Source organism: Eriocheir sinensis, unplaced genomic scaffold (assembly GCF_024679095.1).
Source record: "Eriocheir sinensis breed Jianghai 21 unplaced genomic scaffold, ASM2467909v1 Scaffold138, whole genome shotgun sequence".
In the NCBI taxonomy this organism is placed as follows: domain Eukaryota; kingdom Metazoa; phylum Arthropoda; class Malacostraca; order Decapoda; family Varunidae; genus Eriocheir; species Eriocheir sinensis.
In genome coordinates, this window is record NW_026110717.1 from 370,035 (window position 1) to 441,669 (window position 71,635).

At 46.5% G+C, this 71,635-nt stretch overlaps 1 protein-coding gene and 1 long non-coding RNA gene across 4 annotated transcripts; one reads left to right on the plus strand and one right to left on the minus strand.

The window, feature by feature from the left end:
* Window positions 1-12,511: 12,511 nt before the first annotated feature.
* On the plus strand, window positions 12,512-32,269 carry LOC126989931 (uncharacterized). The gene is made up of 8 exons (XM_050848532.1): window positions 12,512-12,543; window positions 17,968-18,070; window positions 29,303-29,424; window positions 29,750-29,936; window positions 30,382-30,712; window positions 30,872-30,982; window positions 31,045-31,069; window positions 31,183-32,269. Exons 1-8 carry the CDS (start codon window positions 12,512-12,514, stop codon window positions 32,267-32,269), a joined length of 1,998 nt encoding a protein of 665 aa, XP_050704489.1.
* A 4,153-nt stretch (window positions 32,270-36,422) lies between these two features.
* LOC126989936 (uncharacterized) lies at window positions 36,423-38,940 on the minus strand. Of its 3 annotated transcripts, none has more exons than XR_007743894.1 (3): window positions 38,390-38,940; window positions 37,738-37,999; window positions 36,423-37,591 (listed from the first exon to the last, which is right to left on the minus strand). It is a non-coding gene; the product is annotated as an uncharacterized LOC126989936 (long non-coding RNA). The 3 variants fall into 3 exon arrangements; XR_007743896.1 differs by having other exon boundaries at window positions 37,670-37,999; window positions 38,390-38,939; XR_007743895.1 differs by lacking the exon at window positions 38,390-38,940 and having other exon boundaries at window positions 37,738-38,153.
* Between the last annotated feature and the right edge of the window lie 32,695 nt (window positions 38,941-71,635).

The following is a 71,635-nucleotide window of genomic DNA, read 5'->3' on the forward strand; positions in this document are numbered from 1 at the left end:
AGAGCATGGGGCCAAGCACTGATCCTTGAGGTACGCCGCTTCTGACATCGAGCCAGTTAGATGTAACACCGTTTAGAACTACTCTCTGTTTCCGCTCAGAGAGCCAGTCCACAAGCCAGTTGTGAATGTTACTCAAGATACTGTGCGCCAATAGTTTGTTGAGCAATCGTTGGTGGGGGACCTTATCAAATGCCTTTTGAAAATCCAGATATATGATATCTACTGATCTGCTTTCATCGAACACCTCACAAATATAATGAAAAAAATCAAGTAAGTTAGTTAAACACGAACGTTTACTACGGAAGCCATGTTGCGAGTTATTTATTATATTATTTTCTTCGAAGAATTTCACCATATTGTCGCGAATGATAGTCTCCATTAAATTACAAACAATCGATGTCAGGCTAATTGGTCGCAGATAAAAAAAAATGTCAATTTTCAGAACGTCACAGTTGTCTTGTTTGTTTGTGGCTGAGAACGTAAGTTTAACCCGTTCACCTTTCCGACAGATGTGCTAATAAATTATAACTCCCTGACTCTTTTGCCTGTTTGTTGCTCAGATGAATACATCCCTGCCTGTCTAATCCACCATTTAGGAGTTTTTTTTAACTCAGGAACTCAGTTGCTTTGCTTGTGTTTTTCAATTGACACAACCCACCTGTCTAACCTTATCCATTCAGGTGTGTTAAGTCAGAAACCCACTCTTTTATTTGTTTGTTGCTAAGACGAACACAACCCCACCTGTCGAACCTCATCCACTCAGGTGTGTTAAGTCAAACACCCACCCTTTTATTTGTTTGTTGCTAAGACGAACACAACCCCACCTGTCGAACCTCATCCACTCAGGTGTGTTAAGTCAAACACCCACCCTTTTATTTGTTTGTTGCTAAGACGAACACAACCCCACCTGTCGAACCTCATCCACTCAGGTGTGTTAAGTCAAACACCCACCCTTTTATTTGTTTGTTGCTAAGACGAACACAACCCCACCTGTCGAACCTCATCCACTCAGGTGTGTTAAGTCAGACACCCACTCTTTTATTTGTTTGTTGCTAAGACGAACACAACCCCACCTGTCGAACCTCATCCACTCAGGTGTGTTAAGTCAGACACCCACTCTTTTATTTGTTTGTTGCTAAGACGAACACAACACCACCTGTCTAGCCTCATCCACTCAGGTGTGATATTTAGGCACAAACCCTGTCTTGAGAGGGAAGGCGATCCCACCGCGTCCACTAGACCATTAACCATCACCACCACCATCACCACCCTCTCTTTCATCATATTTATTACCACTCCTTCGCTATCATCACCACTATCACTGCTCCAAACACTACCACCTCAATCCCGCCGCCACTAGACCACTAGACGAAGAAAGGAGGAGGACGACGAGTTGAGGAGGACGAGGAGGAGCAGGAGTATAGGAAAATAATTCTGCCTTGGCAACGGGAACAGAGCAACATCAAGTGGCGGTGCAACATTAAGGGAACGTCACCACGTCCAGAGTGTTGCGACTCTTGTGTGTTGCGAGGTGAAGGACGCCTGACACCACTGACACCGCCACTGTCACTCCTCATGTGGCTGCTGCTTGCTTCCTCCTCCTTAATCTGCCCTTGCCTTCTCTCCTCTCCCTCCCTCCCTCTCTCCTTCCCATACTTTTATCCTCTTCCTTCACCTCCTCTTTATGTCCTTCCTTGCCTCTTTCTTTCCCTCTCCTCTGTCCTCCTCTCCTCTCATCTCCTTCCCTCTCCTTTTCCCTTACCCCCTCCCTTGCTTCCCTCTGTCCTGGAAGCTGGAAAGGTGACAAGCAGGTGTTATGGGAGGAAGGGGCGAGGGGGGAAGAGGCGGAGGGGGAAGGGGGTCGTCTGGATGCTTTACCAACACTAAAATGGTCTTTATACTGTCAGGTCCAAAGAGGTGTTGCGATGGCAGTAACACTCGCCTTTACGTGCTAACACCGCCATCACCGCTGACGTGTTACTGCTGCCACCACCACCACCAGTACCACCACTACTACGACCAAAATGTACATACAGTAACTCCATCATTGTAATGCCGGGATGTGTAGGGAGGAGGAAAAACTTAGAGATATAAAACAAAAGACCAGAGGGTACGTCATTGTAAGTGATTATAAGTATCTATAAGTGAGTATAAGTGACTACAAGTAGTTATAAGTGATCATAAGTAGTTATAAGTGATTATCAGTCATTATAAGGCCATCATAAGTATGTGATTAATTATAAGAAGCTATCATAAATCACAACCTATAACACTATGTATCGGAAAGCTTGGGTTGTCTATGTATTGTATAACATAACAAATCCCCCCTCAGACTACAATTACACAATGCGGTGCAATACTTCACGCCACTGTCCCGCCAGAATTCAGCGTCAGCCGTCCCTCGAAGCAGTTGCCAGCCACCTTGCTTGTAAATGTCCTATCTGATAAAGTCATCCACCTTACATAGATTTTTTTCGCAGCTCCAAAAGTAAATCTCGTCACCTTGCAAGTTAAGAGATCATAACCCATATGTACTACTTGCCCCCCCCTTTTCCCGCTCTTACGGGACGCCGCTCTCGTCGCAGGCGAGTATAAAAACTCGGGGTGGCTTTTCCCGGGCATCACTTGCCCTCTCACCCAACTGTTGTGCCCACAGGTACATACGTGACTCTCCCTCCTCCCCCCATTTTTTCCCCCTACGTGCTCCCCAGTGTTAGTTATCGTCTCCCCTGACGGTTACCTCGTTTACCTCCTCCTCCTCCTCTCCATCACCTCATCTCCTTGAACTTACGGCTACCTCGTTTACCTCCTCCTCCTCCTTCTCCTATCCATCACCTCATCTCCTTGAACTGACGGCTACCTCGTTTACCTCCTCCTCCTCCTCCTCCTCTCCATCCCCTCATCTCCTTGAACTGACGGTTACCTCGTTTACCTCCTCCTCCTTTTCCTCCTCCTCCTCTCCATCCCCTCATCTCCTTGAACTGACGGTTACCTCGTTTACCTCCTCCTCCTCCTCCGCCTTGTTTTTTTTCCGTAATGGAGGAGGAGGAAGCTGATAGTATCTAATTTTCTTTCTGATTTTATCTCCATTTTTTTCACATTATTTAATCAAGTTTATATTATTGAGTGTGTACGAGAGAGAGAGAGAGAGAGAGAGAGAGAGAGAGAGAGAGAGAGAGAGAGAGAGAGAGAGAGAGAGATCGTAGATTTTTCTCGGTAATATGATTGTTCAGCATTACGCAGCAGTGACTATATTGCGTCGGTGTTTATATAGCTCTAGTAACTCAGCATTATTACGATTTTGTCTCAGGCGCGCTTGAAGGGTGTTTCGTGTTGACTTAGCTGAGCGAATTTCGTCGTTTATCCAAGGGTCAAAAGGCTTATTTATTTCTTTGGTGACAAAAGGAGCGCATTGTTCCAGGCAGTTTGAGAGTACAGACGTGAGGGAGTGTACCTGGATGTCTACGTTGTCTGTAGAGGAAATTTCCTTTAGGGCGGGAGCAACGCCTATTAAGCCATCACAGGACAGGTCTTTGCTGTGAGCCCGAGATGACGAAAATTTCTCATTCCCGGCTTGCGTTTAGGTTTAGTAATTTTAACCGTTGCTGTTATAAGGTCACGGTCTGCTATAGTGTTAGGTATTATGTCTTTGTGTATTATTGCGTCATGTTTGTTAGTAACAATGATGTCTAGAAGTGTGGCTGACTGAGGGGTGACGCGGGTGTCAATAATCTGATGTAATTTATTTATACATATTATGGTACCTAGTTTGTTGCTGGTAGGTATATAGTAAAGCATATAAAAACTTTTGCTCCTCAGGCACATAATCTCAAGGTCTCGTGTATATAGCCAAAGGTTTGTTGAGACGCTGAGGGTAATTTTCTACAATGTACACTGATCCAGATGTCTTCAGTACCATTAGGCCTAGCAAGGTCCCACGTAATCAGAGAGAGCGAGCGAGAGAGATGAGTGTGTGTGGGTGTTGAAGGGTGGGGGAGTAGATAGATAGATAGATGTTGGTAATGACAACAATATCAACTAACTAAAGCATTACGAAAGCATTATATCTAAAAAAAAAAAAAAAAAAAAAGTCTCTCTCTCTCTCTCTCTCTCTCTCTCTCTCTCTCTCTCTCTCTCTCTCTCTCTCTCTCTCTCTCTCTCTCTCTCTCTCTCTCTCTCTCTCTCTCTCTCTCTCTCTCTCTCTCTTAATAAACAATGAAGGAAATCAGAAGCAAAGAGGGAAACGCATGCCGCGCCAAAACACTCGGCCGGCTCCTGCCATCCCAGACTCGACAAACGCAGCCTTTGCGCCGTCGCGGTGTTTACGATTAATTTAATATTCCCGTGAGGAGTTGTCCTGCCGTCGTCTGGGTTCCGCTCTCCCCGCCTCGGCGGTGCTTGGGAGCGTCAGGGAGCCCAAGGCCTCTCTGGCGAGCGCCCAGGGCTCAGGGGCTCCGGCAGGTGTCTCAGCTCCCTCAGGGCGTCCATGGCGGTGCTGGAGATCCCAGTGTCCAGGGGCGTGGGGAGGGGAGTGCGTTTGGTGCTGTGTGTTGGTATGGGCGGGTCTTTTCTGGGGTGAAGGAGACTCATTCGTATCAGCACACAGCACCAAGGAAGGGCGATTTCTGAACAACTCCACCAAAGGGATATTACAGGTGAAAAACACCGAAAATAAGGACAATAAACTAAAGAAACATCAGAAATAGGATAACACTGGAACGGAATTCCAGGAAATAGATATGACGGTAGCACGCCATGAGAAAAAGGAAAAAAATTAAACGAAAACACGTACAAAAATCCAACATGAAGGCCCTTGGTGCCGTGTATTGGTGCGGGAGAGCCTTCTCTGGGGTGAAGGAGTCTCGGCTGTAGCAAGATACGGCACCAGGTGGAGGCGATGTAGATACTCTACAGTGCTGTCCAAACTGTTTCGCCTATTGTACCCTTTATTACATTCTCCCCTTGTTACGAACCCCCTATGGCTGACTAAAGTCAATTATATATATCATATTTGCATTACATTACATTATATTTACGTACACGTACAATACGCGTCCTTCTTAGGTAACCAACCGTCCCTCCCTCTCTCTTTTCCTTCATAGAACATGGGAAGTTTCTGCTGTGTGTGTGTGTGTGTGTGTGTGTGTGTGTGTGTGTGTTCATCGTCTTTTCACGTACCCCTTTGATCTATGCTGCGTACCCCGAGGGGTACGCGGACCCCAGTTTGGACAACACTGCGAGTCTACACAACACTGTCACACGACACATGAAGAAAAACAACACCGGTGACAGGATAATGCAGAAAAGGAATACCAGGAAAAAAAAATCAGATACAAAACACAACATTAGCAAAATAACAACTTGGATTGAGGACTTTGTTGTGGCATGCTGGTACGGGTAAGCCTTCTCTGGGGTGAAGGAGACTCAGCTGTAGCAGGATACCGCATTAAGGAAAGGCGATGTAGATACCCTACACCACACTGTCACGCGGGAAATAAAGAAAAATAACACCGGAGACGGAATAATACAGAAGAAAAGGAAAAGGATCACATAGAAACACAACATCAATAAAGGGAAAACAACAAGGGGACTCGTCTTTTAGTTTGAGGAACATAACAGGATTTAAGTTTAAGCAACAACAAAGGATTTAAGTTTAAGGAACAACAAAGGATTTAAGGATCAAAAAAATATTTCAGTTCAAGGAACAAAAAAGGATTTCAATTAAAGGAACAAAAAAGGATTTAAGTTTACGGAGCAAAAAGGATTGAAGGGATGATAGAGGATTTAACTTTACGAAGTAAAAAAGGATTTAAGTTTACGGAGCAAAAAAAAGATTTAAGGAACGAAAGATGATTTAAGTTTAGGGATCAAAAAAGGACTTAAGTTTACGGAACAAAAAAGGATTTAAGGAACGAAAGATGATTTAAGTTTACGAAGTAAAAAAGGATTTAAGTGTACGGAACAAAAAAGGATTTAAGGAACGAAAAATGATTTAAGTTCAAGGATCGAAGTAAAGGATTTAAGTTTAAAGAACAAAAAAGGATTTAAGTTTACGGAGCAATAAAGGATTTAAGGAACGAAAGAGGATTTAAGTTTGAGGAACAAAAAAAGATTTAAGTTTAAGGAACAAAAAAGGATTTAAGTTTACGGAGCAAAAAAGGATTTAAGGAACGAAAGAGGATTCAAGCTTAAGGGACAAAGAAAGTATTTAAGTTCAAAGAACAAAATAGGATTTAAGTTTAAGTAACAAAATAAAGGCTTTAAGTTTAAGGAACAGAGAAAGGATTTAAGTTTACGGAGTAAAACATGATTTAAGGAACAAAAAAGGATTCAAGTCTACGGAGCAAAAAAGGATTTATGAAACGAAAGAGGATTTAAGTTTAAGGAACAAAATAAAGGATTTAAGGAACAAAAAGGATTTAAGTTTAAGGAACAAAATAAAGGATTTAAGGAACAAAAAGGATTTAAGTTTAAGGGACAAAAAGGATTTAAGTTTAAGGAACAAAAAGGATTTAAGATTAAGGAACAAAACGGATTTAAGTTTAAGGAGCAAAAAGGATTTAAGTTTAAGGAACAAAAAAAAGATTTAAAAAGTCGTGGAAATGAGTGAAGTAATAAAGATAAGAAGAGAGAGAGAGAGAGAGGAGATGGGAAAAAGGTTCAGAAGAGGAGGAAGTGATCAAGAGAAGGAGGGAAAGAAGGAAGATCAAAGGAAGGAGAGGGGAGAAATATGATAAAGAATAGAAAAGCTGTGGAAGTGGTGTCTTGATAACTCCTCTAACCTCTTTTTCATCGATTTCTGCAACATTCGCGGTCCTCGTTCTAATTTTCATTCTGTGGAACACCGTCTCTCCTCCTCTAAACCTCACCTTCTCTTCCTCACCGAAACACAGGCTTTTGAGCCTTTTGACAACAATCTCTACTCTGTTCCCTCCTACTATCTCTATCCTAAATTTCAATCCAAAGCTGGATGTTGCGTCTACGTGGGCAACGACATCACTTGCTCTCGTCCCCACGAAATTGACTCTTCTGAATTTTCCACAATCTGGCTAAGACTTCATTGTTATTCTATTACTTAATACATATGTGCTGTTTATCTCTCACCTAACTCTACTAACTATGTAAAATTCTTTGACTATTTGAATTCTAAAGTGGAGCACATCTTGACCCACTCTCCCTTCGCTGAAATTTCCATCTTGGAAGATTTCAATGTTCACCACCAGCTTTGGCTTTCATTCTCTTTCACTGACCAACCTAGTGAACAAGCCTACAATTTTGCCCTCCTCAACGGCCTGGAGCAGTTGGTTCAGCACTCTACACGTATTCCCGACCGTCTTGGAGACCGACCCAGCAAACTAGACCTCTTCCTTACCTCTAACCTTTCTGCTTACTCTGTTAAACTGTTTTCTCCGCTGGGCTCCTCCAATCACGACCTTATTTCGGTATCCTGTCCTATCGCTTCTGTACATCCTCTTGACCCACCGAAGAGGCGATGCTTTTGTTTTGTTTCAGCTCGGTGGGACGACCTGAGGGTGTACTTTTCCGATTTCCCGTGGAATGATTACTGCTTCAGGAGAGACCCTCTGTGTGTGCCCAGCGCATCACAGAGGTGATTGTCTCTGGAATGGAGGCATACATTCCACGTCCACTACTTCCACGTACTCACGCTAAAAGCCTTGGTTTAATCACGCTTGTTCTCGTGCTGTCAAACATAGACAGGCAGCTCACAAAAGATACCAGAGCTTTCGAACTCCCGCTAACCATGATCTTTACATTTCTGCCCGGAATCGTGCCAAATCTATTCTCCGACTTACCAAAAACGCCTTTATTGATAGAAAATGCCAAAACTTTTTTTTTTTTTTTAATTCTTCCCGGGACTTCTGGCATCTACCCAAAAACATCTCCTCCAACTTCACTTCTTCCTTTTTCCCTCCTCTCCTTAGTCGTGACAGCAGCACTGCCGCCTCATCTGTCTCTGAGGCTGAACTCTTCTCTCTAACCGTCTCTAAAAACTCCACTCTTAGTCTGGTGGAATTACACTTAACCATGCAATGCAACATATACAATGTGTTATGGCATTTTATGATGTATTAGGGTCTACTGATCATAAATCAGCCATATGCCAAGCTGGCTTGCTTGAGGATTTTTTTTTATTGATAAAAATCCAAGTTAGCTGCTGTCAATTACCAATTTGTAGCTTATCATCATAACTTTTTTTTTAATATTCTACCTAGGAATGTAATTTTGGTGGCTAATTATAGGTTTTGGGGGTCAATGAGATCATTGGAAGGGCTATTTTTTAATTCATGAACTAATTTTCATGTAAAAGTCATAATCCCATGACCATTCTTGTATTTACATGGTGTCGTGCAAACACACATTTATACAACAAGCGGTGATTCCTATCAAATTCCTTACCACTGGTATTTTACCCGCAATACAAAAGCATTAACAATTATAGTCAATCTCAAAATCATCTACATCGACGGCAGTGACAGTATTGGGATTTTTGCAGAGTCCGCAACATGACATTTACAGAATACTGAACAAGAAAGATGGGCAGTTAAACAACTGCACCTAGCAGTAGAACATGAAGAACATGCACATTTGATCATTTTCAGTACATGCAAAGGTGCTGGTGATACATCTAAAGGCATGACAACAAGAGTACACATTTGTGCATCGATGTCCATGGTCCACCCGTAGTGAGCAGGGTTGAGCTGTGGAGGTCCTTATCCATGTAAGACCTCCAAACGGCAGTTTGAAGATGTGCCCTGAATACGTGTTTTTCGAAGCATTCAGAGGTAGGTGGAAGAGTTCGTAGTTCAGGTGCCGCATTCATCTTGTGGTTTCCCATCTTGAAGGTCCAGACTTTGTTCCTGAGAGCTGTCATGCTTGTTTCTTGAGGAAACCCATAACAAGCAGCAATGATCTTTGTCGCTTCAGTGACCACATGATCGATGGGTTCCTCAACATAACCCAGTTTCCTCAAGGTAAGTCCAGATTTGAGGTCTTTCACTGCTGTAGCTTTTCCATTCCAGAACATGTACGACACAGTGCCACAACCGGTAAGGCAGTGAACAGGCAATAGATCCTGAAGGATGTCGACATGCTTTTCGACAGTGGCCAGTTAGCATAGGATATTGAGAGACTTGTCCCACACATCACTAATTCACAAGTGAGATGGTTTTCATGATATGCATGAAGCAGCAAAACAAAAATGTCTGTGTCACCTGCCTAGACAGTGATTCGAGTCTTTCCAGGAGTAGGTAGGAAGACACCTACCGAACGGGCGCAAGCCACTCCCGGTGAGGTATATATGGGAGGTGAGAAGGGAGTTGAAGCCCTCCAAAGACCCTCCCCATGTCCTCACTAACCGTTTCCCTATTGTCTCATCAACACCGGAGTGTAGCTCAACATGCTCTCTAAAGACAGATCCTCTCTCTATCCACACCACACTACATTCACACAACATACACACCTTTTCCCAAAATTCAAATTTCAAAATGGCACACCTACATCATGCCTCGGAGTCCCCGCCTGGGGGGGGTGGCACAAATTAACCCTGGGAGGACTCCCCTTCTGGCTGCCGACCTGAGAGGCGTCTTCATAACTCCTCGAACCTCTTTCTTCTCAATTTCTGCAACATTCGCGGTCTTCGTTCTAATTTTCATTCTGTGGAACACCATCTCTCTTCCTCTAAACTTCACCTTCTCTTTCGCACCAGAAACTCAGGTTTCTGAGGCTCTGTTCCCTCCTACTATCTTTATCCTAAATTTCAATCCAAAGCTGGATGTTGCGCCTATGTGCGCAACGACATCACTTGCTCTCGTGCCCACAACCTTGATTCTTCAGAATTTTCCACCATCTGGCTAAGACTTCATTGTCATTCTATTACTAAATACATGTGTGCTGTTTACCTCTCACCTAACTCAACTAACTATGTAAAATTCTTTGACTATTTGAACTCTAAAGTGGCGCACATCTAGACCCACTCTCCCTTCGCTGAAATCTCCATCCTAGGAGATTTCAATGTCCACCACCAGCTTTGGCTTTCATCTTCTTTCACTGACCATCCTGGTGAATAAGCCTACAACTTTGCTATCCTCAATGACCTAGAGCATTTGGTCCAGCACCCTACACGTATTCCCGACCGTCTTGGCGACAGGCCCAGCATTCTATACCTCTTCCTTACCTCAAACCCTTCTGCTTATTCTGTCAAACTGTTATCTCCGTTGGGCTCCTCCGATCACAATCTTATTTCTGTATCCTGTCCTATCGCTCCTGTACACCCTCTGGACCCGCCGAAGAGGCGATGCTTCTGGCATTTTGTTTCAGCTCGGTGGGACGACCTGAGGATGTACTTGTCCGATTTCCCGTAGAATGATTACTGCTTCCATGATGGAGACCCCTCTGTGTGTGCTCAGCGCATCACAGAGGTGATTGTCTCTGGAATGGAGGCATACATTCCACGTACTTTCTCTACTCCTCACGCTAAAAAGCCTTGGTTTAATCACGCTTGTTCTCGTGCTGTCAATGATAGAGAGGCAGCTCAAAAAAGGTACCAGAGCCTTCAAACTAATGCTTACTACGAACTTTACATTTCTGCCCGGAATCGTGCCAAATCTATTCTCCGACTAACTAAAAACTCTTTCATTAGTAGAAAATGACAAAACCTTGCTTTCTCTAACTCTTCCCGTGACTTCTGGCATCTAGCCAAAAATATTTCCTCCAACTTCACTTCTTCATCTTTCCCTCCACTCCTCAGTCCTGACGGCAACACTGCCGTCTCATCTATCTCTAAGGCTGAACTCTTCTCTCAAACTTTTTATAAGAACTCCATTCTTCAAAATGATGTTTTCTATGCCCTCTCTGGCCTCAATCCTCAGAAGACTTATAGACCTGATGGAGTGCCTCCTATTGTCCTTAGAAACTGTGCCACCGTGCTGTCACCCTGCCTGGTCAAACTGTTTCGCCTCTGCCTGTCAACATCTACCTTTCTTTCCTGCTGGAAGTATGCCTTCATACAGCCTGGGCCTAAGAAGGGTGACCGTTCCAATCCCTCAAACTACCGTCCTATAGCTTTACTTTCTTGACTATCTAAAGCTTTTGAATCAATCCTTAACCGGAAGATTCAAAAGCACCTTTCCACTTCTGACCTTCTATCTGATCGCCAGTATGGGTTCCGCAAGGGCGTTCTACTGGTGATCTCCTCCTTCCTAACTGACTCTTGGTCATCCTCTCTTAGCCGTTTCAGTGAAACCTTTGCTATTGCGCTGGACATCTCAAAAGCTTTTGATAGGGTCTGGCACAAATATTTGCTTTCCAAACTACACTCCTACGGTGTCTATCCCTCTCTCTGTACCTTTATCTCCAGTTTCCTTTCTGTCTGTTCTATTTCTGCTGTGGTAGACGGTCACTGTTCTTCCCCTGAACCTATTAACAGTGGTATTCCACAGGGTTCTGTCCTATCTCCCACTCTCTTTCTCTTGTACATTGATGATCTTCTTTCCAAAACGATCTGTCCTATCCATTCTTACGCCGATGACTCCAGTCTGCATTACTCAACTTCTTTTAATAGAAGACCCATCATACATGAACTTAACGATTCAAGGTTGGAGGCAACAGAACGCTTAGCCTCAGACCTTACTATTATTTACGATTGGGGCAAGAGGAACCTGGTGTCCTTCATCGCGTCAAAAACACAGTTTTCCACCTATCTACTCGACACAATCTTCCAAACAACTATCCACTATTCTTTGACAACACTCAGCTATCACCTTCCTCAACACTAAACATCCTCGGTCTATCCTTAAATCAAAATCTCAACTGGAAACTTCATATCTCATCTCTTACTAAATCAGCTTCCTCGAGGCTGGGCGTTCTGTACCGTCTCCGCCAGTTCTTCTCCTCCACACAGTTGCTATCCATTTACAGGGGCCTTGTCCGCCCTCGTATGGAGTATGCATTTCATATGTGTGTGTGTGGGGGGGGGTCCACTCACACAGGTCTCCTTGACAGAATGGAGTCAAAGGCTCTTCGTCTCATCAGCTCTCCTCCTCATACTGATAGTCTTTTACCTCTCAAATTCCCCCGCCATGTTGCCTCTCTTTCTATCTTCTATCGATATTTTCATGCTGACTGCTCTTCTGAACTTGCTAAATACATGCCTCCCCTCCTCCCGCGGCCCCGCTGCACACGACTTTCTACTCATGCTCATCCCTATACTGTCCAAACCCCTTATGCAAAAGTCAACCAGCGTCTTTACTCCTTCATTCCTCACGCTGGTAAACTCTGGAACAATCTTCCTTCATCTGTATTCCTTTCTGCGTACGACTTGAACTCTTTCAAGAGGAGCGCATCAGGACACCTTTCCTCCCGAAATTGACCTCTCGTTTTGGACACTCCTTTGACCTATGTTCGGGAGCAGTGAGTAACGGGATTTTTTTAACTTTATTTACGCCCTTGAACTGTCTCCTTAACTGTAAAAAAATAAAAAAATTGTGGGATAATGACGTCTGCTTCCTCATGTGTTGCTCGGAGGTCAGTTCTAGCCTGAACTGCTCCATTGCTCACTTCCATGGGAATTGGGTCAGATCCGATGACGACGAGTCTATATGCGCTGGACACCTTCCCTTTCTGGTTACAAATGTACTGAAAAATCAAGTAAATGAGGTGACACTTGTTTTCAGTTACTGTGAGACACACCTTTTGTGGTGACAGCGGCGTGGATAATGACAACTGATACCTTCGGGAAGCTTATTTTCCTGGTCGCAATCTCCTGATGACTTCTTTTGTGCTCTTCTCGATATACCTGTCAATCACCAGGTAAGTGTCAGCTTGACGAAGATAAACATCAAGATGCCTCAAGAAATGTTGGATGAAATCCTCAACTGCGCATTTATATGGCCACTTTACCACCCAGAGAAAAGCACATCCATCTATCACAAATGTATTTGAAGGTGTCAATGGACGGGGTGGCATTTCTACCTGAAGTTTTGACTTCAATGAAGATTTGGAAGATGTAAGACGCATGTCGACAGTGTTCTCATCAGTATTCTATTCTATGACCTTTGCTGCTGTGTGCGCTGCAGACGATTTGAAATAAAGTACCTCATCATGTGTTGATGTCACACCAAAGCTATGGAAAGTTTTTATCAGGTTTTTGTCATGTGCGATGAGTCTTAATGAAACAGAAGTTACAGAAACAGCAGAAAGAAGAGCTAGGAATGCTGGACTGCATTCACAAAGAGCATCATCCAGGTTGCTTCGCTTGTCAAAAGTAGATCCGTCTCGTCTCATCTCTGCTGATTCATTGGGTATTTTCTTTGCTAATTTATTAAGTGAATGATCCAGGTCCTCGTCACTTTCAGTAGCAAATATTTTGAATTTAATAGATGCTTGGTTACGGAAGATCAGTATGTTTGCTATTCCATTGCCAGATAACACCAACAGCTCGGGTAAAGTATCTGACAATCGCAATGTTAATGTTCTGCGTGAAAGTTTAGATCCCCCATGATACTGGTAGAGCTCATAAATTTCAACTGAATTCCAGACTAGTGTGCTGTCATTCAACATTGTGTCAACAGCCGTCTGGAAGGCAGAATCTTGTGATTCAAACGTTTCTACTGCTACTGGTTTGTTGCACTTGAAGGATGAAAAAGTCCTTATGATACTGGCCATCGGTTGCATGAAGGTCGCTTGTAGCTTGCAGTACTCTAAATCCAACGTCTTCTGCACATATGTCATTCCGTTCACTACATATCTCAAGGATAGTTTCTATGACTGATTTTTGTGACTTACCCGATCTGCAGTTCTACAAAGGACAACCCTTCACCATCTGTCTGGATGTCGTGGATCAAATGGAAGACATTTCTCTCCACAGAAGATACAGTGCTCTCTAAAATTAAAGCAGCGTTCGGTGACACTTCTGCATCGCTTCGTCACAGGTTCAGCACTTGATGGTGCAGGTTCTATCCCTTGAGGCTTTGAAGACCGATTAATATGATGTCTTGAGCTGCAGGTAGGGATGCAATTTTAGAGGCATCTGTAGGTTGTAGACCTAGATTCATCACTGGGAAAATGTTTATGCTGTCCATCATTGCGGAGAATGCTCGACTTTCCAAGACGTTATACGCCCACACTACAAAAGCCGCCAGCACTATTCCGACTACAACCGTTTGTATAGTTCTTCAAAAAGCAGTCCTCGTCATTCATCTTCAATAAAACTCCTCTAAAAAAAAGGAAAGCAAGCATTATATACATATATGTATTTATTAGCACTTTATTCATAATTATTAGTGACCAAACCATAGACATTCGCCAATAGTCCAGTGTAAAATGCAATTTTTAGCGAATTCGGTGTTGAAATACATACATTTATTGCTTCCAAATGAATTCCTTGATCCCCAAAATCTATGGTTTGACACCAAAATCAAGCCTCTACATGAAATATTAAGAAAGTTATGGTGAAAAACAGAATTTTCATAGCTGCAAAGCGGCCATCTTGGATTTTCGTCCATAAAAAAAATTACAATCATGCCAGCTTGGCATGCGGCTGAAGTAGACCCTAATACAACATAAAATGCAATAAAACATTGTAAATGTCTCAAAACCAGAATCACTAAAAAATGGCCATTTTTTCACCGGACTATCTGGACGATTCTCGGCATATTCCTCTTTACTCATCCCCCCTCTGACTCCTTTATGCCTGTTATTAAGCTTCTTAAGAATGATATTTTCTATGCCCTCTCGGGCCTCAGTCCTCAAAAGGCTTATGAACCTGATGGAGTGCCTCCTCTTGTCGTTAAAAACTGTGCTTCCGTACTGATACCCTGCCTGGTCAAACTCTTTCGCCTCTGCCTGTCAACCAGCAGCTTCACTCTTTCATCCCTCACGCTGGTAAACGCTGGAACAATCTTCCTTCATTTGTATTTCCTCCTGCCTACGACTTGAACTCTTTCAAGAGGAGAGTATCAGGACACCTCTCCTCGCAAACTTGACCTTTCTTTCGACCACTCCTCTAACTCTTTTTAGGAGCAGTGATTAGCGTTTATTTTTTCATATAATATGTTTCCTTTTTTATGCCCTTGAACTGACTCCTTTGCTGTAAAAAAAAGGAAAGTAAAGAGAGAAGACAGGGGAGTAAAATGAAGGGAAGGAGGAAGATGAGGATGACAGTGATATGCCTGAAAGAAAATTAAAGGAAACAAACAGAAAAAAAAAGTGCATCAAAGAGAAGGAGAGAACACGGAAGGGCAGAACAGAGATAACTCAAAAGTATAAAGAAGTGGAAGTAGGAGGAGCGAAAGGAGAAATAATAGGAGGAGGAAACACGAGGTGATGACGCAGGGAAGGGAGAAGGAATAAAGTTTGGAGGGACGAAAACTGTTGGAAGGTGAGGAGGTGAAGGAGGAGGAGAGGAGGATACGAAAAACTAAGTGGTCGGAGGAGAATAGGAAAGAAGAAATTAATTGAAGTAAAAATATAAGCTAAAGTGAAGGAAGGAGGAGGAGGAGGAGGAAAGAAAGTAAAGATATAGTTAGGGGCACACGTTATAGCTGCGCGTGGTCTCGGTGCTCATCCCCGACTCATTGGCCGCTGTGTCTGTGGAAAGTAAGAAAACAGTCTGCCTTCCCCAGGCTTCCACAGGCAACCATTTATCGACCAGCCCGAAGGGGAGGATGACCGGCTGGGTGGGCTGGGTGCTGATAGCCAGTCATGCTCTCACGGAGGAGACAAAGCGAGGAAGAGGAGGAGGAAAAATAATAAAAAAAAGTTGAAAATAATTGAGTATAACAGGAATTAATAAGGTAGATAAGTTATAAGCTTTCCTTTATTGGTGAGGTTCATCTTAATCCAACGTTGTTTCAAAATAGTTGAGTTTAATTTTCAGCAATGCTATTTTTCTTATATAAATATAGTTTATTTTAAGTTGACGCTGCTTCGAATAATAAGGTTTAATATCCTGCAAGCTTCATGTTACTTACCGTCGCTCAGTTTTCCTTGTATTAGTCAAGTTCATTTTAATTTAATGGTTTCCCGAATAGTTAACATTGATTTCGTCCGCGCCCAGTCTTGGGCACCCATTCTTCTACGGTTCCTGCCATACCTTCAACGTCTTTAAGTGCATGACTTTGCATTCGCCAAATCTGGAGGACATCTGATACTTTTCAAATCACTGGCTAAATATGATTAAGGTCCTTTTCGATAATTTCGCAATCGGCCGTGGTGAGGACCCTTCCACTCAATTTGGTACCATCAGCAAAGTTTGATGAGGAGGATTTCAGTCCTGCGTCTAAACCGTTGATGTATATGGCAAAAAGATGAGTCATAACATTGACCCGTAAGGTACTCCACAATTGTGTGGTAGTAACACAGTTATATACATTGGGAGTGCGTCATTTCTGTGCTGCTGCCACTATTAAAACTACTAACACTGCTGCTGCTACTACTACTACTACTATTACTATTACTACTACTACTACTACTACTACTACTACTACTACTACTACTACTACTACTACTACTACTACTACTACTACTACTACTACTACTACTACTACTACTACTACTACTACTACTACTACTACTACTACTACTACTACTACTACTACTACTACTACTACTACTACTACTACTACTACTACTACTACTACTACTACTACTACTACTACTACTACTACTATTACTACTACTGTCACTACCACCACCACTACTATATATTATTTAGGATGACCTGCATACTGACTGCCCAGGCAGGATTCAAACCCTGGCCAGGATTGGTAGGTAGGCATGCCATTACAGCCACACCATGGAGCCATGTATTATACTAAGACTTGGCACTGGTATCTTATGCTATTTATTCCTGGCTAGTTGGACACCAGAGAGATTTCCTGTATTAGTTAAATGGGTTTTCTGTTACATATTCCTTTCTTAGGTGTATCTTTTTATTGTTATTTAGTGAAGCAGCTCAAGGGAAACTGTTGTTGTTCTCGATGTTTTCTTCCTCTCTCTCTTGTCATCTTTTTACCTCCCGTCCTCTCTCATGTCTCTCTCTCAAAACCCATTTGAATGTAATACAGAACACACTTTGCAAATTGATATTTTTATTGCAAGAACACAAACACACACATACACATAGTAACATAAGGAAGGTCATGTGGCTATGTAGGGGGGCTATGTTGGTTATGGGGGTGGGTGGGGGGGGGTCAGGGCAGGGTCCATTATGTGTCTGGGGGAGGGCATGTGTCTGTGGGATGTTATCAACTACCTGTGGGTGACATCCTGTGTGACCTGTGAGAGAGAGAGAGAGAGAGAGAGAGAGAGAGAGAGAGCGAGAGAGAGAGAGAATGTGTAGTAGCAAATACTCTTCTTCTTCTTCTTCTTCTTCTTCTTCTTCTTCTTCCTGTTGACTCAAATCTGCAAAACAAATACAAATTGTATCAATATAAGGAAATGATAATAATGACCCACTAGACTCCCTTAATATTAATGATAATAATAATAATAATAATAATAATAATAATAATAATAATAATAATAATAATAATAATAATAATAATAATAATAATAATAATAATAACAGTAATAATAGATAAGACAAAAAGTGGCCACCAGTGCCGGCACTGTGTCCAGGAGGCAGCAGGATGGGAGTTTGGGTCCCGCCCGCCACCACAGACAGTATTTTTCAGTCAGCGCCGAGTGGCCCAACACTACCCACATGCTGTCCTGGTGGACTCCTGTCAACCCAGACTCTAGATTCTCTCTCTAAAAGAGGGGATCAAATGGTGAGCCAGGCAAGATGGCGCCACTATAAACCCTTGCCTGCAACATATAGGGCTGGGGCTGACCGACGGGACCCACCACCAAGAAAGACTACCACACCTAGAGGCAGAAAAAAAATATTGTTGACACATTACTACAGCCGCCACCGCCAATGCAGCCCTCCGCCCTCCAAACCCAAAGGCTGGAGACGGGTCTGAAGATCCCCGGCACTGGCAGTGGGCTGGGCAGCCTGAGGTCCAGTGGCGTGGTGTTGGCACTGGGCTGCTGCTGCTCCCAAGGTCTGGTGATGCTGATTCCTGGAGAGCAAGGAAGGACTTGATAAGTGAAGAAAGAAACAAGATGGGTGGCTGGATATTAGCAAAGAAAGTGATGATACGCATTCCAAAAGCTAAGAAATACAAGTAAATATTTGCTAAATGATGGAATTTGTAAACAGACAGGACAAATATTAAAAGCATAAAAAATTATCATTATAAGGAAATCGTGATCTTTTCCTAGCCTGGTTTTCATATATATATATATATATATATATATATATATATATATATATATATATATATATATATATATATATATATATATATATATATATATATATATATATATATATATATATATATATATATATATATATATATATATATATATATATATATATATATATATATATATATATATATATATATATATATATATATATATATATATATATATATATATATATATATATATATATATATATATTACAGAGATGAAAGGCTATAGTTTGAATGGTTTAACACACACACACACACACACACACACACACACACACACACACACACACACATATATATACACCGCTCCGGTAGCTTAATCGGTAGTGCGTTGCGCTCCAGGTCTTCACGGTCAAACAGGCGGCGGTTCGAGCCCTGCTCAGGCCGGATTCTTTCAGTTGACTAGAGTGGTTACTGTCCACCCTTGAGCAAGGGGGATGGGGTGTGTGGTGTGTGAAGTCCTGGCAGTACCCAGAGATCGACAATAGTGAGCACTTGCTCACGTCGTGAGGGTACCTGCTGGCGAAAGCGAGACCAACATCGGTTATAGGCAAGATGCTGGAGTTCATAATAGCCAGGAGCATTCGGGAGCATCTAGAGAAACACAGCTTAATTCATGACTCGCAGCATGGGTTCACGAAAGGTAGGTCATGCCTCACCAATCTCTTGTCCTTCTACAGTAAAGTATTTGAGGCGGTAGACAGAGATGAAAATTATGATATAATCTATCTTGATTTTAGTAAAGCGTTTGACAAAGTTCCTCACCAACGACTGTTGCTTAAACTACAGGCTCACGGTGTAGAGGGTAAGGTTTTGAACTGGGTCAAGGCGTGGCTTAGCAATAGGAAGCAAAAAGTGCAAATCAATGGTAAAAGATCTGACTGGGGATGTGTTACGAGTGGGGTCCCACAAAGTTCGGTATTAGGTCCACTCTTGTTTATTATTTATATTAATGATTTAGATACAGGAATTAGTAGTGATGTCAGTAAGTTTGCAGATGATACCAAGATCGGTAGAGTAATTGAGTCGGATCAGGACGCTAGTATTCTCCAGGATGAACCAAACAGATTGTATGACTGGGCGGATAAATGGCAGATGGAGTTCAAAGTAGGGAAGTGCAGTATTCTGAATGTAGGTAGGAACAACCCCTCTCACAACTATTGCTTAAATGACGCTCTCATAAGCAGATCTGGGTGCGAGAGAGATGTAGGGGTCTTAGTGAGCCCTGATCTCCGTCCAAGGGCAAAATGCATTCAAGCTAGAAATCGAGCAAATAGGGTACTGGGATTTATGTCAAGGAGCGTAAGCAACAGAAGCGCCGAAGTCTTACTCAAACTATATTTAGCATTAGTTAGACCTCATCTTGACTATGCGGCTCAGTTCTGGTCACCTTGCTATATAATGGATATCAAAATATTAGAATCAGTGCAGAGGAGGATGACTAAGATGATTCAGGGGTTGAGAAACTTGCCATACGAGGAAAGACTCCAACAGTTAAACTTGCATTCTCTAGAAAGGCGAAGGGTGCGTGGAGACATGATCGAGGTTTATAAATGGATGAAGGGCATTAATAAGGGAGATATTCATAAGGTTCTGTTGGTAAGAAAATCGGGTAGGACAAGAAGTAATGGGTTTAAACCGGATAAAATTCAGATTCAACAGGGACATAGGCAAAAATTGGTTTACCAACAGGGTTGTGAATGAGTGGAATAGGCTTAGCAGTCATGTGGTGAGTGCCCATACAATTGTCACATTCAAAAATAGATTAGATAAATTCATGGACAGCGATACTAGGTGGGGTTAGATACACGGGAGCTTAGGGTCAAAGGAGCTGCCTTGTATAGGCCTACCGGCCTCTTGCAGATTCCAACGTGCTTATGTTCTTATGTAACTTGTGATCAGGCCGTGGTGAATTACACACACACACACACACACACACACACACACACACACACACACACATACACACACATTTTAAGGCACTCTGAATAAGGGGCACCCAAACCCCTTCCAGGCTACCGACACTTCCCTTGAGGCTCTGGAATAGGCACTTTAGGCGGTGGCTGAACAGATAGCAAGACGGCCCCGCGTTCAGGAAGACACGAGTTCAATCCCCGACCGGTGCCACCAGGCTGGGATTTTCAGCCCGCGAGTGAGTGGCTTAAAACTATCCATGCTGTCCAGAAGACCACCTATCAACCCGGACTCTAGATTCTATTATTAAGAAGCGGGAGGGCAGCATGAGCCAATGCAAGATGGCGCCACTATAAACACTCGTCTGCGCCAGAACAGGCTGGGCCGACCATCAGGTCAGGACCTTAATACCTCCATGATCAGGACCCACCTGGAAGAAGCCTTGGACCGACCATCAGGATTCACCGGGAGGAAGCCTACCGGCGCAATAGGCCAAGAGGTAAAAAAAAAAAATAAATAAATAAAAAAAATCACCTCACCCTTGGGACCTAAGATGACCTCCACAAACACGTGACATGACCCACACAAGCCTAACAGGACTATTTTTTTTTTTTATATACTTGATACATATATTTTACCTGAAATGACACAAACACCAATAATGTTCTTAATAATATATATATATATATATATATATATATATATATAAATGATATGCCAATGGATATAAAAAGTTATATGAGCCGTTTTGCAGATGATGCAAAATTAATAAGGAAAGTGAAGATGGAGGAAGACTGTGAAGAACTGCAAAAAGACCTGGACAGAGTGTATAGATGGAGCCAGTTATAGGAGATGGAATTTAATGCAAACAAATGCCATGTTATGGATATGGGGAAAAGTATAAAAAGATCAAGGAAAACATACAGGATGGGAGAAGAAAACTTAAGGTTAGTACATGAAGAAAAAAGATTTGGGAGTAACGATGCAAGACCTACTCCCTAGAAAAGCACATAAACAAGTTATTTGGAGAAACCTACAGGATGATGCAATATAATATAAGGGTTGGATTATAGACTTTTTAGCGAAGAGATAAATGAGAACAGTTATCAGGAACAATAAATCAAGCTGGACGGAAGTGACTAGTGGAGTCCCCCAAGGATCGGTGTTGGCTCCGATTAGTTTTGCAATATATATAATTGACATAACAGAAGGGGTGGCAAGCTATATGAATATGTTTGCTGATGATGCTAAAATAATGAGGAGGGTGGCTAATGAAGAAGACTGTGTAGCCCTGAGCCAAGATCTCGATAGAATAAGCGAATGGTTACGCAAATGGGAAATGACATTCAATACATAGAGAAGTGTAGCGTGATGGAGTTGGGTAAGAGCAGTAGATGGATATCGGTGAACTACTCTCTGAGTAATGAAAGAATCATGAAAAAAACAGGAAAAAGATCTAGGAGTGACAATAACAGAAAAGTTATCCATTGGAGAGAATATAAATCGGATAACTGGGGAAACATACAATCTTCTTAGAAACATGAAAGCAGCATTTACACATCTAGACGAAGAAATGGTGAGGAAACTAATAGCATCGATGATACGTCCAAGACTGGAATATGCAGCGTTAGTGTGGTCACCTAGATTGAAGAAATACATTAGAAAGTTGGAAAGAATACAGAGAGCAGCGACCAAACTACCGGAAACTCTGAGAGAACATACTTATGAAGAAAGACTGGAGAAATTGGGACTAACAACACTGGAGAGAAGGAGAGAAGGGACCTAATATAGGATACAAGAGGGATTGGAGAAATTGGACGGAAGACCTAGTGGTACGTGATAGGAGTGTGAAAAGAGGGTAAGAAATTGAAGAAGAGCAACTGTAGGAAAGACGTCAAGAAATACAGTTTTCCATACAGAAGCATAACAACATGGAACGGACTTGACGAGGAGACCGTGTGTGCAAAAATGATTTATAAATTTAAAGCCAAACTGGATAATAAGCGCTATGGAGACGGGACAGCACGAGCCTAGTACGGCTCTTTTTCTGTATTTCACAACTAGGTAAACTAGGTAAATACCTAATACTAATACTAATTTACAAATTGCGGAATAAAACGGAAGAAGAAGATAACGAGTTGCTTTCCATATACGTACAGGGGCTTTGTCCACCCTCGTATGGAATATGCATCTCACGTGTGGGGGGATTCACTCACACAGCTCTTCTGGACAGAGTGGAGTGTTAGGCTCCTCGTCTCATCAGCTCTCCTCCTCTTACTGACAGCCTTCTACCTCTTAAATTCCGCAGACATGTTGCTTCTCTTTCTATCTTCTATCGAAATTTTCACGCTGACTGCAATTCTGAACTTGCTGACTGCATGCCTCCCCCTCCTGCGGCCCGCTGCACACGACTTTCTACTCATGTTCATCCCTATACTGTCCAAACCCCTTATGCAAGAGTTAACCAGCATCTCCATTCTTTCATCCCCCTTCACTGGTAAACTATGGAACAGTCTTCCTTCGTCTGTATTTCCTCCTGCCTATGACTTGACCTCTTTTAAGAAGAGTGTATCAAGACACCTCTCCACTCGAAATTGACCTCGCTTTTGGCTACTCTTTACCTTTTACTTTTGTGGGAGCGGCGAGTAGCGGGCTTTTTTAATCTTTTTGTTACCCTTGAGCCGTATCCTGAGATGTAAAGAGAGAGAGAGAGAGAGAGAGAGAGAGAGAGAGAGAGAGAGAGAGAGCGAGAGAGAGAGAGAGAGAGAGAGAGAGAGAGAGAGAGAGAGGTGCCTCCAGTGAACTCCGTCAATCACCACTCTGTTATTTATTCGTTGTTTTCGCTTCAAGACAAAAAAAAAATTGAATGCGTATAAGCAGAAAATAACAAGTAATAAGAATAATAAGAAAAAAAAAGTAACAATTATAATACTGAATGAATAGGTGAAATAAAAATATGAAGAAAAAGTGAAGAAGAAACAAAAGAAGAAAGAAGAAGAAGAAGAAGAAGAAGAAGAAGAAGAACACAGAAGACCAAGAACAATAAGAAAAAATCAAGAAAATAAAACAAGAAAAAATCCCTCCTACGTCAAAATATTATCATGGTATGCAAATGGGAGGAAGGAGAGAACGTTCGAAAGAACATAAGAACATAAGAACACTGGGAGACTGCAAGAGCCAGTGGCCAATACAGGGCAGCTCCAGAATCCCCCGCTACTCACGATGGGTGAGGTGTAGTTTCAGGGGTTACAGGTAGAGGCTTGATCCTTGTTTACCTTCGGTACAGGGCGTACGCTCCAGTACCCTACAGCACCCACACCTCACTGCCACCTGTCATCCTCGTCCATGGAGCTATCCAGTCTACTCTTAAAACAAGCTATCGTCCCTGCACTATGTGATTGCTGAGTCTATTCCATTCCCCCACCACCCTATTACTAAACCAATGCTTGCCTGTATCTCTCCTAAATCTATACTTTTCTAATTTAAATCCATTACTGTGTGTTCTATCCTGCTGGCTAATTCTCAGTACTTTACTTATATCGCCTTTGTTGTAACCCTTGACCCATTTGAATACTTCTATCAGATCTCCCCGCACTCTTCGTCTTTCTAGTAAATGTAAGTTTAAATGTTGCAGCCTATCTTGATATGGAAGGTTCCTCAGCTCCTGAATCATTTTGGTCATTCTCCTCTGAACTGATTCTAGCAAGTTGATGTCCATTCTGTAGTGTGGGCACCAAAATTGGACAGCATAATCTAAGTGTGGCCTAACTAAAGCTAAATAGAGTCTGAGGATGACCTCTGCACTTTTGTTGGTTACCGTCCTGTTAATGAAGCCTAATACCCTGTTAGCCCAATTCCTCGCATTAAAACATTGCTTCCTTAGTTTTAGGTCAGAGTTCACTAACACTCCCAAATCCCTTTCACACTCTGATCTGCCTATCGCTGTGAGTCTAAACTATACCCGTGTAATGGGTTGCGTGTTCCCTACACTAATTACGCTACACTTGGTGACGTTAAAATTCATCTGCCATTTCTCTAACCAAGCTTACAGTTTGTTGAGATCCTCCTGCAGTGCTCTAACATCCTCCCCTGTCCTAATAGTGCGTCCTCTTTTGGTGTCATCCGCAAATTTACCTGTCACTAGTTATCCCATTGTCTGTGTCATTGATGTAGATAATGAATAAAAGTGGGCCTAAAACAGCCCCACTGGTGATATTACCCCATTCGGATTTTTTTTTACCGTTAATGGTAACCCTCTGTTTTCTGTCGTAAATCCACGCCCTAATCCAATCATAAACCTCCTTTTCTATTCCATGAGCCCTGACTTTATTTAACAGTCTCTGGTGCGACAATTTATCGAAGGCCTTACTAAAATCAAGATAAACTACATCGTAACTCTCATTATTGTCAGCTGCCTCGTATACTCTATTGTAACATAAAAGCATAAGAACACAGGGAGACTGCAAGAGGCCGAGTTTCTACAGGCAGCTCCAGAATCCCCACTACTCACGATGGGTGAGGTGTAGTTTCAGGGGCTACAGGGAGAGGCTTGATCCTCGTTTACCTTCGGTACGGGCGTACGCTGGTACTGGGCCTCTCGGGAGCTGAAGTCGGCCGCTATGTGTTGGAACAACAGGCCGTACAAAGGGAAAAACGCGCCTTAGAAAGGGAAGAACGGAAGAGGAAAGAATAAATTAAGGAACGAAAGAGGCAAGAAGAAATGGAAGAACGGAAGAGGAAAGAAGAAATTGAAGAACGAAAAAGGCAAGAAGAAATGGAAGAACGGAAGAGGAAAGAAGAAATTGAAGAACGAAAGAGGCAAGGAGAAATGGAAGAACGGAGGAGGAAAGAAGAAATTGAAGAACGGAAGAGGAAAGAAGAAATTGAAGAACGAAAGAGGCAAGAAGAAATGGAAGAACGGAAGAGGAAAGAAGAAATTGAAGAACGAAAGAGGCAAGGAGAAATGGAAGAACGGAAGAGGAAAGAAGAAATTGAAGAACGGAAGAGGAAAGAAGAAATTAAGGAAAGAAAGAGGCAAGATGAAATGGAAGAACGGAAGAGGAAAGAAGAAATTGAAGAACGAAAGAGGAAAGAAGAAAAGGAAGAACGGAAGAGGAAAGAAGAAATTGAAGAACGGAAGAGGAAAGAAGAAAAGGAAGAACGGAAGAGGAAAGAAGAAAAGGAAGAACGGAAGAGGAAAGAAGAAATTGAAGAACGAAAGAGGAGAGAAGAAATGGAAGAACGGAAGAGGAAGAATAAATTGAAGAACGGAAGAGGAAAGAAGAAATTGAAGAACGGAAGAGGAAAGAAGAAATTGAAGAACGAAAGAGGCAAGAAGAAATGGAAGAACGGAAGAGGAAAGAAGAAGAGGAAGAACGGAAGAGGAAAGAAGAAAAGGAAGAACGGAAGAGGAAAGAAGAAATTGAAGAACGAAAGAGGAAAGAAGAAATTGAAGAACGGAAGAGGAAAGAAGAAATTGAAGAACGTAAGAGGAAAAGAAGAAATTGAAGAACGGAAGAGGAAAGAAGAAATTGAAGAACGAAAGATGCAAGAGAGAATGAAGAACGGAAGAGGCAAGAAGAAATTGAAGAACGAAAGAGGAAAGAAGAAATTGAAGAACGAAAGAGAAAGAAGAAATTGAAGAACGAAAGAGGCAAGAAGAAATTGAAGAACGGAAGGAAAGAAGAAATTGAAGAACGGAAGAGGAAAGAAGAAATTGAAGAACGGAAGAGGAAAGAAGAAATTGAAGAACGAAAGAGGCAAGAAGAAATTGAAGAACGGAAGAGGCAAGAAGAAATTGAAGAACGGAAGAGGAAAGAAGAAATTGAAGAACGGAAGAGGAAAGAAGAAATTGAAGAACGGAAGATTAAAGAAGAAATTGAAGAACGGAAGAGGAAAGAAGAAATTGAAGAACGGAAGAGGAAGAAGAAATTGAAGAACGGAAGAGGAAAGAAGAAATTGAAGAACGGAAGAGGAAAGAAGAAATTGAAGAACGGAAGATTTACATAGATTTACATAGAAAATCAGACTACACAGACCCCATGGTCCAGACTTGGTGGTCTGTCCTTAAACCTAAGTGATTTTACATTAATCAGAAGACTCCAAAACGTTGCATTTCTACTCTAGTTAATATTACGTTGAAGGAAGTGACGGTCGAGCTTATTTTTGAAGGAGTCAATCGTGTTGCACTGGACCACTGATGGTGGAAGCTTATTCCATTCTCGCACTACAACGTTGGTGAAGAAAAATTTGGTGCAGTCTGAATTTACTTGTCTACATCTGAGTTTTACGCCATTGTTCCTCGTGCGCAAAGTGTCATCGATCAGAAACAATGTTGATCTGTCTATATTCGTGAAACCATTAAGTATTTTAAAACATTCGATCAGTTTTCCTCGAGGCGACGTTTCTCAAGAGAACATGTTAAGGGTAGAAAGCCTTTCTTCGTAGGATTTGTTGCGCAAGGAAGGATCATTTTCGTTGCCCGACGCTGAACACCTAATTTAGCTATATCCTTTGCATGGTGGGGAGACCAAAACTGTACCGCATATTCCAAGTGGGGTCTGACTAAACTGTTGTAGAGCGGGAGTATTACATCTTTATTCTTGAATAAAAAGTTTCTTTTAATGAAGCCCAACATTCTGTTCGCTTTATTTGCTGCATCGATGCATTGCTGTGAGAATTTGAGGTTTGACGCGATTTATACCCCCAAGTCCTTGACGCATTGAACGCTTTTGAGTTTAACGCCGCGCATTTCGTAATCGAACTTCTTATTCCTCGTCCCAACTTGAAGGACCTGGCACTTGTCTACCTTAAAGGGCATCTCCCATCTATCCGACCAAGCTGAAATTTTGTGCAAATCCTCCTGGAGGCTTTGCCTGTCTTCTTCAGTGAGAACCGAGTTACCAATCTTTGTGTCGTCTGCAAATTTACTGATGCGGTTATTGAGTCCAACATCCACGTCGTTGATGTAAATAATGAAGAGCACTGGGCCAAGAACCGAGCCCTGAGGGACGCCACTAGTGACCGGCGCCCACTCTGAGTTAAATCCGTCAATCACTACTCTTTGTTGTCTGTTGCTCAACCAATTCGCGATCCATTGGTTTACTTGACCGTCAATACCTATTTGCTTTAATTTGTAAAGTAATTTATGATGCGGGACTTTATCAAACGCTTTCTGGAAATCAAGATAGACTACGTCCAGTGATTTGGTTACGTCATAAACAGTGAAGAGGTCGTTATAAAAGGTTAATAGGTTTGATAGGCAGGATCTTTTGTTTCGGAAACCACGTTGTGAGTCCCCAATTAATGAGTGGCTTTCAAGGTAATTCACAATTTTGTCTCTAATTATGCTCTCAAGTAGCCTACCTACAACCGAAGTTAGACTAATGGGCCTGTAATTACCTGGTACTTTTTTGTCTCCTTTCTTAAAAATCGGTGTCACGTTAGCCATTTTCCAATATCAATGGACGATGCCTTTTTGAAAGGACATATTGAATACGGTTGTGAGGAGGAGAGTATTTCGCTCTTTGTTTCTTTCAGCAGAGTTGGATATACTTTGTCAGGTCCAGGACTTTTATTTGTTTTAAGTGATTTGAGGGCTTTGAGGACTTCATCGGGTTAGACAATGCATGCTCGGGATTTACATTAGTACTGCTGTTGGTGGTGGTGGTGGGAGGACTGTTATTATTAAACACCGAGGAAAAGTAATTGTTTAATAGGTTTGCAACGTGCTGGCTGTCAGTCACTAGTGCACCGTCGCTGTTGTTAAAGGTCCAATTCCACTTCTGATCGCCTTTCTGTTGTTTATGTAACTGAAGAAGGATTTTGGATTATTTTTACAGTTGGCTGCAATATTTTCTTCATATCTACGCTTTGCCTGACGCACTAATCTTTTTACTCGTCGCCTGGCATCATTGTAAAGTCTAATGTTTTCGGGCGTGCTTTGCTCTTTCTTTAACCTGTAAGACAATTTTCTCTCCTTGACTGAGTGTTTAATTTCGCTATTAAACCAAGGTGGACTTTTATTAGTGTTAATTCGCTTCTCACACACGGGGACAAATGTGTCCTGCTGAGTAAGTGATCTTTAAAGCTTAGCCAGGCGTCCTCTACATTGCCGTCATCTGATAGTTGCATATCTATTAGTTTTCGTCGGATTTCTACGAAGTTGGCTCTTTTGAAATTGGGCACCTTTACTTTATTTTCAGTCACCGATGTTTGAGCTCTAATGTCAACGCGCACTAGTTTATGATCGCAGGAACCGAGGTGTTCTCCTACCGTGACATTACTGACTAGGTTATCTTGGGTCGCTATAACAAGGTCAAGTATGTTATTTTGTCGAGTTGGTTCAGAAACCATTTGGCTTAGATAATTTTCCTCTAGAAATTCGATCATTCTTTGGGACTCACCTTCTGTACCCGACAGTGTCGCCCAGTCGATATGGGGGAGGTTAAAGTGTCCTAGTATCAGAGAGTCGCTGTTATTAAGTGATTGCCTTAAGACGCTGCACATTTCAAGATCGGCATCGAGTGATTGCTCCGGAGGCCTGTAAGTGACAGATATATTTAAATTGGAGGAAAGAAGAAATTGAAGAACGAAAGAGGCAAGAAGAAATTGAAGAACGGAAGAGGAAAGAAGAAATTGAAGAACGAAAGAGGCAAGAAGAAATTGAAGAACGGAAGAGGAAAGAAGAAATTGAAGAACGAAAGAGGCAAGAAGAAATTGAAGAACGGAAGAGGAAAGAAGAAATTGAAGAAATGCAGAAGGAAGAAGAGCGAAAGTTCGAGTTAGCGAAGCTTGAGGCCGAGAAGGAACTGGAGCTGGCTCGGATCGCCGCTTCGAGTAAGTCTGCTCCTCGTTTGACGGTGAGTGTGCTGACCGTCCTTGTTTACAAGGATGGAGATGACTTTGCTTCTTACCTTACCAGATTCGAAAGGACAGCTGAGCTTTTGAAGGTTGACAAGGATGCTTATGCTGTAAGATTGGGAGCCCGTTTGTCTGGTAAAGCTGCTGGGATTTACACTTCGCTTTCTCCTGAGATTGTTGCTGACTACCATCTTCTGAAGAAGTCCCTGCTGAAGAGCTTTTGCAAGACTCCCGACGGCTTTAGAGTGGACTTCAGGTCAGGCAAGATTCAGCCAGGGGAAACTTACGAGCAGTTCAGCATTCAACTTGGCCGCTCGTTTGAACAGTGGTTAGAGGCTTCCAATATTGACTTCACCTACGCTTCTTTAAAGGACTTTATGTTGCTAGATCAGTTCATCTCCTCTCTTCTCCCTGACCTTCGGACGTTTATTAAGGAACGTGGAGTGCGGCCGCTGGCGGCCGCTGGTAATAGCCTACGACTGGTCATCGGCGCGCCACTCATATCCCAGGTCTCCCCAGTCGTCATTTGCCAGCAAGAAGACACACAAGAAAGATAAAGCTTCCTTCGACTCCGGTTCTCCTGCCGCCAAAGTTCCTGCCTTCACCCTGAAGTGCCATCAATGCGGGGAGGTAGGCCATATCCGCCCCAGGTGCCCTAAGAATCCTCGCGCCTTCAAGGATGCGCCGTCCTCCTCAGTTAACATAGGCTTCTGTTGGGAGGACAGGAAAGTTTCCAACTACTGTGTTGCGGGGACCATCAACGGCGCCTGGACTTCTGCAATCATCCGTGACGCCGGTTGTTCCAGCCTCATCGTTTCCGAGGAGGCCTTGCCAGATGTTGGAACGTAACTGTAAGAAGGTAACCGTTTACGACTACCTAGGTCGGCCAGACACCTTCCCCGTCGTTCGGTGCTACCTAAAGTGTCCCTACTCTGAAGGCTGGGCTGATGCCATCCGTGCACCTATCAAGTTTGCAACCGCTATGATTGGTGACATTCCCGGGGCCCGTAAGCCTGACGACCCTGTCTGTACATCTGATTTAACCGCGCCTGCCTCAATCTCCACTCCTCAGGAACAAGATGCTCGTCCTCCTCTCCGTACAACGCCTGTTACGCAAGATTCCTCTACTTCGCTTCAGGTCGTCTCCTCTCCTTCCGAGTCTGAATTAGCCTGTGTTGTTCAGACTCGTGTTGCTTCTGCGCGTGTGAGACGCCTGCATCCGCCTGTTCTCTCCGACTTACAACCACTCAAGGTAACGCCCGCCGACTATGCTCGTTTACAGGACACCTGCCCCTCCCTCGGCGCTGTGCGCGCCAAGGCTACTGCCGGACTGCCCGATGTAGCCCTGAATGGAGCGTCCTACAAGTTCTCCTGGACGAATGGACTCCTGTATAGAGACTGTGTCGCTTCTAGCCGGCCCGGCAAGGTCGGGACTCGGACGTTGGTGCTCCCTTCTGACTGCCGTCAAATCGTGCTACAAGTGGCCCACGAGAGTCCCCTCGCCGGTCACTTCTCTCATCGGAAGACGGAATCGAAAGTGAGCGATAACTTCTTCTGGCCTGGCATGGGGGCCGATATCCGTGACTACTGTCGGTCCTGCGACATATGCCAGCGTAAGTCTTATAAGGGCCAGGTTAAACCCGTCCCCCTCCAACCATTGCCTGTCGTCACGGAACCATTCTCCAGAGTTGCTGTGGATGTGGTGGGCCCTCTCTCTCCGCCGTCTGCAGAAGGACACTGGTATATTCTCATCCTGATTGACTTTGCCACAGGGTTCCCTGAAGCCATTCCACTCAAGGATGTGGACTCTGTTTCTGTTGCTGAGGCTCTTCTGTCTTCATTTTCCAGGGTCGGAATTCCCCGGGAAATCCTGAGCGACAGAGGTACTCAATTCACTTCTCAGCTAATTGCCGAGCTTCACAAGCTACTTGGTGTGAGGCCCCAGTTCACCACACCGTTTCATCCGAGTGGTAATGGTCGAGTGGAGAGGCTGCATGGGCCCCTCAAAGCTGCTCTACGGAAGGTTTGCAGCGAGAAGCCTAGAGTGGCATCGCTACCATATTCCGACTTTGTTTGCCCTCAGGGAAATGCCCAGCGACCGCACCGGCTTGTCGGCCCTCGATCTCCTCTACGGGCGCACTGTGCGAGGGCCCTTGACTGTCCTGAAGGACTTATGGGAAGACCGTGACCTGCAGGAGGAAGAACGGACGAGTCTGCAATACGTCATCGAGCTCAGGGAGAAACTGACCGAATGTGCTCAGCTCGCCGCCCGGGAGGCTGACGTAAGTACTGCAAAGTACAAGTCTTATTTTGACCTGCGATCCCAAGATAGACAATTCAAGCCTGGCGACGAGGTCCTAGTTCTTCTCCCTGACTCTACCAAGAAGTTCCTCGTTTCCTGGCGTGGCCCATTCAAAGTGTTGGAACGACGAAACAAGGTGGACTACCTGGTTGATGACCCGAGGGGGCCTAAGCTGTACCACGCCAACCTCCTAAAAAGGTACCATCGCCGCGCTCAAGTAAACTTCGCGTATGTCAAGGACGATACTTCAGCGCCGGATGATGACTGTTCACCCACAGGACCTTTGGAAGCAGAGGACCCTGACGACCTTGTTCCCTGTCCTTTGGTCTGTTCCGTTCCTGATTCCGCCCTCAACCCGGCGCTGGACATCAACAAGTCCCTGGAGTGGAACCAGCGCTCATCGTTAGAAGACGTACTTTCCACCTTTAAGGACGTATTTTCAGAGACTCCAGGTTGCACCAACACCCTGCAACATGACATAATTTTAACCACTACCAACAGAGTCCTCACGAAGAACTACCCTGGGCCGATCCACCTCCGTCCTTACTTTGAGAAGGAATTTGACAACCTCCTCCAACTAGGCATCATCCAGCCGTCGTCCTCTCTACACTGCTCTCCCGTGGTAATGGTACGCAAGTCTGACGGGAGCTACCGAATGGCCATAGACTTCAGGCAACTTAACTCCGTTACTGTTTTTGATGCTGAGCCCACCTGTTCCGTCGAAGGGGACTTGCACAAGTTTGCAGGAGCTACCTACTTTTCGGAGCTTGACTTGTGCAAGGCCTACTACCAGATCCCCTTGACCGACCGTGCCAAGCCTCTCACTGCTTTTTCCACCCACCAAGGATTGATGGAGTTCTGTCTCTGACTTCGGTCTCGTCACCGCCTGCTCCACCTACATCCGCCTCATGAGGACTGTTCTCGCGGATCTGCCTAACATCTCCTTTTATTTTGATAACGTCTTCATTTACTCGTCAGATTGGCCCAGTCACCTAACAGCTCTAACATCTGTCCTTGAGCGGCTTCGTCATCACCGGCTGACGGCGAAACCATCCAAGTGTCGGTTTGGCTTCCCTTCTATCCAGTACTTGGGGTTTGTGATTGACGTGGTGCACCTTCGCCCCATGCGGGACAAGACTGAGGCCCTGAAGCAGATCAGCCCTCCTACTACCAAGAAAAGTCTTCGCAGCTTCCTGGGGATGGCTTCGTTCTACCGCTGTTTCATCCCCATGGCTGCCGAGCTCACGGGACCTCTCTCCGACCTTCCCCGGAAACCCCAAGGTGAGCCGCTGCCGTGGACTGAAGACCTGTTATCACGGTTCGAACAACTGAAGGACGCCTTGCCATCGCAGCCAGTCCTACGATTACCTAACCCCGCCTTGCCTTTTGTTCTTAGGACAGACGCCTCGAACTTCGGGTTGGGAGCTGTGCTGCTGCAGTACTACAAGGACACCCCCCATCCAGTCTGGTATGCCAGTCGGAAGCTGCTTGACCGGGGAAGGAGATACGCCCCCATCGAACGAGAAGCCCTTGCCATCTTGTTCGGGATCTCCAAGTTTGACTTCTACCTCAGAGGTAAGGAGTTCATTTTAGAAACAGATCATAAACCTCTGGTATATCTCCACAAGTCCAAGTGCTCCAACGACAGACTGTTGAGGTGGGCCCTTCAGCTGCAGAACTACCCGTTCCGGTTGGTTCATCTTGCCGGCCGAGACAACGTGGGCGCAGACTTTCTGAGTCGCTCCTTAGGAGGTGAACGTTAGCCGTTCCTCTTTGTCATTTCTGGTTGCATATTTCTTGTTGTATCGTGTTAGTTCAGTTTAATCTACCTACGGTAGATTTTTGTGAGGGGGCTTATGTGAGGGCTGAACTACCACTAACACACACACACACATGTACACTCACTCACACACACACACACACACACACACACACACACACACACACACACACACCAGTGTAAGGGTTGATGCTCTTTCGATTATTCCCAGCTTGCCGCTACACCCAGCCTGCTTCACCCAGCCTGCTTTGTTCGCCGACCCGAAGCTGCTCCTGGTGGCGATGCAGTCTCATTCAGCTTCACGGTCGGCGCCCTGACTTCACGCAGCGTCGAAGCGAGCCAAGGTGGTGTGGTTGCCCGAGAGCTGAGGCAGAGCGGAACTGACCCAAGAGCGATCCTGGACCTGCGTCCCCTATCCTCCCTCTCAACTTTGGAGCCCCGCAGTCCACTGGGCACGGCCTGCTTGCGCCTCCGTCCCACCTACCCAGTTTCGTCTCCTCGCCGAGCTGACACCGTTTGTTCGTCCTTGGCTCCCCGTCTACCCCGGCGTCATCATCTTCGGGCACTCAGGCAGCTGACATTCTGCTGAGCCCGTCCTCCTCCATCGAGTGACGTCTACGAGGCAGTGTGCGTCTCTACATCACCACAACGGGCGTCTCTTCCCACGAGGCACCACTCACAATTGCTGGGTCGGGCTGCCGCTTTCCCTGGGTCCTGTCGCGGTCTACTGGAGAGCACGGGAGGTGTATTGGACTTTGTACCTCAACATGTTTACTCTTCCACTTTTGGTTGTTTTGATCATATTCCTTAGAAACCTGGTGAAGGTATAATCATACTTGGACTCGATTGAAGTAGTTGCCGCCGTTCTCCTGGCTTCAATCAGTCCTATAACCATCTGAACCTCCTGGCCTTGACAAACATACTCTTAAACATATCGGCGCAAGCACACATATTTGACACGGTTTTCCTAGGAGCTTTGGGCATTTCCTTGGGTAGCTTAATAACCCTGGTGGTAGTTTGGCCCTTCCTTTGTACCAAAGAACTTTAAAAAAACTCATTAGAACCTGATTTGTATTCTTTTTGGCATTTGGAAATTGTTGATGTGAGGTGTGGAGGGGTCTGACAGTGCCGACCTAAGATTTCTCTGTACATGTAAGAAATTGGAGCATCAGGAAGAGGTCAGTATTTACACTTTCTTGCGTTTACTTGTGGAGTTTCTATTGCTTAATAACTTAGCTCTTCTTCTGTATGTGATGGAAACAAGAGGATCAGGGCGAGGTTAATATTTGCAATTTGTACATTTTGTAATCGTCATAAGCTTGGATAATAATTTTTAGTGATGACACCCAAAAAAACAACCAATTCCTGCCTCTCAAATATCATTAACGGATAGATTCAGATATCGACGTAGTGTGCAGATAGATAAATATGAATAGATGGCTTAGACACACACACACACACACACACACACACACACACACACACACACACACACACACACACACACAAAAACCCACGTACCCCCCCCCACACACAAACACACGTACCCCCCACACACACACACAATGACACGTACCCCCACCACACACAAACACACGTACCCCCCCCAAACACAAACACACGTACCCCCCACACACAAATAGAACAAGAAGAAATCACAATTTGAAGATAAGTGGTAAAAGATTATCGTCGCACGAAGCTAAACACTTCTTCTTCAATCGAGTTGTTAATGTTTGGAACTCTCTTCCCTGTGATGTCGTTGATAGTACAACAGTTACGGCCTTCAAGAATAGATTAGACAAGTATTTTGAATCCAACCAGCAACTAAGATATTACTCATTGTCGTAATAACGTTAAGTTCTTTCGAATACTGGTGTCTTTGTCCGCTTTAATCGCCCGGTTAGTGGTAGCAGTAATGGTAGTTCTTTCCTCTTTCCTACATAAATTCCATGCAGTTTTTCCATGCTGCATGGTTCTTTTTCCTTTCCTGCCAGCTTTGGCTGGAGGGATGGGGGGGTGGGGAGGACCCTTCACCTTTGCCTTCCTTCATCTTCCACCTTTGATTAGATAGTTAGTGTAGCTTGTCACAAACAGCCTCGTCAGGACCAGCAGTTCTGCTGTTGTTTGGTCTTCCCTTGTGTTTTTTTGTGTTCCTCCTCCTCCTTTTTCTCCCTCTCGCTAGCTCCCCTTTCTTGACCTCCACCTCGTCGTCTTTTTCCCTTGCTATTTTATCCTCCTCCTCCTCCTCCTCCTCACGCGTGGGTCAGTGAAATGGGTATGCCTGGGAAAGGTAAGCTGCGTGTCACAATCGGTCCAGTGTCGCCGGCTGAGGGGGTCTGCTGTTACCTGCGCGGGGTCACGAGCCAAGGGGACGGAGGAGCGCGCCGGGGTAATGCGTAGGTTATCGTGTGACCTCCCACCCCCCCTTCACCCCTCTTCCCACCATCATCTTTGCCTTATACAGTGTTGCGTCCAGGTGTTTTTTCTTGTGAGTGCTTCATATATTGTTTTAAATGAGGGTTTGATAGTTTTATGCGTGTGTGTGTGTGTGGGTGATGGGGGGGGGGGGTGTTAGTGGTTGAATGTAGGGAAGTAAGCCAGCCATGTATTAGCACAGGTATGAAGGGGTATACAGTAAGGTTAGGTTAGGAAGGTTAGGTTAGGTTAGGTGTGGGTTTTATGGTTGAGGGAAGATTATGTGCTGATAACGGAGACAGTAACAGGAAGAGGCAGGCAGATGTAGAAAAAGTCACCCAACCAGCCAGGTATTAGTACGGGTGTGAAGGGGATATACATGAAGGTTAGGTTAGGTTAGGTGTGGGTTGGAGGCAGGCAGAGGTAGAAGAGTCACCCAACCAGTCAGGTATTAGTACAGGTGTGAATGGGGTTTAAGGGCCATATTCTTAAACGTAAAAGAACATAAGAACGTAAGGAGTCTGCAAGAGGCCGGTTGGTTTATACAAGGCAGCTCCTGTAAGTCTAATCCCACCTTACCTCACTATCCATGTTAGATCGTTAAGTGGTTTGTTGTTTGTTTGTAATGGGTAGTCAAACAGCTGTATTACCGTCAGTTAGGTAGGTTAGTTAAATAGATAGTTTGATAGTTAGTTAAGCAGTTAGAGTCAGTTAGTTAATTTTACTATATTATGTATTTATTTATTTATATTATTATTTTTTTTTTTTTTTTATTTTTTTTTTCCTTTTCTTTCTTTCTTTTCTTTTTTCTATTTGTTTTCTTTTTCTTTTCTTTTTCTTTCTTTTTTCCTTTGTGTTTTCTCGGTGTTGGTTTTCTTTTTTGATGTTCTTTTTTGGTGTTCTTTTTTGGTGTTCTTTTTTCCTATCATCCTTTTGTTGATGTTCCTTGGTCTGGATGAGCCGCTTTCCTCCCAGAAGAGACCCATCCATAATTTTGGTGATGTTGTTTGGGACCGAAAGGTGGATGATGCTTCTTTGTATTTCTCTTTTCTTGATGTTGTTGATTTATTTCTGTTGCTTTTCTTTTTCGATGTTTTTTCTGTTCTTTTTCCATTTTTTTGGGTGTTCTTTTCTATATCATCCCTTGTTGATGTTCTTTGGTCTGGGTGAGCCGCTTTCTCCCCAGAAGAGACCCTACCATAATTTTGCCGATGTTAGTCAGGGCCGGAAGGTGGATGATGTTTGTTATATTTTTCTTTCCTTGATGTGTTTTTCTTTGTTTTTTTTTATTTCATTTATTCATATCATCCTTTGGTTGATGTTCTTTGGTCTGGATGAGCCGCTTTCTCCCCAGAAGAGACCCATCCATAATTTTGGCGATGTTAGGGCCTAAAGGTGGATGATCTTTTTGTTTCTTTTCTTGATGTTTCGTTTCTGTGTTTTCCATTTTTCTGGTGTTCCTTTTTATTTTCCTTTTCTTTGGTGTTCCCATCGCGTGGATTGTCTACGACAGTATAACGAGCACCACAAGCCCGGGTTTGTTTAGAGTTTGCTCTCCTAGGCAGATTGCCTACCACGGTTGACGACCTCCACCTGCCCGGGTTTATTGTTCGGAGTTTGCTCTCCTAGGCAGATTGCCTACCACGGCTGACGACCTCCACCTGCCCGGGTTTATTGTTCGGAGTTTGCTCTCCTAGGCAGATTGCCTACCACGGCTGACGACCTCCACCTGGCCGGGTTTATTGTTCGGAGTTTGCTCTCCTAGACAGATTGCCTACCACGGCTGACGACCTCCACCTGGCCGGGTTTATTGTTCGGAGTTTGCTCTCCTAGACAGATTGCCTACCACGGCTGACGACCTCCACCTGGCCGGGTTTATTGTTCGGAGTTTGCTCTCCTAGACAGATTGCCTACCACGGCTGACGACCTCCACCTGGCCGGGTTTATTGTTCGGAGTTTGCTCTCCTAGACAGATTGCCTACCACGGCTGACGACCTCCACCTGCCCGGGGTTATTGTTCTTTATTGTTCGGAGTTTGCTCTCCTAGGTTTATTGCCTACCACGGCTGACGACCTCCACCTGCCCGGGTTTATTGTTCGGAGTTTGCTCTCCTAGACAGATTGCCTACCACGGCTGACGACCTCCACCTGGCCGGGTTTATTGTTCGGAGTTTGCTCTCCTAGGTGAACTGCTCACGCTAACGAGCTCCACCTGCCCGGGTTTGTTGTTCGGAGTTTGCTCTCCTAGGTGAACTGCCTACCACGGCTAACGAGCCCCACCTGCCCGGGTTTGTTTAGAGTTTGCTCTCCTAGGTGAACTGCCTACCACGGCTAACGAGCCTCACCTGCCCGGGTTTGTTTAGAGTTTGCTCTCCTAGGTGAATTACCTCCCACGGCTAACGACCTCCACCTGCCCGGGTTTGTTTAGAGTTTGCTCTCCTAGGTGAATTACCTCCCACGGCTAACGACCTCCACCTGCCAGGGTTTGTTTAGAGTTTGCTCTCCTAGGTGAACTGCCTACCACGGCTAACGACCTCCACCTGCCCGGGTTTGTTTAGAGTTTGCTCTTCTAGGTGAATTGCCTCCCACGGCTAACGACCTCCACCTGCCCGGGTTTGTTTAGAGTTTGCTCTCCTAGGTGAACTGCCTACCACGGCTAGCGAGCCTCACCTGCCCGGGTTTGTTTAGAGTTTGCTCTCCTAGGTGAATTGCCTCCCACGGCTAACGACCTCCACCTACCCGGGTTTGTTTAGAGTTTGCTCTCCTAGGTGAATTGCCTACCACGGCTAACGACCTCCACCTGCCCGGGTTTATTGTTCGGAGTTTGCTCTCCTAGGTGAATTGCCTCCCACGGCTAACGACCTCCACCTGCCCGGGTTTGTTTAGAGTTTGCTCTCCTAGGTGAATTGCCTCCCACGGCTAACGAGCCTCACCTGCCCGGGTTTGTTTAGAGTTTGCTCTCCTAGGCAGATTGCCTACCACGGCTAACGAGCTCCACCTGCCCGGGCTTATTGTTCGGAGTTTGCTCTCCTAGGCAGACTGCCTACCACGGCTAACGAACTTCACCTGCCCGGGTTTGTAGCCGGAAGATCTCCGGCACCTCCGTCGGGGCCCCGAGGGACGCCGAGGAGCCCTGCCTGGAGCCCTCCAGTCCTGCCATGCTCGCCAGGGAGACCTTGGGCTCGCTGGCGTTCCACACCCCCGCCGAGGCGAGGATGCAAGAACTCGCTTCTTAAAAAGTACCGGACTGGATTATAAAATTAATCAAAATTACTGTGAAGGCGCCGGTCACCGCGTTTATCGGTTCAGGGATGGAAGACCGACGGGCCTGGGAAACACGCACAAGCATCCAAAAGAGTCCTCGCGACGGCTTGCGACGCAGCATCCGTTTCCCTTTTCTTTCTCATTCAATTTTTCCTTTTTTATTATATTTTCCTTCTCTGATTGATTGATTGATTGATTTTACTTGGTAGGAATCTGTTCACGAATTAACATCATTCAGGTATACATTGCACCCACACACCTGCGGAGAGAAAGCACCAGTGAGAGTGCTAACGCTCACGAGGACGGCCCGCTAGAGTTTTCTAACATTCGCATCGGGGCCCACTTCTCTTAAATCGTCTGTCTCTTTATTTTTCTCTTCTCTACTTCATTCTATTTCTAACTTTCTTTCATCCTTGCTCTCCATCTATGAATTTATTTTTATATTTCTCTCTCTCTCTCTCTCTCTCTCTCTCTCTCTCTCTCTCTCTCTCTCTCTCTCTCTCTCTCTCTCTCTCTCTCTCTCTCTCTCTCTCTCTCTCTCTCTCTCTCTCTCTCTCTCACACACACACACACACACACACAGCTTTCGTAGGCGTTGTGGGTATTGCCAGGGGTAGTTTAATGACCCTGGTGGTAGTCTGACCTCCTATCTGTACTATGGACCTAAAAAAAACACTCATGAGAATCCGACTGATCTCCTTTGACCCCTGTGAAAAAAGTTGGTATGAGAGACAGAAGCGTCTGAGAATACCGGCCTAGGAGTTGTCATGTATAAGTCGAGTGTCCTCTTGTTGGGTTAAGGATATGCACTGTTAATTATTTGTTCATATATTGGCATCACAGGAGGCGGCTCAAAGACAAAACAAAACACACTCACTAAAAACACCAACCACTTCTCCCACAATCAGAAAACACTCACCATCATGTTTTTTTTTTTTTCTCTCTCTCATTTATATATTTATTTTCGCATCATAGCAGGCAAACATTAACACACACACAAGACGATAACCACTTCTCCCACTATCAGAAAACAGTCACCATAATGTGCTTTTTCTATTTTTTTCTCTCCCATTTATCTAATTATTTTCGCATCACAGGAGGCAGCTCAAGGGTAACACAATAACACCCCAAAAAACTAAACCACTTCTCCCACAATCAGAAAGCACTCACCATCATGTGCTTTTCTCATTTTTTTTCTCTCCCATTTATCTGTTTGTTTTCGCATCATAGGAAGCAGCTCAAAGGTAAAACAATACCACACAAAAGAGTTTGTAAACCACTTCTCCTAACACAAACAAACGAAAAAAATAGCTTCCATCAAGTGCTTTTTCTCTTTTTTCTTTTCTTTCGTTGATTTTTCACATCATAGAAGTTTCATTTGATGTTGATGAAAGTTCAGCATGCAGCTTTTTTTTATTTATATTGCCATTGTGCGGAACTTATTCTATGAATATGTCGGAAAAAATGACTGAACGGGTAAATGTTTTGAAAGAGATGGGGAAGCAAAATGGGGTTCAATCCTTATGAGAAGAAAGTTTTATCTACGAATTATTGGGTCTGGATTAAAGACTTCCTCCACCTCTTCCGCTGCTTCCTCCTCTTCTTCCTTTTCTTCCTCCACTTACAAACGTGCTGTATGTTTCCGAAAGTGCGTCACCTCCTCTGGCGACGGCCGCGGCGACGCTGCAGTCGCCGCAACCGTGAAATAACTCGCAGAGGGTTTAGGGTCGGGGAGCATAGTTAAATTACTCCAACCGAACTTTACGACCTACTAACGGGGGGTCTGCCCCCCCTTCGACCGCCCCTTCTAACCAGCCCCCCCTTGACCCCCCCCACATGTATATGTGACTTATTTCAGCGATGAGGTATTTCTCACAACAGCGGCTGCAGCGTCGCCGCGGCCGCCGCCAGAGGAGGTGACGCGCTTTCGTAAACATTATCCCCTATTTTCAGGAGTAAAAAAAAAAAAAAAAGAGTCCTTGAATTAGATTTTCAAAGCGTTTCCGTGACTGTTGAAGGTTTGTAGAAAAGATATATGAAGAGATACTGATGTTTCATAAAGTAGGTAATGAGATACTGGCACGGACCTAAAACGAATCTTAACCCATTTCGGCGCCCGAGCTCACATATTTGACACGATTTTCGTAGAGTTTTCGGTATTTCCAGGAGTATTTTAATGGTCCTAGTAGTAGTTTGATTCTTCTTCTGTACCATGAACCTGAAAACACTCTCATGAGAACCCAATTGATCCCCTTTTTGGCCTTTGGAAATAGTTGGTGTGAGAGGCGGAAGTGTCTGCCAATACTAGCCAAGGAGTCTGCAAGAGGCCGGTGGGCGTATACAAGGCAGCTCCCGTGAACCTAACCCCACCTAACGTCACTATTCAATCTGATCCTCATAATCTTCACCCATTTCTAGTCCACTGCAGCATAGAGGCTTTCCCAACGTCCTCCACCTCTCCTAACCCCACCTAACCTATTTTAACCCCTCTCGGATCTTTATAATCTTCACCCATTTCTAGTCCACTGCAGCATTGAGGCCTTTCCCAACGTCATCCACCTATCCTAATCCCACCTAACCTAACATAACCCCACTCTGGCCTTCATAATCCTCAGTCATGACTAGTCCACTGCAGCATAGAGGCCTTTCCCAACGTCATCCACCTATCCTAATACCACCTAACCTAACCTAACCCCACTCTGACCTTCATAATCCTCAGTCATGACTAGTCCACTGCAGCATAGAGCCCTTTCCCAACGTCCTCCACCCCTCTCTGTTTGATATATTACTCCATCGTGCTTTGGCAAATACTCTTAACTAATATAATCTTCATCTTCAGGCATTGCTAGTCCACTGCAGAACAAAGGCCTTTCCCAACGTCCTCCACCTTTCCATGATATTATACTCCATCGTGGTTTGGCAAATACTCAAACTTCATCTGATCTTCATCTTAAGGCCTTGTTAGTCCAATACAAAACAAAGGCCTTTCCCAACGTCCTCTACCTTTCTATGTTAGGTGTTAGACCTCTTCATTCTGCGCTGGCAAATGCTCTAACTTTAGGGATTGACACTGTAAACTTCATATCGTCAGTCTATGGCAGAACAGAGGTCTTTCTCAATGGTCCATCTCTATTCCTTCACCTTTCTCTGTTTGATGTTAGATTACGCCATCCTGCTCCGGCAAATGCTCTAACTTAAGTGACTGCAATACTCTAATATTCACCATCGTAAGTTATTACTAGTCTATTACAAAGGCCTTTCCCAGTTGTCTGTTCCTCTACCTTTCTCTGTTTGATGTTAGTGTACTCCATCCTGCTCCGGCAAATGATCTAATATAATCTCTCCACCTGCTCGCCCTCTGCCCGCTCTGACGTGTACGTGTTCTGGGTCGTCACTGTTGCGTTGGCTGTCCTCCTGATGGCAGTTCTCCGCGTGGTGTGTCCCGCCGAGTCCATTTCTCGTTCTTGTTTGTTGTTAGATTATCTTTATTTTTTGTTTGTTACCTAATCCATGATGCTCTCTCTGTCTGTCTGTCTGTCCGTCTCTCTCTCTCTCTCTCTCTCTCTCTCTCTCTCTCTCTCTCTCTCTCTCTCTCTCTCTCTCTCTCTCTCTCTCTCTGGAATAAGCTTCCACCATCAGTGGTCCAGTGTAACACGATTGACTCCTTCAAAAATAAGCTCGACCGTCACTTCCTTCAACTTAATATCAACTAGAGTAGAAATGAAACGTTTTGGAGTCTTCTGATTAATGTAAAATCACTTAGGTTTAAGGACAGACCACCAAGTCTGGACCATGGGGTCTGTGTGGTCTGATTTTCTATGTAAATCTATGTAAATCTCTCTCTCTCTCTCTCTCTCTCTCTCTCTCTCTCTCTCTCTCTCTCTCTCTCTCTCTCTCTCTCTCTCTCTCTCTCTCTCTCTCTCTCTCTCTCTCTCATCTCCTCCCACCATCCTCCTGCCTATACATACAAGCATACATACATTCACACACACATGCATACACATACATACATACATTCACTCACACACAAACAAACATATTCTCCCAGTAGTTCCTCGCAGACATGCCCATTAGGAATTCAGTCGCCGCGGGAACAACAAGGAAGTACCTACTCTACTCTCTCAGTAAGGTGAACGGCCTCGAGCTCTTGTCATCCCATCGGCAGAGTGTTGAGCTCGTCCCGCACTGGGCTGGCGTGGCGGCGAGGGCGGGTCTAAAGGCTCTGATAACGCTTTAGTAGAGATTGTGTTATTATTTCCGTGAGTTGTTGTATGAGCCGAGTGATAGTGTGACAAAGCTTCTATACCGGGGATGCCACAATACTGTATTTTATCATGGTTTTAGTAAGTTTTAAACATGAGAAGAATTCAGAATGATGAACAAGTGAAGTCGTATAAAAGAATATATTATATAATATTGGTTTAAGCCATTTTTAAACATTAGATATCTTCCAATTGATTAACTAATGAAGCATAAATTTGTGTTTCTTCCAGGGTTTTAGTCATGGACTTCCAAATGATAAACAAGTGAAGTCGTATTAAAGAAGCTGTTTTTTTTTCATCGCTGTAGTAATTTTTAAGCTTGAATGGCCTTTGAAATGGACCTAGAACCAACGAGTAAGTCAAGTAAGCGAAGAGGGAAAGAAAGAAAAAGAAAAGTAAAGCTCCTAGGCCTTCAAAATGATTTACTATGGAAGTCAAGTGAAATAAGCGGTGTTGTTCTTCATTGTTTCAGTCACATGTAAGCATACAAATGCACCTTACAAATGGACCCAGAAGTCACCGCCAGAACTCAAATAACCTCGAGAAAAGGAAGAATGAAAGCAAGTTCAGTGCTCCACCAACATCCTTCTCGTGGTGGTGAGGAGCGGGGCGCGTCACACCAACAGCCTCAAGTATGCCATGAGGGCGGCGGAGGGGGGGCAGGGCGGGGCAGGGGAGAGCAGCAACCATGTGTGTGTGTGTGTGTGTGTGTGTGTGTGTGTGTGCTGGGGTCTGTCACTGTTTACCCACTCATATAATAGCGTAGGGGCTTTTGGGGGCAGTGACCACCGATGTGTGTAGGCATGGGGGGCGTTTAGGCTATTTCCGGGCGGGTAGAAAAAGATTAGTCAAAATGTGCCACTAACTAGCTAACAAACTAACTATATAACTAACACCACACACCTTTCAACCTCATACTCCTCTTTGTTCTCACGGGAAAGGATGGAAAAGACGGAACGGGAAGGAGGGAAAGGAAAGGAAGAGGAGACGGGGAAGGAGGAAGAGAAGGGACGGGTGAAGGAGGGAAAGAAAGTGAATGAAGAAGGAAAGGAAAGGGGAAGGGACGGGAAGGAGGAGGGAAGGGATATGTGTGTGTTGAGGGGGAGTTTAGGTTCTTTGCTGGCGGGCTAGAAAAAAAAGTTCGTCAGAATTTGCCAGTAACCAACAAACTAACGAACTAACTAACCAAAACTGACCTCTGTCTGAAGTTCATCTCCCTTTTGGCCACTCCTCTGAACTCTTTTTTTATTTTTTTATAAGGGCAGTGTTTAGCGTTTTTTTTTTCTCATTATTGCTATTATTTATTTTCTCCTTGAGCTGCTTCCTTCACTGTGAAAAAATAACACCTTCACACCTTCAAAATTCACATTCCTCTATCTTCACCTTCACGCGTCATACTCCTCCTATATCTAACACCACGCCACATATTCCTCTTCTCTTTAACACTTATAGTCTTAAACATTTCAGGGCTCACACACCCACATTTGGTAAGGCTTTCGTAGAGGTTATGTTAGTATTTCCATGAGTAAAGAGCCTAGTTATACTTTGATAAGCCTTCTGCATCATGAACGTGAAAATAACACCCATGAGAACCCGACTAATCTCCTTTGTGGCCTTGAGAAATATTGATTGTGAGAGGTGAAAGCGTTTGGTAAAGGTTGTAGGCATTTCCATGGGTAGTGTTATGGACGTAGAGATAGTTTGACAAGGCTTCCGCACCATGAACGTGAAAAAACAACAACTCATGAGAACGTGACTAATCTCTTTTGTGGCCTTGGGAAATTTGCTGCAGCTGAGAATACACGCCTCAAACATCAATAACCACATGACGCAGCAGTCCACGGCCGCCAGAGGGGAGTGAATGCGTCAGTGTGTTCGTAAAGCCGGTATTTCACGGGAACGATTTTGCTCGGGATCCAGACCTTCGGGCGGTGACTTTCGCGCAGCTGCTGTGCGAACATGACATGCACTAATCACACGAGGATGCTACGTTTGATGGGCACCTGGCGATCTTGGTCTTGACCTTGACTTTCAGGGACCGTATACCTACTTTCAATTAGAAATAAATGTTGATTAATTTCTGTCAGTCATATTATGTTTTAGTATAGTTATTCGTACACCGAAAACAAAAATGCATTTACTTTAAATTCACACCTCACCCTTCCTTCCTCCCTCCCTCACCTCACCTAGATGAATGAGATGAATTTGAGAGTCGCTCAGTTAGTAAAAATACTGCTGGAGATTTAAATGTAATAGTTAACAGTTTTAAAGACAGAGAAATCAGAAGGTGAATGAATCACAAGTGCTCACGAGTAGTATTGTGGAGCGACAACATTGGATTGCAAAAGACTTATCAGAACCTAATCAGGAATAAATACGATATATGCAAAGTCCCTCCCTACCTATAACTACTCGAAGTAGTATAAGTAGAGAGAGAGGAGAGGAGAGGAGAGGAGAGGCGAGAGCGAGAGCGAAGTCATTGAGGTGGGAGGAGCATTTGAACCAGCCGGCCAATCAGGGTAGAGTGAGACGAGCGGCGGGCTGCCTGCGCAGCAGAAAAATAGCTCCAGCCAACCCGTTCTAGTACCCCCTCTGGTTCATGAGCACGAGTCCACTCCGTGACTTTTGTTCACGGAAGAGGCATGCTGCACCAAAAGCATCCTCGTGAAATACCGGCTTAAAGGAATCCAGTGCAACCGTCGCCAGGCTGATCCGACACCCACGAGGGATCAGGTGTTTACAAATATTAGTTCGTGCCGAGCAGTGAACCTTCCCGTCCTGACTCACCACAATGCTAACACGCTGAATCTGTTGATCTCCGGCGCACGCACGAACACTTGCAACGATGAGGGCAACGGGGCGGAGGACAAGCTAAGAGAGACATGAAGGGAAGGAAAGAGGGAGAAGGGGAAGGGAAATTAAGAAGTGCGGGAGGAAGGAGGGAGAGAGGGGAAAGGATCACTCTTGCAATGGGAAGGAAAAAGTAACGAAGGACAAGCTAATAGACAAATGAAGGGTTAGGAAAGGATGGTTTGAGGGGAAGGGAAGGCAAGGGGGAGGAGGGATGGTAAGGGAAAAAGGGAGGGTAAGGGAAAGGAAGGAGGGAGAGGAAGGAACGGGAAATGAAAGGCAAGGAAGAGGAAGGAAGATTAGAAGGGAAGGAAGGAGGAGAGGAAGGGACGGGGAAGGAGTAAGAAAGAAGGAACTTGAGAAAGAGGAATGAACGGGGAAAAAAAGGGAGGAAGAGAGAGAATGGACGGGAAGGAAGGAGAGGCACGTCAAGGAAGGGGAAAGGAAAGAGGGAAGTAAAGACGGGAAGAGCCAGAGGAAGGAGGGAGGGGGAAGGAGAAATGAAGAAACGGGGAAATAATGAAAGGGGAAAGGAAGAGAGAGAGACAGAGAAGGGGGGGAAATAAGGGATGGGAAGGAGAGAAAGGAAGGAACGAGGGAATAAGGGAGGAGAAAGGAAGGGAGAGAGACAGGGAAGGAGGGAAAAGAATGGAGGGGAAGGAGGAAGAAGTAGAAGGAAAGGGGGCTAAGAAGAAGGGAAGGGGAATAAGGGGAAGGGAGAACACACTTGCAGGCCGCGTGTTCCCTCGAGGGGCTGAACAGAGGGGAGAGAGAATGAAAACAGCGGACTAGGAAGTGGGCGAAAGACTTGTTACACCACGACTAAAAAAGAGGTGAGCTGCATTTCAACGAGTGAGAGGACGGCATCAGAGAACGAGGATATGGACACGAGGACACGCTTGTTGAGAAAGGAAGGAACGCAAGTGACTAGGAGGATGAGAAATGGCTGACAAAATTAGGGAAGGGAAGGGGAAAGAAGGGAAAGAATTAAGCCCCGTTCACACTGTCCCGACTCTGGGCCACGACTACCCACGACTCTAGAGTACACGAGGTCTTGGGTGTTGATGTGAAAGGGTCGGGCATGTCTGGAAAGAGGTCTTGAAACGGTCGCCGAATGCTGCGCCGACGTCGTGAGGGGAGTCTGGAGTCGTGAGGGTTAGCGCGAAAAAGTATTCCATGCTAAACTTTCACGACAAGAGTCCGCAAGAGACTGGACCAACCGTCATTTCCGGTTGAGGTCTGATGGAGGTCTGGGGCAGTCTTCAAGACAGTTGTCAACAGTCTTGGCTTGTCTTGAGACAGTCGTGACGACTGTCTTGGCCATTTTTCAAATTTTTACAGTTTCTTGTCGGCACATTCGTCGTTGCCGACTACTTAAGAATGATGAGGGACTGTCGTGACGACAGTCTTCGCCTAATGAAGGACGTTCGTGACGAATGTCTGCTCAGAAATATTGGCTAACACTGCCGCCATCAAGAAATTTATCTTTTCAGTTTGCAGTCACAAGCACAATACAACTGGGCATGGTTACGTTTCGCTGGCACAAATTTGGGAGCCGCACAGCACGCACGCACTCCAGCTGCCTCTCTTGTTTTGAATGACAGGTTGCCACCCTGAGGTCAGAAAAATGTGGAATGCAACATCTCACTCTCCAATAAGGAATGGATCCATATTTAAAGGAACGGGTGGCAACCCTAAAATGTCTCGAGCATGCAATGAGTGATAATGAATGCGGAAATGACTTAAGGAGGAGGAGGAAGAAGAAGAGGAGGGATTGCTGATAAAACTACTGAGAGAGGGAGGAGGAGAGAGAGAAAGGGGGAGGAGAGTGTGGTCGCTATGCTCAGACGCCTCCGCCGCTCACATCAGCGATTTCCAAAGGTCAAAAATGAGATGAATCAGGTTTTTATGACTGTATTTTTCACGTTCGTGGTACAGAAGAAGGGTCAATCTACTACCAGGGTCATAAAACTACCCCTGGAAATGCCCAAAGCTCCTACGAAAGCCTTATCAAATGTGTGCGTGTGTGTGTGTGTGTGTGTGTGTGTGTGTTAAAAGAACAAGCCTCGCCGGTCTGAGACTATTGGATGATTGAGGGTGTGGGTGTGAGTCTGGGCGGGGAGGGGACGGGGTGAGGGTGTGTAGGGGTGGCGTGAGGGAGGGAAGGTCGAGGATGAGGAGCCGTGGGTGGTGGTGGTGGTGCTGGTGATGGTGGTGGTTGAGGCATGAGTGAGCGAGGCATGAGCGATGGTGAATGGGGGCAACGTTGATGATAGAATGACTAGAATGACCCGAGGAGGAATTACGTTGCTGATGTGTGTGTTTAGCTTAATCTTTAGTCTCAACGTACAGAGAAGGAGAATGTCAAGTGGAAATGAATGTACACCGCCACACAGAAAGCAGAATAAAGCAGAAAGGGAAGGAGTGTACATGAAAGACTTAGTTATTAGATGGGGGGGGGGGGGGGGACCTTTAACCTGCCAACTTACGAAGGAAGGTATATATATGTGTGTCAAATGGACATGAGCTTGTACGTATTAACGAACATCAGTAGAGCACAAAACGAAAGAATATAGGAGTAAAAAATTGACGGATAGGAATGCGTGTTTAACTTAACCTTTCTCTAGTGATTCAACGTACAGAGGAGGCTGAGGCAAATGAAGGGAGGAGAAGGGAAAAGGAAGTACGGGGGAAGTAGGGAGGGAAGGGAAGGGCAGCGTGGTGGATAGAATGAGCCGAGGTGGAGTTACGTTGAAGGACAGGAATGTGTGTGTTTAGCTTAACCTTTAGACAGTCAACGAGCGGAGGAGAGTATGTCAAGTGGATATGAAGCTATGAACGTACACTGGCAAACATCAACAGAGCACGGAAGGAAGGAATAGAAATAGACTAAAAATTGAAGGCTGGGAATCCGTATGTTTGCCCTTCAGCCGGTCAGCGCAGAGAGAAGAATGTTAAATGGATATGGACCTGTAACGCCAAAGAGTAGAATAACACAATAGGAAGGACTAGAAGTGAAAGACATAGTAATTAGGTGTGAAATGCTTAGTTCATTATACATTTTGTCGAACCTTCAGCCAGTCAAGTTACAGAAGAGGTGAATGTCAAATGGATGTGAACCTGTATCGCCAAAGAGTAGAATAACACAATAGGAAGGACTAGAAGTGAAAGACATAGTAATTAGGTGGAAAATACTTAGTTCATATTAATTTTGTCGAACCTTCAGCCAGTCAAGTTACTGAAGAGATGAATGTCAAATGGATATGAACCTGTATCTCCAAAGAGTAGAATAACACAATAGGAAGGACTAGAAGTGAAAGACGTGGCAATTAGGTGAAGAGTGCATGATTACTAGACACTGTGTTGGCACCCTGTAGCCAGTCAACTTACGGAGAAGGTGAATGTCCAATGGATATGGACCTGTATACCCGAACATTAGACTAACACAATAGGAAGGACCACAAACGAAAGACGTGGTAATGAGGTGGGAGGGGCATAGTTTCTACATGTTTTGGTGGTACCCTTTAGCCAGTCAACTTGTGGAGGAAAGTATATGTCAAATGGATATGAGCCTGTATACCCAAGCATTAGACTTACACAAAAGGAAGGACTACATTATGAGAGACGTGGTAATGAGGTGGGAGGGGCATAGCTAACACACATTCTGGTGGCTCCCTCGACATGCAGGAAAAAAGTATATCCATGGAAATGAGGACAGCTGGGAGTGAAGGGACTAAAACAAGAGAGCAGGTAACTTCAGAGGGGAGGGAGAGAGAGAGAGGTGATGCACAGAGTGTGTTCAGTGAGATGGATGTTACACGGCTTCTCAAACATTGCTCTCCGCCGACACGGTATAAAGTTCCTTGGTTAGTTGAGGTCCGTGTTCTCAGGCGCTTTCGACACTCACAACATTTTTTTTTCAAAGGCCACAAAGGAGATGAGACGGGTTTTAGTGAGTGTATTTTCGCGTTCATTGTGCAGAGGCCCTGTCAAACTATCACTAGGCTCATAAAACAACCCTTGGAAATACAAACTTAACCTATACCAAGGCCTTAACAAATGTGGGTGAGTGTAAGCCCAAGTGTTTGAGGATATGGATCTAAGGCTCTCACAACAACTATTTCCAAAGGCCACAAAGGAGACGAGTCGGGTTCTAATGAGTGTTCTTTCACGTTCATGGTGCAGAGGTCTTGTCAGACTACCACTAGGCTCATACAACAACCCTTGGAAATATTAACATAACCTATACCAAACTTTTAACAAATGTAAGTGTGTGTGTAAGCCCCGAAATGCTTGAGAATATGCCTGACCACTCATCGTCGCTCGCTGCCTTCCTTGTGGCGAGAGGTGCGCTATAGCTTTGATGTCGGACACGATTGCACGCGCATGAAAAAAATCTAGTAACTCCTCTTGTAGTAAAAACACTGATGACTTCCCTGGCGGTGACGCACGGAAAGGTGGGAGGAGAGGAGAGGGGGTGGGTGGTTGTGGTGGTGGTGGTAGTGCTCCGCCTCAGCTGCGCTTGTCAAGACGAGGTTTGTTTGCTCGCTCATCACCGCAACCCGCCAATCTAGGTCACAGCAGCCTCCAGGACCTGGTGAACCCCTCGACCCTCCCTCTGCTGTCGCGGCTGGTTGGGGCGCTGTTCTTGGCTCAAGCGATCTCACCCAAGCATGCACCCAACACACAGCTACTACGGGAAAGAATAACACCCATTGCCAGGTCACAGCAGCCTCCCGGGACCCTGGTGAAACCCTTCGACCCTCCCTCTTCTCTGGCGGCTTGTTGGGGCGCTGTTCTTGGCATTAGCGACCTCACCCAAGCATGCACCCAACACAGCTGCTACGGGAAAGAATAACACTCATTTCCAGGACACAGCAGCCTCTCTGGGAGCCTACTGAACACCCCTCGACCCTTACTAGCTGTGGTAGGTGGAATGGGACTCTGTTCATGCATGACCTTGGCGACGTAACCCAAACACAGCTGCCACGGGAAAGAATAACACACCCATTACCAGGACACAGCAGCCTGTCTGGGACCCTGGTGAAGCCCTCCCTTCCGAGCTGTTATGGATGGAACTGGGGTCTGTTCATGGCCTTGGCGACACCCGCCCAACACACAGACACACACACGGTAAAAAATAACACCCGCCAATCCTCTCCTTATGGTTTGTTACTACCTTTTTTTATTCCTGCTTAACATTTGTGACTAACGGTGAAGAATAATCCGCCATTGCTCTCCTTACAGCTTGTCACTTGCATTTGTTTTATCATTCCTACTGAACGTTTGTCACGTTAAGCGGTACAGAGCCAAGTAATGCACGGAATTTACATGCGTTTTCCAAGGGTCACTTTCTTAAACATTCCGGGGCCCAGGGACACACATTATGGTAAGGCTTTCCTAGGAGTTTGGGCATTTCCAGGGGTAGTTTAATGACCCTGGTGGTAGTATGACCCTTCTTCTGTACTATGAACCTAAGAAACACGCATTTGACAACGCCTTCATAGGAGTTTTGGGCATTCCCAGGGATAGTTTAATGACCCTGGTGGTAGTATGACCCTTCTTCTGTACCATGAACCTAAGAAACACGCAGTTGACAACGCTTTCATAGGAGTTTTGGGCATTTCCAGGGATAATTTAATCACCCTGGTTGTAGTATGACACCTCGTATGTACCATTAATTTAAGAAACACGCATTTGACAAGGCTTTCATGGGAGTTTTGGCCATTTTCAGGGATAGTTTAATCACCCTGGTTGTAGTATGACCCTTCTTATGTACCATTAACCTAAGAAACACACATTTGACAAGGCTTTCATAGGAGCCCATGAGAACCCCAGCGACTTCCAAGAGATGCTTTTCAAACAGACGAACTGCAGGGCCGATACGTTTAAAAATACAGACTTAAATGTTGAGGGTCAGGATGTTTTTTGCTGTTTAAGTCGCGTCCCGCCAGTATTTCTTTTTCTTTTTTACAGAAAAGGAGACAGTTCAAGGGCATGGAAAGAAAGATAACAATAATGAAAAAAAAAAAAGGCCGCTACTTACTGCTCCTGAATAGAGGTGAAGCCTCAAGTTAACTCGATGACGGCCGGGACGTAAGAAGCGTGAGACACAAGACAAAGTTTGAGGGCGGCTCAAAGAGTCGGACAAAGTCTCGGCACAAACAAAGGCGAGGCGCAGCAGCAGGCGAGGTAGTTTTTCGCGTCCCGGCAGCGATATTTTTTTTCCTGCCTAGTTCCGTACATCTCACGCACTGACGAGCAACACTGTAGCGGGCGCGTGGCCACCAGCCAATCACAGAGGAGAGAGGCGCGAGATGACAGGGTCCTCTTCCTCTTCACTTCATTATATTTATTTGTGTTTATCATACATGAATATGTTGAAGGGAACAGGTGTGTGTGTGTGTGTGTGTGTGTGTGTGTGTGTGTGTGTGTGAGGAAGGTGCGTGTAGCCTATGCCTGTACTGTGTGTGTGTGGGGGAGGGGGTGTCAGGAAGGTGTGTGTAGCCTATACCTGTATGTCTGTACTGTGTGTGTGTGTGTGTGTGTGTGTGTGTGTGTGTGTATCAGTAAGGTGCGTGCAAGCGTGTGTCAGTTATAAGGTGCGTGAAGCCTGTGCGTGTGTATGTGTCTGTACTGTGTGCGTAAGTACGTACGTGCATGTGTGTGTGTGAGGTGCATTTAGCCTGCGCGTTTGTGTCCGTACTGTGTGCGTGCGTGAGTGTGTGGTGAGTTGGGGTGACATTGAATATGATTCGTAGGCTTGTGTGTTTATCATACATGAAAAGTGACGGGGCAATCAGCTGACAACCCTCAAGGTCACGTGACGGTAGTCACTTCCGTCGCCTCTCCTCCCCTCACTCCACCCACAACCCAAAGCCACGGACAGCTCCCACAAGTTGACTCCAGACTATCTCCACTTTTCTCCTCTCTTTCGTCAATGCCTTGTTTCCTCCGGTGTACTTAGGCGGAATTTCCTCGTCTTTTCATCCCTTTTTTTTATACCTTTATCCGTTTTCATCTCATTTCCGTTTTTACCAGAGCTCTCTCACTCAGCCTCTTCCGTCTTCCCACTGTTGTCGTCAGCTGATGACGGCGCGGCGCGCGCCGTCTCCCCCACCGGCCTCCGCTCCCGCGACAGTGTTGCCAAATGTAGACATTTGCTCGAGTGTACGGAACCAGGCAGGAAAAAAAATATCGCGTCCCGGCAGACGGCGAGGCAGGACGAGGTGACTCCGTCCTCTCTCCCTTTGTCCCTGCTGATCAAAGCCTCGCTCAGCCCGTGTTTCCTCCCTATCCCATTTTCTCCTTTTCTTTCATCCCGTCTCGTTCTGGCTTTTTCCCCTCGCAGCTGACAGTTACAATAAATAGATATGTATCTTGAATGCTGCTGTAATCCACCAGTGGCCGGGAGCACAATCTGGCGACGGGGATAACGAGCAACTCCTCCGCGGCTCTTTGTCTTTCTCCTTCCTGCAGACGGCAGGAAAATTAGTCTGCCCTTCCATTGTGGCCGGGGCTTTGTGCGGGCCTCCCTGGCGTGACTCGGGCTCGCCCTTTTTGTGCCGGTACTTTCTTTGGTGCGGCGTAAAAGCCAACTTGTTTTCCACGGGAGCTCAGTCACTCGGTAAAACAGGCACCAACATAAAAGGCCGGGCCACGGCCGTCCCGTGGGCCCGTGGGGATCGGGGCCGCCAGCCGTGCGGGCGCTGTGCTGCGGCGCTGCCCTCCCGCCTCGCCCCGCCCCCATCCCGGCGAGGGTTCGGCGGGCTGGCCTTCCGTTGAGTAGCGTCAAGTGGTCCTCTCACCCGTACTGGCGCGGCCCGTTGTCAAGTGACAAAACTAATGCTGCCTTCTATGGCGCGCCGATGTGCATGAGAGGGAGAAAATAAACTGAACAACAGCATTTGTTTGCTCGTATCTGACTAATGAACATTCTCCGGCGTGTTCCTTCCGCGCACTGTTTTGAAGTGGAGCGAACTGACTTGGTTACTGCTACGGCCTCCAAGGTCAGGGCTGCCGGTGCAGGCAGAGGACACACGAGCAGGGAACGCACGCGCTGCATACGCTGCTGCGACCTGCTTGAAACACACCGCCGCCAGACTGAAGGAAGACAGCTCTGGCGATGACGGAAAGAGAAGAAAAACATCCCACTACAACATAGGCGAACTGTTTTACACGAGTGGGAAACATTTAACTTGAAAACACTAAACAAACAACGGCATACAACGGGGAAAAAGAACACGTACAGCCAGGGCCGGGCAGAGGCGGCGCGGCGAGGCCCTCCCCATGCACCTGTCCGCCGAGGCCTGTGTGTTTACATTCCGGCCCCGCCACGCCAGGGGCACGCCCGCACCACTTCCTGCGCCTTCCCTTCACCTCAACCCCTCCCCTGTTTGTTCCCTTGCCTGTGTGTGTGTGTGTGTGTGTATGAGAGAGAGAGAGAGAGAGAGAGAGAGAGAGAGAGAGAGAGAGAGAGAGAGAGAGAGAGAGAGAGAGAGAGAGAGAGAGAGAGAGAGAGAGAGAGAGAGAGAGTACATAATCGCAATACATTTCGCCTTTCTTTTCCTGTACTTTCTCTCTTACTACAAATGTAGATGATATATATATATATATATATATATATATATATATATATATATATATATATATATATATATATATATATATATATATATATATATATATATTAAAGGCCATCGCTTGCAGCGACCGCCCTGCATCACCCAGCAACTGGAAGTACCGGAGCGCTGCGCAGAAACTCAGGTCACTGGGCCTTACTCTTGAACATTTCGGCCCCCAAGCACACACTCATTTGACAAGGCTTTCGTAGGTGTTTGGGGCGTTCCTAGAAGTACGTTTATGACCTCGGTAGTAGTTTGATCCTTCTTCTTTACCATGGACGTTAAAGAACAGTCATGAAAACCTGGACTAATCTCCTTTTGGGCCTTTGTAAACAGTTGATGTAAGGGGTGGAAGCGTCTGAGGGTCATATTCTTAAGCTTTTCGATCCCACAGCACACACACGTTTGACAAGACTTTCGGAGGTGTTTGGGACATATCTAGAGGTACGTTCATGACCCTGGTGGTAGTCCAATTCTTCCACTGTGCCATGAACGTAAAAATACACTCATGCAGACCCTGTTAATCTCCTTTTAGGCCTTTGTAAACAGTTGACGTGAGAGGAGCGTGAGGTGGAAGCGTCTGAAAATACCAACCAAACACCTGTCGCTCTCCTTTAGGCCGCCGCTGCCGCTGCTGCTGGAAATGGTCGTGTTAGTGCAGGACAGCGACCCGGGTGACCGATCGGCAGGCGGGTCATTCGTCATGGGAAATAGACGGAGCCGCTGTGCCCGCGAGATGAAACACGAGTCATTGATTGGTTAGTCGTTTGCCAGGAAGCCTTCACTCTCGCCCTTGCTCTTTCGTTGTCACCTAAAGTGTTATGGGGTGAGAAATGAAGGTAAACCGTAAACAGCATATATTAAAGGCTACAGCAGAGGCCATTGATTGTGTTAGTCGTTTACGAGGAAGCATTCACCCTCGTCACTGCCCTTTCCTCGTCTCCTAAAGTGCTATGGCGTAAGAAATAAAGAAGAATTGTTAGCGACGTATAGAAAAGATTAAAGCAGAGGTCATTGGTTTGGTTAGTCGTTTCCCAGGAAGCCTTCGCCCTCGCCCTTGCCTCGTCACCTAAAGTGTTATGGGGTAAGAAATGAAGGTAAACCTTAAACCGCATATATAAAAGGTTACAGCAGAGGTCATTGATTGGGTTAGTTTTTTACCAGGAGCCTCCACCCTCGCCCTTGCCCTTTTCTTCTCGCCCTAAATGTTCTGGGTTAAGAAATAAAGATGAACCGTGAGCAATATATAGGAAAGATTACAGCAGAGGTCATTGATTGGGTTAGTTGTTTACCAGGAGCCTCCACCCTCGCCCTTGCCCTTCCCTTCTCGCCTTAATTGTTCTGGGGTAAGAAATAAGGTGAACCGTGAGCAGCATATAGAAATTATTACATCAGAGGTCATGGATTGGGTTAGTTGTTTACCAGGAACTATTCACCCTCGCTCTTGCCCTTCCCTTCTCGCCTTAAATGTTCCGGGTTAAGAAATAAAGATGAACCGTGAGCAATATATAGAAAAATTACAGCAGAGGTCATTGATTGGGTTAGTCGTTTATTTATTTATTTATTTACAGGAAGGGAGTCAACTCAAGGGCAACAAAAAAGTGTACAAAACAAAGCCCGCTAATCGCTGCTCCCACACCCCCGCCCTTGCCCTTTCGTGGCCATCCAAAATATTATGTAAGGCAGTAAAGTTGAGAGCATCCGCTATAGCTGCGCGTGGCCTCGGTGCTCATCTCCGTCACATTAGCCTTTGAGCCTGTGGTGGGTGAGAAAATATTATGTGGTGAGGAAAAATGGACAACCCTTAACGTAAACGACGTAGAAGATAAGAACAAAGACCATTTATCTGTTTATTCACTTACCATTGTCCAGGAAGCCCTCGCCCTCGCCCTTCCCTCGTCACCTAAAATGGGATGTGGGTGGGACAAGAAAATTATAACGTGTAATCAACGTGAAACATAACAGCCGAGGCCATTGCAGTCACGACTATTCATAAACTATCAGCATCATGGCGGCATTATAACCTTTCCAGGCACAGAGATAAAATTTCTAACCGAGGGAGTATTTTTTTCTTTTTTTTTTTCTTCTTTTTGCTTGCTTGGCTGATGCTGCCCCACGGAGCCCATCTTTGATCCTCTTTAGAGCAAGCATCGAGAGTCTGGGTTGATAGCTCCAACTCTAACCGCTCAGCCACCGCCTTTGTACCCTTCAGTAGATGTCTATTATCAAATGTCACACGGCCACACTTCTGTCAAGCGTTGCTCTTCTATTCTAAGACACCGGTGAAAGCACAGAGAAGGGGAGGAGGAGAGGAAACTGAGGCGAGGGTTGGATGTAAAGAGATCAGAAGAGTTCAGACGAAAGGATTGGCGGTTCGAGGAAAGGAAGGCGAGCTGGAGGTGAAGGAACAAGAGCTGGGACTGACCATTGAAGGCAGGACGGAGGGTGAGCAGAGAGGTGGCGGAATAAAGTGTGGGAGGCGGTAGGGAGAACAGACAGAAGAGGCCGGAAAAAGAGGAGAAGGCCATGAGGGAAGGAAGGCAAGCTGGAGGTGAAGGAACAAGAGCTGGGACTGACCATTGGAGGCAGAACGGAGGGTAAGCAAAGAGGCAGTAAGGAGGAGAGGTAGAAGAGGGTAGAAAAAAAAAGGAAAGGAAAGGGACGTGAGCGATGAGGGCAGTAGAGGACCCAAGGGAGGAGATGCCAAATTAGGTTGCCTGCTGTAGTGCCGAAGCGAAACGGAGATAAGGCAAAGGAGTGACTCAAGTATTTCGAGGCTGACATATCCTCACACACATGGTAAGGCTTTCGTGGGAGTTGTGTTAGTAGTTGTGGGGAGTTTAACAAGGCTTCCGCACTATGTATGTGGAAAAGTGCCTATATTCTCAAACATTTCGGGGCTCACACACTCACATTTGGCAAGGCTTTCGTGGAGGTTATGTTAGTAGTATTTCCATGGGTAGTATTATGAGCCTGGTGATAGTTTGACAAGGCTACTGTACCATGAGATAGAAAAAGGCCAATAGTCTCAAACATTTCACGATTCACACATTAGATAACACTTTGGTAGAGGTCATGTTAGTAGTATTTCCATGGGTAGTTTTATGAGCCTAGTGAGAGTTTGCCAAGGCTTCTGGACCATGAACGTGAAGAAACACTCATGAGAACCCGACTAATCTCCTTTGTAGCCTTTGGAAATAGTTGTGAGAGCTGAAAGAATCTGAGAGTGAGTTTGAGATTGAAAAAAAATGCTGATAAAAGGTAGATAGATAAATAGAACAGAGGAAAGTAAATATAGGAGAGGAATACACTGAAAACGGATACACCGAGAAGGGAGAAGTGGGCCGAGGAGGGGAAGGGGAAGGAGGAATCAGAGACTTAGTAAAGAGAAGCTGGGGAGACTAAATAGCTTGCCTGTGAGGAAAAATAAAAAGCCGGGACCAAAACCGTAGAGCAGAGGGGAGTGAATGGAGAAGAGGGAAAGGATGAGGATGAGGGTGGATGTGTGGGTAGAGGAGAGAAGGATAAGAAGGGGAAGAACGAGTCAGAGGTTATATAAGGAAAGGAGTTAAGTTAGGTAAGGTGTTAGGTAAGGTTAGGTAAGGTTAAGTTGGCCCGCTCGCCTGCTTGCTAGATTAGGTTAAGGTAGGTTAGGTTAGGATAGGTGTTAGGTTAGGTATAAAATCGTCCCCCTCACATCCTCAACCTTACCTGCTCTCTCCCTCTTTTTCCTGTTAAAAGAAATGTGCTGAGACTAAAATTATCAAGAGGTTAGTAAATGTAAAGAAGGAAGTGGATGAGGATAAAGGGGATGGGAAGGGGAAAAAATGAGTTAGGTTACATAAGGGAAGGAGGTTAAGAATGAATGACCTTCTGTTGAAAAAATGTGCTGATAGTAAAATTATCAAGAGATTAGTAAATGTAGAGAAGGAAATGGATGAGGATAAAGGGGATGGGAAGGGGAAATAATGAGTTAGAGGTTACATAAGGGAAGGAGGTTAAGAATGAATGACCTCCTGTGGAAAAAATGTGCTGAGAGTAATATTTTCAAGAAGTGTAGTAAATATAGAAAGAAAATGGATAAGGATGACAGGGATGGGAAGGGGAAGGAATGAGTTAGAGGTTACATAAGGAAGGAAGGATAAGAATGACTGACTTGTTAAAAAATGGGATGAGAGTAATATTATAGAGAGATTAGGAATTATAGAAAAGAAAATGGATGAGGATTATGGGGATGGGAAGGGGAAGGAATGAGTTAGAGTTTACATAAGGAAGGAAGGTTAAGGATGAATGACCTGTTAAAAAATGGGATGAGAGTAATATTATAGAGAGATTAGGAATTATAGAAAAGAAAATGGATGAGGATTATGGGGATGGGAAGGGGAAGGAATGAGTTAGAGGTTACATAGGGAACGGAGGTAAAAGATGAATGACCTGTTAAAGTAAATTGGCTTAGAGTGACATTACGGAGAGGTTAGGAAATGTAGAAAAGGAGATGGATGAGGGAGAGATAGGACATGTAGAGAAGAGGGCTTGGGTGAAGGGCTTGGGTGAAGGGCTTGGGTGAAGGGCTTGGGTGAAGGGAAGGAGGAATTACAGATTAGCGAAGGGGGGAGAATGAATGCCAAAGAGGGTAGGAAATGTAGGGGATATTATTGAGGATAGGAAGGGTTATGCTGGAAAAGAGGAGAGATGGGTGAGGAAGGGAAGGAGGAGGAATTAGAACTTAGGAAAGGAAAGGGAAGGGAAAATAAAGAATGAGAGAAGAAATATGATAAAAGTAGAATTATCAGGTGGGTAGAAAATGTAGAAAAGGAAATTGAGTGAAGAGGAAAGTGACTGAAAGGGAAAGGGGAATATGAGTTTAAGGAAAGAGGAAAGTGGAGAGAACAAGATGTGATGAAAGTAAAAATATAAAAAAAACTGAAGGAAATGAAGAAAAGAAAATGGGATAGGATGAAGAGGACAAGTGGATAAAGGAGGAGGAGGAGGAGGAGGAGGAATTACAGTAGGGAAAAGAAGGGAAGGGAAAAGGTGAAGAAAGAGCATCACGGAGTCTGGTGGGCGGGTGGGTGAGGAGGTGGGTGGGTGGGCGGGAGCGAGGAAAGGGAAGGAGCAATCAGAGCTAAGAGAAAGGAAGGCGGAGAAATGGCATCACGGAGACGAGTGGGCGGGCGAGAGGGTAGGTAGCGGGGGTTGTGGGTAGGGTTGTTGGTGGGTAGGTAAGGGAGAGGAAGGGGAGGGAGGAATAAGAGCCAAGGGAAGGGAGGAGGAGAAGAAACGGCAACAGGAAGAAGAGAGGGAGAGTGGGAGGGTAGTTTGGGTCGGTAAGTGGGTGGTAGATGGGGTGGTAGATGGGTGGTGGCGGGGTTAGTGGGTGTTGGGTGAGTGGGGGAAGAGAAAGGATTGGCATCGGGAACTGAAAACGATATAGAAGAAGAAGAAGAAAAAAAAGAAGAAGAATTAAAAAAAGAAAAAGAAGAAGAAAAGGAAGAAGAAGAAGAAAAAGAAGAAGCAGAAGAAGAAAAGAAGAGAAGGAAGAAGAAAGGAAGGTTAAATAAAAGGTTTGGGAGAAGAGAAGCAGGAGAGAAGGAAGAGAGGGAGAAGGAGAAGAAGGTGCAGGAGAAGAAAGAGAAGGAAATGAAGAAAATGTGGAGGAGTCTGATAAGGAGGAGGAGGAGGACGTAGAATGGAAAAAAAGGAGAAGGATTAATCAGAGTTAAGGAAGGGAAGGGAATGGCAGGAAAGGTGGAAAGTCAGAGTTGTGGGTGGGTGTTAATGGGTGGATGGGTAGTGGAGGGGGTAGAGAGGGTGGGAGGTGGGTGGCGGGGGGCAGCGGGGGGAGGCAGCGGGGGGCAGGCAGCCAGGCAGGCAGGCAGAGGCACCGTGCAGGTGGAGCAAGACGGTCTCCGGCAGCCTCACGTCACTGACTATTTGAAACCTTTTGTTTACGTCTTGGCCTATGGCGCCGGTAGGCCTCTTCCCGGTGGATCCTGATGGTCGGTCCAAGGCTTCTTCCCGGTGGGTCCTGATGGTCGGCCGAGCCCGATCTGGCGCTGGCGAATGTTTATAGTGGCGCCATCTTGCATTAGCTCATGCTGCCCTCCCGGAGCTCATCTTTAATCCTAGAATCTAGAGTCCGGGTTGATAGGTGGTCTTCTGGACAGCATGTGGGTAGTTTTAAGCCACTCGGCGGCGGCTGAAAATCCCAGCTTGGTGGCACCGGTCGGGGATTGAACTCGCGTCCTCGTGAACGCGGGGCCGTCTCGCTATCCGTTCAGCCACCGCCTCCCTGAACCTGTTCTGCTTACCGTCTCTCTCGCTGGAATATATTAGATTATATTAGGTTAAGTGAGGATAGGTTAAGGTAGGTTAGGTAAGGTAAAGCTAGGTTAAGATATGTTAGCTTAGGTAAGGCTCGGCAATGTTAGGTTAGGTTAGGTAAAGTTAGGAAAGCTAGGTAAGGTTAGATGTGGTTAAGTAAGGCTAGGATAAGCTAGGTTAGGTAAGGTTAGGGAAGTTAGGTAAGGTCAGATGTGTTTAAGTAATGCTAGGATAAGCTAGGTTAGGTTAGGTTAGGAAAGTTAGGTAAGGTTAGATGTGATTAAGTAAGGCTAGGATAAGCTAGGTTAGGTAAGGTTAGGAAAGTTAGGTAAGGTTAGATGTGTTTAAGTAAGGCTAGGATAAACTAGGCTAGGTTAGGTTAGGAAAGTTAGGTAAGGTTAGATGTGGTTAAGTAAGGCTAGGATAAGCTAGGTTAGGTTAGGTTAGGAAAGTTAGGTAAGGTTAGATGTGGTTAAGTAAGGCTAGGATAAGCTAGGTTAGGTAAGGTTAGGAAAGTAAGGTAAGGTTAGATGTGGTTAAGTAAGGCTAGGATAAGCTAGGTTAGCTTAGGTTAAGCGAAGGCGTCCCTCTTACACCCTTACCCTCTCCCTCTCTCTCGCCCTTGCCCTCTCGTTAAGATAGATTAGGTTAGGTTAGGTCTTTGTGCATTTCTCTAGCCTCCCTGTCACACCCATTGCCTCCCTCCCCTCGTCTCCCCTCTCCTCGTCTCCCCCCCTCTCCCTCGCCCTCTCCCTCTCTCTTCCTCTTGCCCTCTCGCTAAGATAAATTAGGTTAAGTTAGGTTAGGTAAGGCTTGGTAAAGTTAGGTTAGGTAAGTCGTCCCTCTCACCCTCTCCCTTTCTCTCGCCCTTGCCCTGTCGCTAAGATAGATTAGGTTAAGTTAGGTCAGGTCAGGTAAGGCAGAGTTAAGTTAGGTCTTCGTGCATTCCTCTGGACTCGCCCCTCTCACACCCTCCCCCTCGCCCTCTCCCTCTCTCCTTCTTTGCCCAGACATTAGAAGTTTTCAAATTTAATCAGATAAATTAAGTTATAATAACGTCAAGGGGAGGAAGGAAGGCAGGGAGGGCGCGGCAGGGAAAGCAAAGCAGAGGAACGGCAGGGGGAGGAAGTAAGACAGGGTTGGTGAGGTAGGGTTAAAGAATGGAAGCAGAGGAATGGCAGGGGGAGGAAGTGAGACAGGGTTAAAGAATGGAAGCAGGAGAATGGCAGGGGGGCGGAAGGATGACAGGGAAGGGTGCGGCAGGGGAAGGAAAACAGAGGAATGGAAGGGGGAAGGGAGGAATCCAGGGAGGGCGTGGCAGGGGAAAGAAAGAAGGGAGGCAAAGGAATGGCAAGGGGAAGGAAGGCAGAGACGGGGTGGCGAGGGGAAGGGACACAGAGGAATGGCAAGGGGTAGGAAGGGGTAAGGTGTGGACGGCAGGGGAAGGGAAGCAAAGGAATGACAGGGGGCGGAAGTGGGGGGGTGGGGGGTGCCAGGGGAAGGGAAGGGAAGCAGAGGAATGGCAGGGGAATTATAACAAGTCACGCATTGTGTGGACGCCGCTTTAGAGGGAAGGAAACGTGTCCTTTCATGGATCTCAATAACATGCGCGAGAAGATAATTATGTGCATCCTTATGTTCACAGTATTGTTGCAGATTCGCGGCAATATGATGCGGAAGTTTCTGCGGGAGACGATGGCGGCCGCAGTTTTCTTAATATCAAGCGACAGTGTCAGGAAACAGGGGGAGTGAGGCGCGTGAAGTCGTCAGAGTTCAGCAGCAGGTGCCACCAAGGTCTTGGGTGCCACCAGCTCTAGACTCGGGGGGGTGCAATGTCAACTCCAGGCTACCTAAATCCGCCAATGCCAAACCGAGGTGACGTGTTGAATCGGCGCCCTTATGATAGCACGAGAGCCCCGATGGCCTGCCCCCAACGCAGCATCTACCGCTTCCTTGGCGTGGCCGAGGACGCGCCCTTCGCCGAGGTGAAGAAGGCCTACCACAAGGCGGCCCTGCGGCTTCACCCCGACAAAAACCCGGACAATATTAAGGCTGCCACCAAGCAGTTCCAGGCGCTACAGTCTGCCTTCAGGGTGCTGAAGGAGCGGGAGGAGAGGGCCGCGGAAGAAGGGGGGTTGCGGGAAGCCTGGGTGCACCAAGTGCTTCAGGAGGAAAGCTCAGCGGGCCGAGGGCGGGCAGGAGGCCCCTCGGAAAGAGAAGAAGTCGTCGAAGAAAGGGGGCTGCGGGAAGCCCGGATGCACCAAGTGTTTCGGGAAGGAAGGGGGTCAGAGCGAGGCCCCGCCGAGAGAGAAAAAGAAGCAAAAGAAGGAGCCCAAGAAGCGCCCCAAGGGGAGCGCGGAGACAGAATTTGAGCGGGAAAAGCGGCGAGCCGATCGGAAGTACTGGAGACATCGCCGCCGCAAGGAGAGGGAGGAGGAGGAGGAGCGTCGCTGGCTGGAGGAGGAGGAGGAGAGGATGGAGCAGGAGAGGGAGTACAGACAGATGCTGTACGAGCAGGAGAGGGAGAGGCGGGAACAGGAACGGATCCGTCAGCAGGAGGAGTTGAAGAGGTTTGTTGAACACCGGGACCGCCTGCTGCGAGAGCAAGAGGAGGAGGAGAAAAAGAGGCGGGCGAGGGAGAGAGCGGAGGACAGAAAGGAGGCCAAACGGAGACGTGAAGAGGAGAAGTGGGAGCAGTATCTTGAACTGCGAGCCAGCTGGCTGGGAGAGAGGCCGGGGGAGAACATGGCGGAGGTCAGGGCGCAGTTTCTTGCGGCCCAAGAGACGGTGAGGCGGGATGCCGAGAGGATCAAGCAACAGGAGGAAAGGATGTATAAAGAGACCGGCTGGCCGCTTGAGCAGTTTGTTAGGCCTATTCTACCGAGGGTGAAGCGAGCGAGGGAAGGGGAGGAGCAGTCGGCGCCAGAAGCGAAGAGTGCCAAAACGATGCACTAAGCACCTCACCCGCCCTGCCCGGCAGCGCTATGGCCTTTAAAAAAGAAAAGTAAAACAAGTAAAAAAAAAAATAAAAAAAATAAAAAAACAGCAAAAAAAACAAACAAAAAAGATAAGACCAAAAAAAATGTGTGCAAGGTTTTACAACTTGGTTAAGTTTCAGTTCAGTTTAACTTTAATTTAAATAAGGATTTAAGTTTAACGTTGAAAAAGGAGCAAGGATTCCACTCACAACAGTCGTCCGGCGCTTGAAGAAAATTTTGTAAAATGCAGAAAAAAACGTTGCCAACTGCACAAACAATAGGACTGTGTGAGTGTGTGTGTGTGTGTGTGTGTGTGTGTGTGTGTGTGTTTGGGAGAAGGGGGAAGACCACAACAACGGAAGGGTATCAAAAATAAAAGTAATGGGAAGGGATGAAGACCCTGGCTTAGTGGCCCGGATTCCATGTAGCTACACCCTGGCTTAACTGTCTGGGTGGGATGCTGACCTTGGCTTAACTGCCTGGGTGGGATGCTGACCCTGGCTTAACTGCCTGGGTGGGATGCTGACCTTGGCTTAACTGCCTGGGTGGGATGCTGACCTTGGCTTAACTGTCTGGGTGGGATGCTGACCTTGGCTTAGCTGCCTGGGTGGGATGCTGACCTTGGCTTAACTGCCTGGGTGGGATGCTGACCCTGGCTTAACTGCCTGGGTGGGATGCTGACCTTGGCTTAACTGCCTGGGTGGGATGCTGACCTTGGCTTAACTGCCTGGGTGGGATGCTGACCTTGGCTTAACTGCCTGGGTGGGATGCTGACCTTGGCTTAACTGCCTGGGTGGGATGCTGACCCTGGCTTAACTGCCTGGTGGGATGCTGACCTGGCTTAACTGCCTGGGTGGGATGCTGACCTGGCTTAGCTGCCTGGGTGGGATGCTGACCTGGCTTAACTGCCTGGGTGGGTTGCTGACCTTGGCTTAACTGCCTGGGTGGGATGCTGACCTTGGCTTAACTGCCTGGGTGGGATGCTGACCTTGGCTTAACTGCCTGGGTGGGATGCTGACCTTGGCTTAACTGCCTGGTGGGATGCTGACCTGGCTTAACTGCCTGGGTGGGATGCTGACCTTGGCTTAACTGCCTGGGTGGGATGCTGACCTTGGCTTAACTGCCTGGGTGGGATGCAGACCTTGGCTTAACTGCCTGGGTGGGATGCTGACCTTGGCTTAACTGCCTGGGTGGGATGCTGACCCTGGCTTAACTGCCTGGGTGGGATGCTGACCTTGGCTTAACTGCCTGGGTGGGATGCTGACCTTGGCTTAACTGCCTGGGTGGGATGCTGACCCTGGCTTCATTGTCTGGGTGGGATGCTGACCTTGGCTTAGCTGCCTGGGTGGGATGCTGACCCTGGCTTAACTGCCTGGGTGGGATGCTGACCTTGGCTTAACTGCCTGGGTGGGATGCTGACCTTGGCTTAGCTGCCTGGGTGGGATGCTGACCCTGGCTTAACTGCCTGGGTGGGATGCTGACCTTGGCTTAACTGCCTGGGTGGGATGCTGACCTTGGCTTAACTGCCTGGGTGGGATGCAGACCTTGGCTTAACTGCCTGGGTGGGATGCTGACCTTGGCTTAACTGCCTGGGTGGGATGCTGACCTTGGCTTAACTGCCTGGTTGGGATGCTGACCCTGGCTTAACTGCCTGGGTGGGATGCTGACCTTGGCTTAACTGCCTGGGTGGGATGCTGACCTTGGCTTAACTGCCTGGGTGGGATGCAGACCTTGGCTTAACTGCCTGGGTGGGATGCTGACCTTGGCTTAACTGCCTGGGTGGGATGCTGACCCTGGCCTAACTGCCTGGGTGGGATGCTGACCCTGGCTTAACTGCCTGGGTGGGATGCTGACCTTGGCTTAACTGCCTGGGTGGGATGCTGACCTTGGCTTAACTGCCTGGGTGGGATGCTGACCTTGGCTTAACTGCCTGGGTGGGATGCTGACCTTGGCTTAACTGCCTGGGTGGGATGCTTACCTTGGCTTAACTGCCTGGGGGGATGCTGACCTTGGCTTAACTGCCTGGGTGGGATGCTGACCTTGGCTTAACTGCCTGGGTGGGATGCTTACCTTGGCTCAACTGCCTGGGTGGGATGTTGACCTTGGCTTAACTGCCTGGGTGGGATGCTGACATTGGCTTATCTGCCTGGGTGGGAAGCTGACCCTGGCTTAACTGCCTGGGTGGGATGCTGACCCTGGCTTAACTGCCTGGGTGGGATGCTGACCTTGGCTTAGCTGCCTGGGTGGGATGCTGACCCTGACTTAACTGCCTGGGTGGGATGATGACCCTGGCTTAACTGCCTGGGAAGAATGCTGACCCTGGCTTAACTGCCTGGGAGGGATGCTGACCCTTGTTTAATTGCCTGGGTGGGATGCTGACCTTGGCTTTACTACCTGGGTGGGATGCTGATCCTGGCTTAACTGCCTGGGTGGGATGCTGACCCTGGCTTAACTGCCTGGGTGGGATGCTAACCTTGGCTTAACTGCCTTGGTGGGATGCTGACCTTGGCTTAATTGCCTGGGTGGGATGCTGACCTTGGCTTAACTACCTGGGTGGGATGCTGACCCTGGCTTAACTGCATGGGTGGGCTGTTGACCCTGGTTTAACTGCATGGGTGGGATGCTGACCTTGGCTTAACTGCCTGGGTGGGATGCTGACCTTGGCATAACTGCCTGGGTGGGATGCTGACCTTGGCTTAACTGCCTGGGTAGGATGCTGACCTTGGCTTAACTGCCTGGGTGGGATGCTGACCCTGGCTTAACTGCTTGGGTAGGATGCTGACCCTGGATTAACTGCCTGGGTAGGATGCTGACCCTGGCTTAACTGCATGGGTGGGATGCTGACGTTGGCTTAACTGCTTGGTTGGGATGCTGACCCTGGCTTAATTTCCTGGGTGGGATGCTGACCCTGGCTTAATTGCCCGGGTGGGATGCTGACTCTGCCTTAACTGCCCGGGTGGGATGCTGGCCCTGGCATAACTGCCTGGGTTAATGCTTACCCTGGCTTAACTGCCTGGGTGGGATGCTGACCTTGGCTTAACTGCCTGGGTAGGATACTGACATTGGCTTAACTGCCTGGGTGGGATGCTGACCTTGGCTTTACTGCCTGGGTAGGATGCTGACCCTGGCTTAATTGCCTGGGTGGGATGCTGACCCTGGCTCAACTGCCTGGGATGAATGCGGACCCTGGCATAACTGCCTGGGTTGGATGCTTACCCTGGCTTAACTGCCTGGGTGGGATGTTGACCATGGCTTAACTGCCTGGGAGGGATGCTGACCCTGGCCTAACTGCCTGGGTGGGATGATGACCCTGGCTTAACTGCCTGGGTGGGATGCTGACCCTGGCTCAATTGTCAGGGTGGGATTGTGATCCTGGCTCATTTGCCAAGGTGGGATGCTGACCTTGGGTTAATTGTCAGGGTAGGATGCTGACCCTAGCTTAATTGTCAGGGTAGGATGCTGAACCTGGCTTAATTGTCAGGGTGGGATGCTGACCTTTTCTTAATTATCTGGGTGGGATGCTGACCTTGGCTTAATTGTCTGGGTGAGATGTTGACCCTGGCTTAATTGCCTGTTTGGGATGCTGACCCTGGCTTAATTGTCTGGATGGGATGCTGACCCTGGCTTAATTGTCTGTTTGGGATGCAAACCTTGGCTTAATTGTCTGGGTGAGATGCAGACCTTGGCTTATTCGTCTGGGTGGTATGCTGACCTTGGCTTAATTTTCTAGGTGGGATGCTGACTCTGGCTTAATTGTCTGGGTGGGATGCTGACCCTGGCTTAATTGTCTGGGTGGAATGCTGACCTTGGCTTAATTGTCTGGGTGGGATGCTGACCTTGGCTTAACTGCCTGGGTGGGATGCTGACCTTGGCTTAACTGCCTGGGTGGGATGCTTACCTTGGCTCAACTGCCTGGGTGGGATGTTGACCTTGGCTTAACTGCCTGGGTGGGATGCTGACCTTGGCTTATCTGCCTGGGTGGGATGCTGACCCTGGCTTAACTGCCTGGGTGGGATGCTGACCCTGGCTTAACTGCCTGGGTGGGATGCTGACCTTGGCTTAGCTGCCTGGGTGGGATGCTGACCCTGGCTTAACTGCCTGGGTGGGATGATGACCCTGGCTTAACTGCCTGGGAAGAATGCTGACCCTGGCTTAACTGCCTGGGAGGGATGCTGACCCTTGGCTTAATTACATGGGTGGGATGCTGACCTTGTCTTAACTACCTTGGTGGGATGCGGACCTTGGCTCAACTGCCTGGGTGGGATGAGGACCCTGGCTTAACTGCCTGGGTGGGATGCTAACCTGGCTTAACTGCCTGGTGGGATGCTGACCTTGGCTTAATTACCTGGGTGGGATGCTGACCTTGGCTTAACTACCTGGGTGGGATGCTTACCCTGGCTTAACTGCATGGGTGATGTTGACCCTGGTTTAACTGCATGGGTGGGATGCTGACCTTGGCTTAACTGCCTGGTGGGATGCTGACCTGGCATAACTGTCTGGGTGGGATGCTGACCTTGGCTTAACTGCCTGGGTAGGATACTGACCTTGGCTTAACTGCCTGGGTAGGATGCTGACCCTGGCTTAACTGCTTGCAGGATACTGACCCTGGTTTAACTGCATGGGTGGGATGCTGACCCTGGCTTAACTGCATGGGTGGGATGCTGACGTTGGCTTAACTGCGTGGGTGGGATGCTGACCCTGGCTTAATTTCCTGGTGGGATGCTGACCCTGGCTTAATTGCCTGGGTGGGATGCTGACCTGCCTTAACTGCCCGGGTGGGATGCTGGCCTGGCTTAACTGCCTGGGTGGGATGCTGACCCTGGCTTAACTGCCTGGGTGGGATGCTGACCTTGGCTTAACTGCCTGGGTAGGATGCTGACCCTGGCTTAACTGCCTGGGTGGGATGCTGACCTTGGCTTTACTGCCTGGGTAGGATGCTGACCCTGGCTTAATTGCATGGATGGGATGCTGACCCTGGCTCAACTGCCTGGGTGGGATGGTGACCCTCGCTTTACTGCCTCGGTGGGATGCTGACCATGGCTTAACTGCCTGGGTGGGGTGATGACCCTGGCTTAACTGCCTGGGTGGGATGTTGACCCTGGCTTAACTGCCTGGGTGGGATGATGACCCTGGCTTAACTGCCTGGGTGGGATGCTGACCCTCGCTTTACTGCCTGGGTGGGATGCTGACCTTGGCTTAATTTTCTGGATGGGATGCTGACCCTGGCTCAATTGCCAGGATGGGATGCTGACCTTTTCTTAATTTTCTGGGTGGGATGCTGAGCCTGGCTTAATTGTCAGGGTGGGATGCTGACCCTAGCTTAATTGTCAGGGTGGGATGCTGACCTTTTCTTAATTATCTGGGTGGGATGCTGACCTTGGCTTAATTATCTGGTGAGATGCTGACCCTGGCTTAATTGCCTGTTTGGGATGTTGACCATGGCTTAATTGTCTGGATGGGATGCTGACCCTGGCTTAGTTGTCTGTTTGGGATGCAGACCTTGGCTTAATTGTCTGGGTGAGATGCAGACCTTGGCTTATTCGTCTGGGTGGTATGCTGACCTTGGCTTAATTGTCTAGGAGGGATGCTGACCCTGGCTTAATTGTCTGGGTGGGATGCTGACCCTGGCTTAATTGTCTGGGTGGGATGCTGACCTTGGCTTAATTGTCTGGGTGGGATGCTGATCATGGCTTAATTGTCTAGGTGGGATGTTGACCCAGGCTTAATTGTCTAGGTGGGATGCTGACCTTGGCTGCATTGTCTAGGTGGGATGCTGACCCTGGCTTATTTGTCTGGGTGGTATGCTGACCTCGGCTTAATTGTCTAGGTGGAATGCTGACCCTGGCTTAATTGTGTAGGTCGGATGCTGACCTTGGCTTAATTGTCTGGGTGGGATGCTGACCTTGGCTTAATTGTCTGGGTGGGATGCTGACCCTGGCTTAATTGTCTGGGTGGGATGCTGACCTTGTCTTAATTGTCTGGGTGGGATGCTGACCCTGGCTTAACTGTCTGGATGGGATGCTGATCCTGACTTAACTGTCTGGATGGGGTGCTGACCCTGGCTTAACTGTTTGGGTGGGATGTTGACCCTGGCTTAATTGTCTGGTCGGGATGCTGACATTGGCTTAATTGTAATGGTGGGATGTTGCCGTTGTCTTAATTGTCTGGGTGGGATGCTGACACTGGCTTAATTGTCTGGGTGGGATGCTGACCCTGGCTTAATTGTCTGGGTGGGATGCTGACCTTGTCTTAATTGTCTGGGTGGGATGCTGACCCTGGCTTAATTGTCTGGGTGGGATGCTGACCTTGTCTTAATTGTCTGGGTGGGATGCTGACCCTGGCTTAATTGTCTGGGTGGGATGTTGCCCATGGCTTAATTGTCTGGTTGGGTCGCTGACCCTGGCTTAATTGTCTGGGTGGGATGCTGACCCTGGCTTAATTGTCTGGGTGGGATGCTGACCCTGGCTTAATTGTCTGGGTGGGATGCTGACCCTGGCTTAATTGTCTGGGTGGGATGCTGACCCTGGCTTAATTGTCTGGGTGGGATGCTGACCCTGGCTTAAATGCCTGGGTGGGATGCTGACCCTGGCTTCATTGTCTGGGTAGGATGCTGACCCTGGCTTAAATGCCTGGGTGGGATGCTGACCCTGGCTTAATTGTCTGGGTGGGATGCTGACCCTGGCTTAATTGTCTGGGTGGGATGCTGACCCTGGCTTAATTGTCTGGGTGGGATGCTGACCCTGGCTTAATTGTCTGGGTGGGGTGCTGACCCTGGCTTAATTGTCTGGGTGGGATGCTGACCCTGGCTTAATTGTCTGGGTGGGATGCTGACCCTGGCTTAATTGTCTGCTCGCTAGTTAAGATTGGGATACGTTAAGCTAGGTTAGGAAAGGTAAGGTTAGGTTGACTCGTCCCTCTTGCACTCCTTGCCTCGCACTGGCATTCCCTTTCTCTCGCTCCTACCTAGTCCCTAGGATAGGTTAGGTTATGTAAGGCTAGGTAAAGCTAGAGTAGGTAAGACCAGTTAAAGCTAGAGTAGTGAAGACTAGGTGGGGTTAGGTTAGGTAAGTCGTCCCTCTCACCCTCTCCCTCTCCTTCGCCCTTTCCCTCTCGCTAAGACAGACTCGTCCCCATCATGCCTCTTACCTCTCCTTCCCTTGTCTGCTCCCTCTCGCTAGGATATATTAGGTTAGATTATGTTAGGTTAGGTATAAGGCTAGTGTAAGCTGGGTTAGGTCTTCCTGTATTCCTCAAGACTCACCCCTCTCTCACATCCTTCCCCTTACCCTCTCTCGCCTTCTCTCGCCCTCGCCCTCTCGCTAGGATAGATTAGGTTAAGTTAGGTCAGTTAACGATAGTTAAGTTAGGTTAGGTCTTCGTGCATTACTTTACACTATATTAAGTAAGGCTACGTTAGGTTAGGTTAGGTTCGGTTAGGGTTAGGTAAGGCGAGATTAGGTTAGATTACTCTCTCTCTCTCTCTCTCTCTCTCTCTCTCTCTCCTAATCGCCAGCTGATGAGACGAAGAGCCTTAGCCTCCACTCTGTCCAGAAGAGCTGTGTGAGTGGAGCCCCCCCACACGTGAGATGCATACTCCATACGAGGGCGGACAAGGCCCCTGTATATGGATAGCAACTATGCGGTGGAAAAGAACTGGCGGAGACGATACTGAACGCCCAACCTCGAGGAAGCTAATTTAGTGAGAGAGATATGTAGTTTCCAGTTAAGATTTTCAGTT

Bases quoted from the DNA above. Each gene is read 5' to 3' on its own strand.
- LOC126989931 (XM_050848532.1), top strand. From the start codon at position 12,512: ATGACGTCTGCTTCCTCATGTGTTGCTCGGAG. The intron at 29,937-30,381 runs GTTGGAACGTAA...GCTCGTTTACAG, and splicing joins CCGAGGAGGCCTTGCCAGAT to GACACCTGCCCCTCCCTCGG. The intron at 30,713-30,871 runs GTAAGTCTTATA...ACTTTGCCACAG, and splicing joins GTCCTGCGACATATGCCAGC to GGTTCCCTGAAGCCATTCCA.